We start from the raw sequence: 72,089 nt of genomic DNA, 5'->3' as shown, positions 1-72,089 counted from the left end.
CAATTGTCCTGCCACTATCCTTGCTTGGATCAATAAAATATAAGTGGAAATGATATATTATTTCTGGGTAGTTGCAGTAAGAAATCTTACAGAATTTCAAAACACCAACCCAGGATTTTGACAAATCCACACTGATATCACCTACTCCAGACTTCTTATAAAGGAAGCAATAAATATATTTATGTTTGAAACTATAGATGGTAGAGTTTTCAGTTATGAATTAATTCTTGCTGATAGAGAGCAGAACACTCAAGTGGCAATTCTGGCAGAAAAATAAGCAGAGAGCAGGTAAGTCATGAATAGAACTCTAGAAATCCAACTCACCTAAATTTTAATTGGTAGCATGTAATGGGATAAACTAAATTTTTAAAAGTTATTCTTAATTTAGAATCTTTTCTCAATAAACAAGGCATAGCTTGATATAATGAAATAGGATTTGCCAAACAGACAAACTTAATATAAATATCCACTCCTCTGTATTTTAACTTTGAGATTTTGGTAAAGTTACCTAATATTTTTGTGCCTCTGTTTCCTGGATAGTTATCTAGTTATCTAGCTAGTAATCTAAGGTTGTTGTGAGAATTAAATAAGAAAATCAATTTAAAATATGCAATGCACAGGGCCCAGAATATGGTAAGCACTTGGTAAACAGTCTCTGAATATCAAATTAGTGATAATGTATTCACGGGCTTAATGGGAGAATCAAGTGACATAGTGCATATCAAATATCTAACAGAGAGAACGTTCTCAATAAATATTCATCATTCTACCTCTAGAGCAATAGCCACAGCACCTTTATTATGGGAATGTAAATAGATGATTAGATATAATTATTTTCATATATAATTTAAGGTAGAAATAAAGTATATAGCCAAAATGTCTGTTTTTATAATACCTTGAAAAGTGTCAGAATCTACTTACTTTGAAGTTCTTTGAAGTAAGGACGTGAACCTAAATATGCAGAGGCTATAAAACACCAGACTTTCATTGTCCATTGGAATTAACATTTGAATAAATATCAGGAAGAGGAGATGAGCGTAGAAATCTTCTAGATACACTTCTAGATACTCTAGAGAGATCCTGTTATGTATCTCTTCAATCTATCTTGTTAGAGCAGAAGTTTGAACCTATCCCAGCTAAGTCTCACTTTTGGTTCTCTCTTTAGAATGCTTTCCTGACTTTTGTTCCTGGCCTTGGATCATTAAACTTGTAACTATTACACCCCAAGATATTGGCAGCTGTGTTTCTAACCAGGGCCTGGTAACCCTATCATGAACCTAAAGAACCACCATCTAGTTTAACGATGTGGTTTTGTTGTTCTCTACTCAAGCCTGAATAGTTTTACCATCATATTTGGTTGGCCCAATAAAATGTGAGTGCAAGTGACGTGTGACTTCTGGGTGGCAGCATTAAGAACCATGTATGATTCACTGAGATCCCTAGTCCCTGCCATATGATGGGTTCAAATCTGTAGCTGATCTCTAAATGAGGACAATGGGCAGAGAGAAGTTCCTGGCCAGTCCATGTGGTATGAATGAGAAATAGAACTTAGTTCTGTTAAATGTCTGAGATGCTGAGGTTGTTGGCTTCCACTGTCTAAACAAACCTATCCTATCTAAACAAAAACTCATTAAGGGAAGTTCTCCCTTAAATTAAGAACTCAGATATATAGATCAGGACTAGCCATTCTGGGAGTGCTCAACAAAGATCCCCTACTTATATATAAGACATCTAATAACAAATTGTGTTTCTCAGAGGCCATGTTTTAGCCTCATTATTTTATTTGTTAAGCTCAAGAATAAAATAGAGGATGTATTCGTCAGGGTTCTTCAGGGGAACAGAACCAATAGAAGAATATATACATACACACATACATACATAAATACATGTGCGTATGTGTATTTATGTATCTGTCTGTAAGGTGAAGACATAGGAATATCAGTATGTAGTTCAGTTTGAGTTCAAAGGTCTGAAAACTAGGGAAACCAATGATGTAAATCCCAGTCTGAGGTAAAATGTCCCAGCTCAACAGGGAAGCAAAAAGGAAGGATTCCTTCTTCCTCTATATTGTTCTTTTTAGTCTCTCAACAGATTGGACAATGCTCGCCCACCTTGGGGAGGACAATCTACTTTATTGAATTCACTGCTTCAAATGATAATCTCGACCAGAAACATCCTCACACACACCCAGAAATAATGTTCAATCTGAGCACCCTATGGTAGTGAATTTGATACATAAAATTAACCATCACAGAGGGTAAGATTTTTTTTTTTTAAAAGACATGAATCAGGGGCGCCTGGGTGGCTCAGTGGGTTAAGCCTCTGCCTTCAGCTCAGGTCATGATCCCAGGGTCCTGGGATCGAGCCCCACATTGGGCTCTCTGCTCGGCAGGGAGCCTGCTTCCTCCTCTCTCTCTGCCTGCCTCTCTGCGTACTTGTGATCTCTCTCCCTCTGTCAAATAAATAAATAAAATCTTTAAAAAATAAAAAAATAAAAAATAAATAAAAGACATGAATCAGAGTACTAAAAAAGCAGGAGAGAGGTTCATACTTGACTTATTTCCTTCACTCTTGTGTGAGAGAAATTATGTAGTTTCTGGCTCCTATAACACCTCAGTACCATTTATTTAAAAAATATGAAGTTCTATGGTTGAAAGTAATAGCTTTTGTCTCCATTTTCTTCTTTTACTTACTTTTCAGTCAGATAATTGGAATATTTCCTCTGTTAGGTTGAGAGAAAGAGATATCAAGTGAGGCTGCTAGCTTCTTGCACCTCTGTGGAAGAGTTGCTCTCGTTGGTAAAGAGTGTCACTGGCAGGGCCCTTGTCTCTTGGGACAGAGTACACATTTACACCAAATACCCACTTCTGCTCTGTTTCTGACCCTTAAACACTCTCACAGGACATTTACCCCAAGGCCACCACCATGTCTGATAAATAAAGTATTTGCTTTATTTAGAAAATATATTACTTATGGATTATTTAAACATCCCTAAATGGCATCTAGGTGATTAAATAAACAAGAGATGTATTGTACAGACCAGAGTCAACTCAGATATAAAGAATGTAGTAGGTTAAATGAGGTAACAGCATTTGTTAAGTTAAAATTAAACCAACATGTTGAATCAAGCACATAAAATATTGAGAACATTAATGAGGTTATTAATAGACATTTGTTTTACAATTCATTTTAGTGTTTAAATAAAAAATTATCTAAGGTAAAAAACTCAAATAAGATATTAGGTTTTATAGTTAATTATTTTATTTTGAAACTTGGTTCTTATATTTTTAATCATAGTTGGAGTGAAATATTTTTAATGTAATGAAAAACAGAGTATATTCTTTATCATAGTGTACCTTTAGGTTCTTGTGGATCTCAAGTATCTTTGGGGGTATATATATAGTAAGATAATATTAAAAATAAACAGAGAAACAAACTTTAAATAGAACACTGACTGGCTGTCTACATTAGGAGACACAGGTGACATTTTCCCCCACAAGGTTACTGCTCATGCTGTTAGGAGGATCTCCATTAGGCAGTCCTCCTAGGAACATATCCCTAAGATGGTAGGCTCTGGATTCCATATTAAGCTTCAACAACCTAGTGAGTAAAAAGTGGAAAACATTGATTTTCTCTTGATTTCAACACCAACAAATAAGGAAAGCAAAATTTTCATCCAAACTCAGGAGTAAAAAGAGTGAGCACATCATGAATCTTTATCTAATTAAATAAATGAAATTCTTTCAGTATTTGAGGCTTTGCAGAAAAAATAGGAAATGAAGATTTACTGAAGACCTGTACATTGAATAATCCGAAGTCCATTCTCAGTTTTTGTCTTCTTTGACCTCTCAGTAATGTTTGATATGGTTGATTTCTCCCTATTTCTTGAAGTACTTTCTGTTCTTGGTGTCCAGAATGCCACACTTTCCTGGTTTTTGTCCCAGTTTGCTGGCTTCTCTTTCTTGGTCTTTTGATTCAGTCTCAATTTGCCAGCCATGACATCTTAAAATGCATCAAAACTCGGGTTTTAGACTTCTTTAAGTCTCACACAACCTAGTGATCCCCATACAACATATGTATGCTGATGACTCTACAATATCTCTAGAAGAGTGAATACAGAAGAGTTGAACATCCAGCTGCCTACTTGATCTCAAACTTAGTTCTCCCCACCAAAACTTTTCTCTTCATTGTTATCCATAATAATAAATAAAGCCATTATTTAGGCTAAAAACTTAGTAATAACTCTTTACACCTTTCTTTTTTTATATACTCCATATTCATACTTCTTTCATTTAATGCCCCATAATTCATTTAATATTCAGCATATCCTTTAAAATATTCTAGAACTGAATCAGTTTTTACCACCTCTAATGTCAATATCCTTGTCTAAATCAGATTCTACTCATGACCCCTTATAATTTATTTTCTACATAGGATCTAGTAATGCCCATTAAAATGTTAAATCTCTTTCTTTAAACATACACCCTTCCTAAAAATCCTACAGTATCTTCTCATAATACTTAGAATGAAATCTAAAATCCTTTCTTTATGAGTCTCAGATTATTTGTGTACCTTGTTATCTCTCTTGTCTCATCTTCTCAGTCCTGTTGACTATTTCAAGCCAATTGACCTTTACATTGCTCTCGGAAAGCTAGTGATGTTCCTATCACTGTTCCTAAATTTGCTGATGTCTTGGGTATGCCTGGGTGGCTCTGATGGTTAAGCATCTGCCTTGAACTTAGGTCATGATCCCCAGGTCCTTGGATCCAGCCCCATGTCAGGCTCCCAGTTCAGCAGGGAGTCATCTTCTTCCTCTCCCCGTGTTTGTGCACTCTCTCTCATTCTCTCTCAAATTAATTAAAAAAAGAAAAAAACCTTAAAAAAATAAAATAAAAATTTTCTGATATCTCTGCCTCAAATGCTATTCTCCAAGAGAGTCTCATGGTTCACTCCTTCAATATTTTCAGTGTTTCTTCAGATTAGTCACTCATATAGGGTCCTAAGAAACCTATCCAAATCTATACTCTATTCCACAATGATGTCTATCTCCTACTTTGCTCTATTTTTCTTCATAGGCACCAAAAACAAAAATAAATAGATGAAACAAAGATTTTCAGGATGTTGGACATTAAGCAATGAAGAAAAGTAATTACCAAAAGATAACAGACAAACAAGGGAATCTCTACAATTGCCATGGCTTATCAACTTGAATGAGATCACTGGCCATGGCTGTGGAGATGAGAAAATCCCCTGAGTTAGGGAAATGGAACCAAGAGTCTGGGAAAACCAACACAGCTAAAGTTTGTGAGACAAATTTCAGAAAATTAGAAAGCTACACAGAAAAATTCCAGAAGGTCCTCTTGAATATTCAAAAGAATACTGATCTGCACATGCATGGGAGAAAACAATTCAGGGCCAGGAAAAGAACCACTCAAGAGGATCAGAGGAAATACTATCTGGCATTCATACAAGTTGGGAATAGTGTCTGCTCACATCAATCAGAATGAACAATATTCTAAATCACAGGATATTGATAGGTTACTCAGAAAGGTCTTGTAGTAGAGAATAATTAGCCTTAGACTAAATGCTGATCTGGACCAACCTAACAAATCTTAAAAGCAAGATTCAAAAATACAAAATGATTTCTAAGTAACTGCATCCAGAATAAAAGTCAGCAAATTGTAGAAATATAAAAACATCCAGCACCAACAAGGCAAATTTAAAGTGTCTGGCATTAAACCAAAGTTAACCATATATGCAAAGCAGGAAAACATGACTGATAATGACAATAAAAATCAGTCAATTAAAACTGATGCAGAACTAATGAAGATGGCAGAATTAGCAGCCAAGAGCATTAAAATAGTCATTAAAACTGCATTTCACTTATTCAAAAAGTTAGGGAGATGATATAAATGGGTTAGGTAGATTAGATAAATGGTATAAAAAAGAACTAAAATAAATGCCTAGCACAGATACCTCTTTGGAATAGTAATTTCATTACCTTTGGTTATATAACCAGAAGTGGGATTGTTGGATCATATGGTAGTTCTGATTTTAATTTTTAAAGGAATCTCCATACTGTTTCCATAGTGGTTATACCAATTTATATTCTCATCAACATTGCACAAGGGTTCCCTTTTTTCTACCTCCTCACCAGCACTTACCTCTTAAAAGTTTTCTGATAATCATCATTCTAATAGTTGTAAGCTGATATCTCATTGTGATTTTGATTTGCTTTTTCTTAATAATTAAAGATGCTGAGCAGCTTTACATGTACTTGTTGGCTATTTCTATATCTGTTTTGGAAAAATGTCTATTCAAATTCTTTATTCATTTTTAAATCTGATTATTTGTGTTGTTGTTCTCTTGTATGAGTTGTTTATAGATTTTGAATATTAAACCCTTATCAGATATATGAATTGCAAATATATTCTTGAAGAACTCCTTTTAGCATTTTCTGTTGGCAGGTCTAGTGGTGATAAACTTTCTCAAGTTTTATTTGTCTGGGAAAGTCTTTATCTCTCCTTCATTTCTGAAGATCAACTTTACCAAATAAAGTATTCTTGATTGACAATTTTTTTCTTTCAGCACATTTAATATCTCTTCCTACAGTCCTAGTCTTTACAGTTTCTGCTGAGAAATTAGCTGACGGACTTATTTTTATGAAGTTCCTCTTCTAAATTACATGCTTCTTTTCTTTTGCTCTTTTCAAGATTTTTTTGTCTTTGATTTTTGAGAGTTCATTATGGTATATCTCCAAAAATATGTCTTTGAGTTGAACTTGTTTCTGGATATATGAACTTCATGAACTTAGATTCCAAATATCTCTCTGGCTTGGGGAAGTTTTCAGACATTATTTCTTTAAATAAGTTATCTGCTTCTTTCTCCCTCCTGGGACTCCAAACTGCATGGATTGTTTCTTTTACTAACATCATAAAAATCCTGTAGGCTTTCTTTATTCCTTTTCATTATTTTTCTCTTGCTCCACTGACTGGATAATTTCAAACAATTTGTCTTCAAGTTTCACTGATTCTTTCTTCCACTTGATCCAGTTTGCTGTCAAAACCATCTATTGAATTCTTTGGTTCAGCCACCATAGTCTTCAGCTCCTTTTCATGTTCCTATCTGTTTTGAACTTGTCATTGTTCTCTTGTATTGTTTTCTTAATTTTGTTAAATTGTTTATCTGTGTTCTCTTGTAGCTCTCTGAGCATTTTTAGACAATTAGTTTGAATGCTCTATCAGGCAATTCTTGTATCTCTATTTTAGTGGAGAGGGGCTCAGTTTCTAAAGGTTTACTGTATTTCTATGGTGATGTCATGTTTTCTTAATTCTTCACAATCTCTGTAGCCTTGTTCAAGTATTTGCATATTTGAAGAAACAGTCTTCTTCTTCAGTCTTTCTACACTGAGTTCAGTAAGGAAAGGCCTTTTTTTGGGTATAGGGATACACTAGAGCATTCTGTGATCCTGGGTCTAATGTTGTAATGTTGTAAGGTGCTAAGTGCTAAGTGCATGTGGTATGTCTGGTGACTCTGGGTTCAACCTATGTGATCTCTTAATGGCTCAGGCTGCTGGGATCAACAACTGCATGGGCCTTGGCAAGCACCATAGGGTAGGTCTTCTTTTGCTACAAGGACTGTTGGAATCCTCAGGAACACCTCCATATCAATCAAGCAGTGGTGTGGCCTGAGTGGTGGTGTGCACACACTCGGCTGCAGGGCTGGTTGCAGATCCTGTGTAATGACAAGAGCTGGTTGCAGACATATATAGTAAAAAGGCCATGGCCAGAAGCAAGGGCAGTGGTTAACTGCCAGAGCACAACAGCTGTAGAGGTCTGGGCTGTCAGTGTCCACCCCCCATGGCTGGAGGCTATTGCCATGGCACATGCACAAAAGAAAACCAGTAACAAGAGTCTCATCAGGGGTGTGCAAGTGCACAGATGGTTGGGCTAGCTGCAGGTGAGCACAATGGTCATGTCTGTGATAAGAGACAGGGCTGGATCTGGCTCTTAGTAAGCACTACCGTGGTAGCAGGGTCTCTCCAGGGATACACACATGGCAGTTGAGGTCTGGGATGAGAATCAGGACAATAGAGTGCAGGCTCATAGCTGGAGAGGTTAGCCCAGAGTGTGCACACAGCAGTGGCAGTCAGCTGTGAAGGTCTGGACTTGTGTCTCATTGTGCAACTGCAGAGGCCGGGGTTGCCTGTCTGTGTGAATCCTGGGCTCCAGTGGGGAATGGGGGTAGTAGGAGGGATAGGGGAGGTATTCAAGCAGCTGGCACCTATGAACATGAAACTTATGGGAGAAAACATCAACAGTGAAACCTTCAGGGTCCAAAATGACTGTGCTGGCATTTGGTTTCTACAGTGGCAAAAGCTCCTGGGATCCCTTGCAGAGAAGGCCATGGGAAACCATGGCCATTTCCACTATGGGGCTAATACTGGTTGACCCTGCCCTCTTGTTCTAGACTGTCTTTAGTTGTCTCAGCTTTGCTGATCTCTGGGTGAGGTGAAACTAAAGTGAGACCTTCATGCAGCGCCCCCAAAAGTTTCAGGATTCTGATCACTCACCCTACTATCCCTTTCCTGTCATGGGACTCTTTAACTAGGGAGTTCCCTCTTGGCACTGAGCAGTTTCAGCCTGGCGGGTGGAATAATGCAAGAAAATGAAGTTGTTCTTCCTTCCCTTTTTATATGGTTATTCTCAGGGATATTTTTGTATTTTGTTTGTTTGTTTTGTTGTTATTGTTGTTTCCACTGCTGTGTTGCCAAAGTATCTTAAGTGAACTTCTGAGCCCTCCTGAAGCTGTTTTTGTTCACGGATAGATGTCTAATTGTTTATTTTTGTGGGGGAACAGAGACCGGATTCTTCTACTCTGCATTTTGAAGATGTTGGTCCCTAACGTGCATTTAATTGAAGTCCTCAGGAAGGGATGGATCGAAAAAACATTTGAAAAAGATGGATGAAAAATTTCCAAACCTGATGGAAACCATAAACCCACATGTGTTCAAGAAGTTAGATGAAACCTAAAAAAAAGAAGAAAGAGGAGGAGGAGGAGGAAACTATAGTAAGGCACATCATAATCAAATTGCTCAAGACCAATGGTACAGAGAAATATTGAAAACATCCAGAGAAAAATGCAACTTTGCACACAGAAAGCTAATCATGAACACAGATTTCTCACTGGAAACAATACATATGAGAAAATAATATTATTGAAATGGTGACATTTAGAAAAGAAAACTATTGAGAATGCTATAAAGAAAATACTTTTCAAAAATAAAGGCAAAAGACTTTTTCAGAAATACAAAGCTGAAGAATTCATCACCAGCATGCCTACACTACCAAAATAATAAAGAATATTAGGGAATATTAATAAAGAAAGAATATTAGAGAAAGTACTTTGGCAGAAAGAAAATGGCTCTGCATAAATAAATTAATATACATGAAGAAATGAAGATCAGCAACAATGATAACTAGAAGGGAAAATGTATGCATGTTTTTCTCTATTATTTAAATGTATCTAGAAGGTAATTGATTATTTGAGCAAAAACAACAAGGTAGTATGGGGGTTATGAAATATGTAACAATAAAATGCATGTAACAACATCACAAAGGACATGGGAAGATAAATAAAATACACTACTGTAAAGTTCTTGTAGTACACATAAAGTGATATCATGTCATTAAAATTTAACTATTTAAATAAGTATACAATCTACCTTAGGCAATCACTAATAAAAGTGAAGATAACTAATAAGCCAACAAAATAGGAACAACAACAAAAAAATACTCAATTAGTTCAAAAGAAGACAGACCAAAGAAGAAAATAGCACAAAAAACAAATGAGACAAATAGAAAGTGACTAGCAAAATAATATATTTAATTCTAATTATTAATACTACATTAAATGTAAATAGTCTAAACACACCACTTAAAAGGCAAAAAAAAAAAAAACCTGTTATATTGGATATAAAAACAAAACTATATACTGCTTATAAAAAATGATGTTTAAATAGACACAAAGGGTTTAAAAATAACGGAATGGAAAAAAGATATGCCATGATGATACTAATTAAAAGAAAAGTTGGAGTGGCTATATTAAGAATAGAAAAATTCAATTTCAGAATAAGAAATATTATCAATAATAAAAGTGATCATTTCATACTATTGAAGGGATGCCTTTTTTCAAGAGACCATAGCAATCCCAAATATTTATGCATATGATCACCGGGTTTCAAAATGTGGGTAGCAAAAACTAATATAATTGCAAAAAGAAAGAGACAATTCACAGATATAATCTCAATTATATTGAAATTAAAGATTTCAATATTCCTGTGTCAATAATTGACTTAAAAAAAAGTTGACAGATGTCAGGAAATGCATAGAATACTTGGACAATACTATCAACTAAATTGACCTAATCAACATTTATAACATATTCCTTCCAACGATAGGAAATTATATATTTTTTTCAGTTTCATGTGGTATACTTACTAAGATAAACTATATTCCAAGTCATAAAGCAAGCTTCAATAAATTTAAAGGAGTCAAGTCTTTTAAAATATGTTTTCTGAGAACCATGGAATTAAATTAGAAATAACAATAGAAATATCCTTGGAATATTGATAAATATTGGAAACTAAAGAACACATTTATAAATAATCCATAGTTTGAAGGAAGAATGAAGAGAAAAATTAGAGAGCATTTTGAAATGAGAATAGAATTATGGAGCATTTTAAATAATTAAAACACAGTATATTAAAATTTGAGGGATTCCATGAATGAACTATGTAGAGGAATTTGTAGCACTAAATATTTATAGCACAAAAAAAAGTCCTAAACTGATAAAATCAACCTTAAGGAACTTGGGGAAAAAAAAACAGCAACTTAAACTCAAAGTTGGCAAATGAAACTAATAAAGATTAGAAAAGAAATTACTGAAAAAAAAATAAAATAAAAACAATAAATAAAAATCAGTGAAATAAAAGCTCATTCTTTGAGGAAATCAAGAGAATTAATAAAGCTCCAACCAGTTAGAACATGTTAAAAAAAAAAAGAGAGAGAGAGAAGTCACAAATTCTAATAACAAGAATGAAGGAATTGACATCACTACAAAATTTATAGATATTAAAAGTGTAATAAAAAAGTACGAAAAGCTTTATGCCAAAAATGGTAAAATGGACAAATTCCTTAGAAGTAATAAACGAATTCACTCAAGAAAAAATAGATAAACAGAATAGTCCTATATCTATTAAATAAATCAAACCTGAAGTTAAAAATCTTCCCAGAAAGTGGTGCCTGGGTGACTCAGTTGGTTAAGCGGCCAACTCTTGATTTTGACTCAGGTCATGATCTCAGAGTCCTGGGATCTAGCCCCGCAATGGGCTCAGCACTCAGAAGGGAGTCTGCTTGAGGATTTCTCTCCTTCTCCCTCTGCCCCTCCTCACCTCTCTCTCTCTGTCTCTCAAATAAATAAATAAAATTTCTTTTAAAATCTTACTAAAAAGGAATTCCACTAAATATTTAAGGAAGAAATTATACCAATTTTACACAAACTACTAAAGACCGTCAAGGAAGGAATACTTGTCAACATTTTGTATTAGGTTAGCAATATCCTGATACTAAGTCAAGGCAAAACTTTACACAAAAAAGAACAACAGACCTGTATTCTGTTGGAATACAGAATTTAGAATACAGAGCATAGATGGAAAAATACTAGATACAGTATTCTGTATTCTGTTGGATACAGAATTTAGAATACAGAGCATAGATGGAAAAATACTAGACAAATATTTAGCAAATTGGATTCCAGCAGAGTTTATGGCCAAAACACAAGGTTGGTTTAACATTTTAAATCAATGTAATTTACCATGTTAAAAAAAATAAAAAATAAAATCTCTATGATTTTCTTAATTGATTCAGAGAACAATTGGTCAAAACCTGATATCTATTTCCAATAAAAATTCTTAGCAACATAAGGAATAGAAGGAAATTTTTTAACCTAATAAAGTGCATCTGTGAAAATTCTACAGTTAATATATTCTTTTTTTTTAAATATTGTATTTATTTATTTGACAGACAGATATCATAGATAGGCAGAGAGACAGGCATAGAGAAAAGGGGGAAGCAGGCTCCCCGCTGAGCAGAGAGCCCAACGCGGGGCTCAATCCCAGGACCCTGAGATCATGACCTGAGTGAAGGCAGAGGCTTAACCCACTGAGCCACCCAGGGACCCCCAGTTAATATATTCTTAATGTGAAAACTAAATGCTTTCCCTTTAAGATCAGGAATAAGATAGGATGTCCACTTTCACCACTTCCTTTCTATGTGTGAAAGATTCTGGCCATTGAGGCCGGCTAAACAAAAGCCACCCTGATTGTAAGAAATACAATTGTCTTTATTTGAAGACATGATCATCTTCATAAAAGATCTGACGGACAATGTGCTACTAAGGAAAAAAGTGAATTTAGAGATGTTGTAGAAGAAAAGATCTCTACACAAAAATGAAAACTGTATTTCTATATTAACAATGAACAGTCAGAAATTGAAATATTTTTAAAATAGTATTTACAATAGCATAAAAAAAATGACTTTGAGGTGAATCTGACCAAAGGTTATTACTTATAAATTAAAAACAGTAAAACATTGCTGAGAGAAATTAAAGAAAATCTAAATAAATGGAGAGATGTTCTTTACTCATGGATCAGAAGACTAGATTTTTTTAAATAGTGATTTTCCTCAGCTTGATCTATAGACTTACTGATCTTTCAAAAATCCCAGTGGGGGGGCGCCTGGGTGGCTCAGTGGGTTAAAGCCTCTGCTTTCGGCTCAGGTCATGATCCCAGGGTCCTGGGATCGAGCCCCGCATCAGGCTCTCTGCTCCGGGAGAAGCCTGCTTCCTCCTCTCTCTCTGCCTGCCTCTCTGCTTACCTGTGATTTCTCTCTGTCAAATAAATAAATAAAATCTTAAAAAAAAAAAATCCCAGTGGGTTTTCCTGTATAAATTGATAAGCTGATGTTTGTTTTAAAATTTGCATGAAAATTCAAGAAACACAGAAAATCCAAAACAAATTTGAAAAATAAGAACAAAAGAGAACTACCTGATTTCAAGACTAATTATAAGCTAAAGTAATGAAGACTGTATGGTATTGCTATAAAGATAGACAAATAGATCAATGGAACAATAGTCAAGAAAGAATCCTTTACTTTTACCCTTACCAGACAGCTGATTTGGGCAAAGGAAGAAAGGCAAAGAAAACACAGTCTTTCAGCAAACAGTGTTTGAACAACTAGATAATCACATGCACAATATGAACACCTCACACCACATATAAAAATTAACTACAAGGGATTCTAGACCTAAATGGCAAACTGAAAAGTCTAACATTTCTTGAAGAAAATGGGAGAAAATCTTCGTGATCTTATGTTAGGCAAAAATTTCTTTGATACAACATCAAAAACATATATATAAAAGAAAAAAAATGATGGAACACCTGAGTGGCTCAGTTGGTTAAGCATCTACTTTTGGCTCAGGTCATCATCTCAGGGTCCTGGAATCGAGCCCTATGTTGGGCTCCCTGCTCAGCTAGGAGTCTGGTTCTCCCTCTTCCTCTGCCCCTCCCTTTGCTTGTGCTCTCTCTCTATCTCAAATGAATAAACAAAAATCTAAAAATAAAAAAGATAAATTGGGTTTGACCAAAATTTAAAACTTCTGTTGTCAAAAATTACTATCAAAATAATAAGAAGTTAAACTGAAAGAAAATATGATAGTTATAATAAGGAATTTGCATTCAGAATATTTGGAGAATATTCAAGACTCAAAAATAAGGGCAGGGCACCTGGGTGTGGCTCAGTTGGTTGAGTGTCTACCTCCGGCTTAGGTCGGAGTTCCAGGGTCCTGGGATGGAGTCCTACCTCGGGCTCTCCACTCAAAGGGGAGCCTGCTTCTCCCTCTCCCTCTGCCTACTGCTCCCCTTGCTTGTGCTTGCTCTCTATCCCTCTCTTTTTCTATCAAATAAATAAACAAAATCTTAAAAAAAAAGTAAACAATAAGGAGGAAAAATCCAATTTTTTAAATGGAAAAAATATTTGAAGAGCCATTTCAACAAAGAATACATGTGGTGGCAATGAAGGTCATGAACATACACTCAATTCTATTAGTCATTAAGAAAATTCAAACTAAAACTCAAGGTACCAGCATAAACCTCTTAGAACGAGTAAAATTAAAAATATTGATCACACTAAGTATTGGCAAGGATGTGAAACAACTCAAATTTTCATACATCAAAGATGGAAATTTTTAGTAAAATGGTGCAGCCACTTTGCAAAACTCTTTGGCACTTAGAAAATTAAATGTATGTATATTGTATGTTCTAACTACTCCACTCTGAACAAAGACTTGTATAGAAGTATTCATAGAAGCTTTACTTGTGATAGCCCTGAATAGGAAACAACCCAAATGTCCATCACACGTGAATAAATAGGTAAATTTTGGTCTATCAACTCAATGGAATACTGCTCATCAATAAAGTAGGAATAAATTGCTGTTACATACAATGTAAATGAATTCGGGGGAAAAAAGAGTAAATACTGTGTGATTTTATTAATATAAAAATAGAAGATGTGAACAAAGTAAAAAAAATTTTAAAAATTAAAAAATAAAAAAATAAATAAATAATTAAAAATTAAAAATTTAAAAAATTTAAAAAAATAAAATAAAAATAGAAGATGCACATTGCTCTGTAGTATCAGAACACAGATCATTGGCTGCCTCTGAGCAATGTGGGTTGGAGAGGGACAGAAGGGAGTGATGCAAAGGGCACTCAGGAAGCTCTTGGAGGTGATGGATATGTTTATTGTCTTGAATGTTGTGATGGCTTCACAGATATATACACATGTCAAAACTTACTAACTTGTCCACTAAGTATGTGCAGTTTATTGTATAGCAATTATTCCTCAATAAAATCTGCTTTAAAAAGATGAATATGTATTGAATTCAGACTGTAGCTAAGGATATAGGAATTAGTGACCATAATCTTGATGATGATAGCTCAGGAGTCCCTAAAAGAGATTCACGAAGCCATGATTCTGCTCACAATGCATGCAGAACTAAGTGTCAACTGTCTGTTTATAGTCAGTCTGCTTAGGTTTGAAACTCAGCCAAATAAATGTAGGAGGTGTGAATCTTTGGTAAGTTTCTTTATTCAACCCAGCTCAAATTTCTTACCCAACCTCATGAGATTGTTACAAGGATATAATAGATCACATAGTAAGTGATCAAAAAACGTTAGCTTAACAAATGCTATATTCTCATGTCAAAATTTGGGTGAGGGGTTCATAGATTTGGCCAGCTGCTCAAAGAGTTCTGTGTCTCAGAAATTCAACCACTGTAGTAAGTGAAGCTGTGAAAGGCAGGAGAAATTATTCAAAAAGAGTGTGCAGAAGCAGATGAGAAAAATAAGTACAGAATCTCGGGGAACTATCTGAGCTTGATGAGTGAGAGAGAGAGAAGGAACCAGATAAGAAAACTGAGAAGTAATGCAGAGGTAAAGCAGAAACCAGGAACTGGCAGGGTCACAGAAGACAGAAGAGGAAATATTTTTAAGAAAAAAAAATATCACATACTTCAGCCATGTGGAAGAAGCTCAACTATAAGAAAGATCGACTGGATCTGACAAGAGTGAGTTTTAACTTTTTTGTTTATTAAGATATAATTGATATATAACATTATATTACTTGCAGGTGCACAAATAATGACTTGATATCTATAGATATTGAAAAATGATCACCACAGTGATCTAGTTAACATGTTGACCTTGAAGGGAAATATTTCACCAGAGAGGTGGGGAAACAAGGCATAGGAATGCTGGACAATTAATTCAGAGAACTTTTCGAGAAATTTAGAAATTATTTAAAAAAAAAAATAAAACAATAAGGCTATAGCTGTAGGTGGTGTTGGGGGAAAGAGAGTATTTCCCATGGTAAGGAGCACCTGAGCTTGTTTTCAAGATAATGGGAAGAGGCCAGAGAAAAACAGGTTGTTGGAAATGAAAAAAAGACAAAGTGACTCTTTCAAAATGAGGTTTTAAAAGAAGTCAAAGAGGAAAGGCAATGGGGTATGCAGTCTTAGAAATACCAAAAACCTTATTACATTTTATGGAAACTAGAAAGAAGAAAATAAGAGTGAGGACCAGAGACATTTTGAGTGAAGAGGAGGAAAATTGAGGTCTCTGGTATAATTACTGAGGTCATGATCCAAAAAAAATAGATAATTGACTGACATTGCCAACACAAGCATTGTAAGGCTAAGACACTTGAATTATCAGGAACTTGATATTACCACATACATGATGTGCTGGATGTAGATTTTCTGAAGAATTTAAAGAGATAGAGTACTGCAACCTCATATACCTGACAACAGATACTATCACAGACTCAAAGTTTTATTTTGTTTTTAATAAGTGATTATATTGATGTCAAAAGCTACAAGCAATCAACCACAATATATACAACCATGGAATGAAGGACCTAGTTACTAAGTACACAGGTTCGTCTATTAAGCCTTTGGTTCTACTTCTGATTCTGCTCCGTGACCCTGAATAAGAATCTTTGCCTTGCTGAATATCAGTGTCCAACTATAAAGTTTGATCCGGGTTGCACATGATAAAATTAAATATCTTTATTTCAGTTCCAGAGATGATATCATTTTTGGTTTAATGGGACTTGACAAGTTTTTTTTTTTTTCATTCCAAAACAAAATATGTTATTTTCATCAGTAGATGAGAATAAATAAATAAGAAAACCCAAAGTCAACTGTCAGCCCCCTGTACCATGAGGGTTCAAATTTGTTAAAGTCCCCTAGTCACCTTTAATTTCCAATAGATAAAATAAGAAAAGTCCATTTGTCTGGCTACATAGGCTTCCTCAATCAGAGACAGCCAATGCCCTTCCAGCTTCATGTAGGTCATTCTAAACAAGATGTAGTGTTTCATTTTAGTAATAAAATTCTGAACTATTTATCTTTATGATATTTTCCAGAGAACCTGACCTCACATCAAGGAAAAGCAGTGCTTTGTTTCAGAAGGACACAAGTATAGTAATTAAATATGAAGTTTCAGGAATGAGATCACCTGAGTTTGAATTCTGGCCCCATTGCCTACTAATTATAGCTTTACCCTTCCAAGCCTCCTATTCTCCACCAGCAAGACAGCACTGTTAAAAATTTCAATGAGCGTGTGCATCAGATATGCTTAGGATAACATCTGGCACATAGTGAGCAATAAATGTTATTCTTTTTTTAATTTTTAATAAAAATGCACTACCTTTGGGGGAAATATTTTTTCCCTCAGTGAATATTTCTTCTGTTCAGATATTGGGTACATTTTATTTGCAGCCTGAATATAAATTAGCTTTAATTGAGGCAATTAATCTTGAGATTAGTGTGGCCCCACAAAAAGCCATTGAATAGAGGGTGGCATTTAGAATATCTTCTGAATGGAATGCCTGGGTGGCTCAGTTGGTTAAACAGCTGCTTTTGGCTCAGGTCGTGATCCCAGTGTCCTAGGATCGAGTCCCACATCGGGCTCCTTGCTCAGCAGGGAGCCTGCTTCTCCCTCTGTCGCTGCCTGCTGTTCTGTCTGCCAGTGCTCCCTCTCTCTGACAAATAAATAAAATCTTAAAAAAAAAAAAAAAAAGAATTTCTTCTGAAGTAAACCTGATAAAACTTCCACTTCATTTTTTTTTTTGTATTTCTTTTAATTTTTTTTTAATTTTTTTTTATAAACATATATTTTTATCCCCAGGGGTACAGGTCTGTGAATCACCAGGTTTACACACTTCACAGCACTCACCAAAGCACATACCCTCCCCAATGTCCATAATCCCACCCCCTTCTCCCAACCCCCCTCCCCCCAGCAACCCTCAGTTTGTTTTGTGAGATTAAGAGTCACTTATGGTTTGGATCAAGAAGATGTGGTATATATACACAATGGAATACTATGCAGCCATCAAAAGAAATGAAATCTTGCCATTTGCGACAACATGGATGGAACTAGAGCGTATCATGCTTAGCGAAATAAGTCAAGCAGCGAAAGACAACTATCATATGATCTCCCTGATATGAGGAAGTGGTGATGCAACATGGGGGCTTAAGTGGGTACGAGAAGAATAAATGAAACAAGATGGGATTGGGAGGGAGACAAACCATAAGTGACTCTTAATCTCACCTTCCACTTCATTTTTCCTCCTTCTTTTTCCCACCCATTTGTCTCCACTCCAGTAGGAAACAATGGTCCAGATATTGTTAGCAGAGAGTCCAAATAAATAGAAGGAGGCCTATCAGTTGGGGCGGCGGGGTGGCTCATTGGGTTAAGTGTCTGCCTTTGGCTCAGGTCATGATCCACGGGTCCTGGGATTGAGCCCCGCATCAAGCCCCACATTAGGAATCTTTGATCAGCCAGGAGCCTGCTTCTCCCTATGTCCCTCCCCCTGCTCATGCTTTCTCTCTCTCTCTCAAATAAATAAGATCTAAAATTTAAAAAAAGAATCATTCTCTTTTATCTTAAAAAAGAGAGAGAGAGAGGCCTATCGAGAACTGGGTAAACAAACAAACAAACAAAAGAGCTGGGTATGCCAGTTTGAACAGCTAAGAATTTATGTTGTGAACAATGGAGTGCCAATCTGGAGTTAAACGGGGAAACAGAAAGATGAAATATGCATGTTAGGAGATGATTTAGGGATAACTATAAAACATGAATTGGCGAACTTTTTCTGGAAATAGTTACATAATATTTTAGTTTTTGCCAGGTTTTGTTACAACTGCTGAATTTTGCTGCTATAGGACAAAGGCCCCCATAGGTGAGATGTAAATTAATGGGTATGGCTGTTGTTCTAATAAAACTTTATTTACAAAAACAAGCAGCAATAGCAAGCAGAATTTGACCTTGTTATAGAAGATGAATTGTACAGTGTAAGATTGAACCAGAATCAGGTATTCCAATGAAGTAGTTAGCATAATTGACCAAGAAAGACCTGAGGAAACTTGAAGAAAGCCATTAGCAGAGAGACAAAAAGGAGGCAATAAGGTTTTCATATATGTAGGAGATAGAAACCACAGGTCCTAATAACCAGTTGGATATAGGTAGAAGTGATCATGAAAATCCAAAGTTTAGATCTGATTTGGATGATAGCATACAGGTGGTACTCCCCACTCAATGATGGGAAACACGGGCACTGAACTACTACACAGTACCTAGGAAAGCTCTGCCCTCTGGTCACAAGTCACAGCCCTGACCAAAATTCTCTTCTCGGTGCAGAACCAGCAACATAATTTCCATGACCCACTATAAAATAAATGAACTTGTGGGAACCCTTATTGAAAATGATTAAGGTTTTCAAGACAATAACAGTAGGGCTTTAAATCAAGCATGGAAGCCTTTTGAAGCACTGGGCCTTGTGCCCACAAAGATTTACAGGACCATGAATCTGACCCTGCCTTTATCTCCAGTCTGGCATCCTTCAGGGGTGGGTTAGCTACCGTAATTCCAGAAGCATGCTATATTTACAAAATGGAGCTTCTAGTCATGTTTCTTTTGACTAATGGATTTCAAGGATGTTTTTCCACAGTGCAGGGCTTTGCTGTGCCAGTAATTAAGGAAATTTTTTACTGGGGTCATAGCTTTTTAACATGCCTCCAAAGCCCACTTTTGTTCCCAATCTGTCACATAATGTAAATAGCTGTACTTCAATGGTGACTTCAAGTTAAAGGACCTTTTTAAATTTTTTCTTCCCTCATCTCTTATTCAAGATATGGCAGAATGGCAGAGGTGAGAGAAGACTCATGAGGTGAGGGAAGACTCAATCCCCATGACTGACTGATACTGCCTTTGGAAGATGAGTTTCTCTCTGTGCATCAAGCTGACAAGGCATTTGGGGTGGCGCACTGAAAAGGAAGGTAAGCTCCAAAGTCCTAGATAGCACCCCCCAGCCATTTCCTCGGGGGACCTATTGATGTCTTAGAAGGTTAAACCCACTAGGAAGCATGGAGAATGTTCTGTGGCCAGTGAAGAAAACTTTCTTTGACTAGAAGTCCAAAAATACATGCTATCTGTCCAACTTAGCCACCATTGTTTAGTACCCTTAATCGACTCTTGACATTGCTTAGTACATCTTCCTTATGGTGACACGTGAAGCATGGGTCTTCAAGACCTTAAAGTCAGGTTTTGTATTATCTTTGTTCTTATTCCATAAAGTTTCAGAGGACCTATCATGTCAGGATATTAGATAATTTATGATTCATAACAAAGAGCAAGAAAAAAGAAAAATGTCATCATAGCTGATTATGATGTTTATGTACACACACACACACTCCATTTACAATCAATTACTCCCCTATTTACCAAGAAATATTTCTTTCCATTTGGAAAAAGGAAAGCGAACTACCCAAACACAAGAATTCCTACAGAGCAGTCACCTATTTAGGGTTGCCAGATAAAATAAGAGACACTAAGTATTTATAGAGATTTGGGACATGGTTATACATTAAAATGTGTTATTTATTTGAAATTCTAATTTAATTGGATGCCCTGTTTTTTTTTTTTTAAATTGGTAAATCTGGCAACTCTAGAGCTGTGTGGGAAATCTAACCATATAACTTCTAAAGTCTCATTTAGCCCTGAGATTCTCAATCTAGCATGACTTTATGGTTTCCAGTAAACCTATCTAAGAGTAGAAGTTAAGTAGAAAATAGTAATTCAATAGAAGAATCTGTTAATCAAGCAAAACAGTAACCGCAAATGTAATCCACCTAATTGTAACCCTAACCCTAACCTAACTTAAAGGTCTATAAAGTGTGATGTGCTCACCGCAGGAGACATTCAAGGCAGTCCACTTAAGTAGAGGAGGTAAAAAGGAGAACATTCCATTTTTAAATTAGAAAGAAGTTGACAGAAGAATTGAGCCTAGTTCTCTGTCTCTATCAGGAGGTGAAGGTATCATGAAGGATCTGCGATAGTTTCACAACACAGGTGGTCAACAAAGAAAAGCGTATATTAGTTTTCAGCACTATTAAAAGGGAGGGATAAAAATGTTTTTAATTTTTGTGCTTTGCTTTGCCACAAATGACATGACATCCTTAAAAATGTATAAGCATCTTTTTTGCATAAGCATGATTTTTGAAACTTAAATTCTCCAATATAATTTCTGCAGAGTTTAAATTATTTTCAAAGATACAAAACTGTGATTCTCCACTTACTGTGCAGCAATAGCTCAAGGACATCAAGGATGGCAGGGATTTAGTGGATAAACTTCAACAAAAACCTTTGCTTAATTACCGGATGAAATTTAATTCCGTAATTTAATAATCACAGTTAATAATGCCTTTTTTCTTTTGGATCTATATACCAACATGGCATATATTTTTCAGTTATGACAACCATTACAACCAAGTATCAGAATTGCTTTACCATAAAATTTTCTACAATAATAAAGTAGCTCCATACTTTTCATGTACAAAAATATTCTTATACATCTTCTTTGTGGAAACAAAACAGTTTTGATATTTTGCTTTACATGTTGAAACATTTCAGGGAAATTAAAGTGTGTTGAATCATTTATAAATAAAATGAAATATAAATTATTATATCTTTGATCTTTACCTCATCTACTTAATTTTTAAATTTTGAGACTATTTTATTATATTAGAGACAATGGAAAAATTCATATAATTTTTAAATAAATAATACTTAGAAATCAGAGAAGTGTTTAAAATTTTCAATTTGAGAGCTATGTAGTAAAATATATGTTCGGTGATCTGCACAATTACCTATCAGAGATATTTAGGAGACATTTCAAAATGGGTTGGGGATTTATTCTAAACTCTTAAGTTTTACTCATTTTTTTCCACTGAGTTTATTATTTTTGACAATTCTAGAGTATCCTAGGTAAAATTGCTTTTTATTTTGGAGGGGTGGGCAGTCTCCTCTTTTGGCAAAAAAAAAAAAAAAAAAAAAAAAAAAAAGTGTTTAATTTGGAGACCCAAGCCAGAACTATTCTTAAACTGCCTTTGCCTCAAAATTTAGAGGAACACTGACAGAATGGGAGAAGATATTTGCAAACGACATATCAGATAAAGGACTAGTGTCCAGAATCTATAAAGAACTTAGCAAACTCAACACCCAAAGAACAAATAATCCAATCAAGAAATGGGCAGAAGACATGAACAGACATTTCTGCAAAGAAGACATCCAGATGGCGAACAGACACATGAAAAAGTGCTCCATATCACTCGGCATCAGGGAAATACAAATCAAAACCACAATGAGATATCACCTCACACCAGTCAGAATGGCTAAAATAAAAAAGTCAGGAAATGACAGATGCTGGCGAGGATGCGGAGAAAGGGGAACCCTCCTACACTGTTGGTGGGAATGCAAGCTGGTGCAGCCACTCTGGAAAACAGCATGGAGGTTCCTCAAAATGTTGAAAATAGAACTGCCCTATGACCCAGCAATTGCACTATTGGGTATTTACCCTAAAGATACAAATGTAGTGATCCAAAGGGACACATGCACCCGAATGTTTATAGCAGCAATGTCCACAATAGCCAAACTATGGAAAGAACCTAGATGTCCATCAACAGATGAATGGATCAAGAAGATGTGGTATATATACACAATGGAATACTATGCAGCCATCAAAAGAAATGAAATCTTGCCATTTGCAACAACGTGGATGGAACTAGAGCGTATCATGCTTAGCGAAATAAGTCAAGCAGAGAAAGACAACTATCATATGATCTCCCTGATATGAGGAAGTGGTGATGCAACATGGAGGCTTAAGTGGGTAGAAGAATAAATGAAACAAGATGGGATTGGGAGGGAGACAAACCATAAGTGACTCTTAATCTCACAAAACAAACAGAGGGTTGCCGGGGGGAGGGGGTTGGGGAGAAGGGGGTGGGATTATGGACATTGGGGAGGGTATGTGATTTGGTGAGTGCTGTGAAGTGTGTAAACCCGGTGATTCACAGACCTGGGGATAAAAATATATGTATATAAAAAATATATGTTTATAAAAAATAAAAAATTAAAAAAAAAAAATTTAGAGGAACAAGGGTAAGTTTTCATTTTTGCATATAATACATAGTTCAGCAGTGCTGTTTAAAAGCTAATTTAATCATTTCTATTACAGATTAAACCTAGTTCCTCTTCTTATAACCATCCAAAAAAAAATTACTTACAACTCTGAATCTGAAGATGATCATTAGATTCTTTTCTTTAAAAAATGTTTGTGTCATTTTTAATTTAGTAAAGGAGAGTGCAATACATTTTTTCTATTTTTTGTTAATTTGTCTACTTTAAAAAAACTCACATATTTGTAAAGTAATTGAATTTTTTTAAAAAAAAGATTGTATTTAGAATAAAGAGCTAACCAACAAATTCAGAAAATATTAGATCAAAGAATGGATAACTTAGTGTTCTTTGAAATTGCTAGGAATTCTTGGAGAGCTAAAAAGAAATAATAGACAAGAGTAGAAATCATATGAAGTTAGATAAAGTTTAGTAACATGAACAAAGATCACTTTTTTGTTTGTTTGTTTTTTGTTTTGGTAAGCTCTAAGCACAATATGGGGCCTGAACTCATGACCCAGAAATCATGCTGTACCAACTGAGCCATCCAGCCATTCCCAAATGTAATTTTTTATTAGTTACAATTCTGTTTCAATAATTTAAAGTTAGAAGTCATCCTTAGCTTAAGGAATATATAGATTAACAACTTCATGACAAACCAGAATTACTTTTAATATTTTGACTAGGCCATATTTTATAGGCAAACTGAGTATAATTAAGGAAAATATTTTAGAAGCTTAAATTTATGGTTGGATGCCATTCTTCTATATAAAAGATATGCAGTAGAAATGATATATACAGGTAAAAACAACACATAGACTTATTTTTTTTTCAACCTGGCTAAAGTAATTGAATTTTCTAAAATAATGCTTTGGTGGCTTATCAAGAAAAGTCCCTAGAAAGTGAAGAAAGGAAAAAACACTTAAATCACTCACTGAGTTACTCTACACTGAGGACAGATTACACAAGTAAAATGGAAGGTAGGCCTGAGTGCTCAGATCTTGTGGGGGACATTGTGGCTTCTTAGGGTTTCACTTGACTATACAACTTTATAATATATGCTATATTTGAAATATGAGTATAGTGATAAAATGTCACCGGGTTTGTGGTTACCAAAACCACCCCGAAAAATAAGAAAAAGAAAAGGAGAGAATGAATAAAGAAAGTAAAGGCCTGAATGTAAGATTTTAACATAGTAAACTTCCTATTTTTGTGGGGGTTTTTGTTGTTTTGGGGGAGGCTTTTGTTTATTTGTTTGTTTGTTTGTTTGTTTGAGACCATAAACCCATTTTCCAGGATCATCTAAGTTCTTTCCTTCAGACTACTTCTATTCAATTTTAAAGGACTATGTGGAAATCTCACATCTTGATTTAAGTTCTAGTTCTCAGCACCGCTTCCCTATTCTTAAAAATTTATCTTTAAAGGTTCAGCTCATTTGTTACCTCTTTTATGAAAACATCCATGATGAATTCAGAATATTTTATGCAATGTTATTTCACTGATTATCATCAACATTTGTTCTCTGTTGGAAGATGAGCTCTACAAAGCAAGGCACATATTTTATTCATCCTTCTATGCCCAATGCTTAGAACAGACCAGCTTAACATTGATAAAAGTCTGATAAACTTAAGGATGAAAAGTAGGGAGGGAGGAAGGGAGGGAGGAGAGGAAAAAAGGAAGAAAAATTAAATACATGAAAAAATGACTAAAGGAAAGGTTTTTGGAGGAGGTATTGGATATTTCACTAGTTACTAGAGTTACAGGAAGAGTATAGCATATTTCTTCTTTAATATCCCCTGTTATGTAGGCATTAGCTTGAGTCCTGAGCAATGAATAGCGTGAAAACCCAAGAGTTTGAAGTTAGAGCCAGGTGTAGTAGGTAGCAATAAAAGTTAGTGCTAAATCAAAGGCAAGCAGATCATTAAAATAGAGCTGTCAATTAAAAGAGCCTAAGTAAAAAGTCAGAATTCAAACCAAAAGCAAAGGACTAGAAACTAGACGAAAGAAGAAGAGAAGCAGAACCAAGAGAAATCCCAAAGGCAAAGAGAGTAATTACTATAATTCTTTGTGTGTTAGTAATGACCTTAGCATTCCATAGAGACTAAGGGTCAGATCCTGCATAGGCTGCCTGAACTCAGCAGAACTTTGTTTACCAGATCCCTTACTTTTAGCATGATACTTTCCTCATTTGTAAACCAGATATGATAGTGATGCTTATCTCACAGGATTGGCACAAGAACAAAATAAAATGTGACTATAAAGCATCTAGCATAGTTCCTAATATAATCAATAATAAATGTTAGCTATTGTTACTAGGGGTCCTAATTGAAGTTAGGCAGATAAGCTGAGGTAAGAGATATCAAAAGAAAAAAAAAGGGGGGGGATAGATCTTGGATACAGTGACAGTATTTATCAATTTACTTATATCAGTCCTGATTTATGTACGCAGTCTTGGTATCTTATTTGGTTAGTTCTTTCACTATCTTAAACTAACATAGAAACTTTAAAAAATAAAATGTGGGGGCGCCTGGGTGGCTCAGTGGGTTAAAGCTTCTGCCTTTGGCTCAGGTCATGATCCCGGGGTCCTAGGATCGAGCCCCACATCGGGCTCTCTGCTCTGCGGGGAGCCTGCTTCCTCCTCTCTCTCTGCCTGCCTCTCTACTTGTGATCTCTCTGTCAAATAAATAAATGAAATCTTTAAAAAAAAATTAAATGTGTTAGAGTATCTTTAGGATGTCAAGATAGGGAATAATTTCCTGAAACACAAAATAAAATATACAAATTATAAATCAATCAAATCAGACTGTGTCAAATTTAAAGTTTCTAACAAAAGACAAAATGAAAAATAGTAATCAAGAAAATGCAGGTAAAATATAATGAACGACTTGGTTTCTATAATGACACAGAGATGGTTGCAGAGCACAACTCCCATACAGACCAAGAGAAACTGAACAAATTGCAATGGATTTAAATTAAACAGAATCTGTTCTTTTAATATCTTGCCAAACTAGAAACTATAGCAAAAAGATAACTAGAAAATACCTGTTTAGAATCTAAACAATGTATTTCTAAATAATTAAATAAAATGTAGTGATATCCATTAATTAAATTAAATCATTAATTAAAATATGACATATCAAAACATTGGGAAGTAGCTAAAGCCATGCTTAGAGGAAAATTTATAGCATTGACAAATGTATTAGAAAAGAAGAAAGGCTGAAAAGTAATGAATAATTTTCACTGATCTAAATATTAATTTGATACACTTGAAAAGAAAGCACAAATTAAGACTAAAAAAAGTAGAAAAAAGGAAACATAAAGACAGAAAGAAATGAAAGAAAAGATGTGTTTTAGAACAAATTAACAAACCCAAATGTTGCTTCTTTGAAAGTACTCATAAAGGTTATAAATCCAAGTTTATTGACAACTTTTTGAAATACTAAAATAAAAAAGAGGTCATCACTATTACATTCATATTAAAAGGTCAAAGTAATTTGCCACATTGATATAATAAAGGGAAAACATGCTGTGTTTTTTTCAACAGATACAGAAAAGACATCCATAAAATTCAACATCTATTCAAAATTACTTTTACTAAACTAGGAATAAAAGGAATTTCACTAATCTGAAATTTTAAAAAACACAGCAGATATATATTTCATGGAGAGCTATTAAAAGCTTTTCTCTATGGATCTCAAATGAGACAAGGATGTTAAATCATTTTCCCAAAACAGAGTAGAAAAATCCAAATCCCATTTATGTTAAAAATGCATCCAAATCATATGCATCTGAACTGTTTTCTCCCCAGTGGTCTAAAGGAGACTGAGGAGAGCAGGATAAAAAAGGCAGAAAACAGTTAGATCGCTCAGTCTTTTATTCTTTCTTCTTGTTTTTCATATATGTGTGTATATAGAGAGAAAGGCACATAAAAGACAGAAAAAATGTAAGTAGTAGCAGAAGCCAATGTTAAAATGTAGATGTTGCTGGTGTAAAGGAAAGAAGGAAAACGTGGCAGAAAGCCAGACTGCTTGGTGATTTACAGAGACATAGAGAAAGGCAGGCAAGGGCTTGGGAAATGAAACACTTGGGAGACTGAAGGAATAGGTTTTTGAATACCTTGTGTTTTATGTTTTGCTTCTATTTCATTTTTTTATCATGGTGTAGTAAGTGCTCTTAAATCCTGACACAATTAGATTATTTACTTTTCACTGAGTCAGAAATAGCCATCATCTCTTTTGACTAGGAGGGGGAAAAATGACTAAAACAAAGAACTAAAATGGCCTAAGATGATCCTAATTCCTTCCAAAGCTCCCCCCACAAATAAAACCACATGCCTCTATTATCACCCTAACAAAAAGACAGTGAGCCACACCCTGAATTTAATAGAAATATGTGAATATAAGTGACAATAAGCTAAGGCAGTGGAAAAAGCCTAATACTAAATGACAATTTATAAATTGATGTTTTCATTATCATGACCCATATTACAAGAATCATTAATGAACCTGCTCATTCCAACTAAATTTAACACTTAGATTTCAAGTAAAGATGAATATTCCTTTCCATTATAGATCTTACAGGTTAACACAAACAAGTCATTTTCCCCTACTGAACCTGTATTTTTAAAAAAATCATTCACACAAGCATACTCCACAATGCACTTTCCACATGGATATTTGTGACTATGTTAAATTCCTATTCATGTTAAAGTGGTTGGGTATCGTTAAAAAGTAACATCAGATTTGCTAGGCAAAATAGCCAGTTATACTGTATTTTGTATCTGACCATGTTAGCATTTTATAGGCATAGCAAGAAATTTTTGGTAAAATCTAGGGGTTGATAGATTAGACTATGAAATTCTGGATTCAATCACAAATGGGCCATTAAAAGTTAACTTTATAAAATAATAAATAAATAAATAAATAAAACTACCAATCTGTTGGCTGAGTTTTGCCAGTGCATCTAGAGCTGAACCTCACCAGTCCACTATACTCAAGACTGTAAACTGCCCGTTATTAAATTGTTTTTCCTGTGCTAAGCACACAAAGATACATTGAAATCAGGCAGGTAACAGCGTTAGCTCCCGATACATTCTCCAGACTTTATGGAGCCAAATTTCGTGTTGCCAATCAATACGGAGCCACGCGGTTGTTTTTAAATGTCTTGCCACAGGAATTGGCTCGCAGCCATCATAGCAGGGTGGTGGAAAGTAAAGGAAGCTGATAATATGGAGGAAGGGAGCAAATGGTTTTTGTCTCCCTGGAGTCTGTTTATTTGTATATTTTGCTATACAATCAGTATTTTAAAAGAGAGCTATAAATTTAGATCCCTCAATTCAGAACTCTTGGAACATGGTTTTAATCTAGAGAGGACAATTCTCTTGCTTAAAATCTTGAATCTCCCCATGTGTTCATCTTAAGCTTAACCGGCCAGAGACCCAAATAGGAATTTAGTAAAGGTAAACGTTTGGTTTACTAGTTTTAATTTTTATTGTATTCTATAATTTTGAAGTTCTATGTGAACTTGCACCTTTGCAGTGTTCTCTAGCAGAGAAGGATCCAGATTTTAGATATCCAAGGGAAAAAAGATAGTTAAAAGTAAGAAAAACAGCTAAAGGAATTTAAGTATGTAGTTTCTGAAATCTGCCTTTAGAGCTCACTTTCTTGCCATATATATGCATTTTGTGTACTCAAAACAATACAGTATTTCTGCTATTTTACAGTGATTTTTCAGCAAATAAATCAAAGGTTATTTAAATTTGTTTAGTGATAGAAGAAAATATTTATCAAAAAGGTCTTTATGAGTGGTGATAGGAAGTCGAGCATTTATGTATGATTATTGCATTTGGAGATAATTTTCTAAAACAGAAAGCCAAATTTTTGAAAATTCCCTTCCCCATAAATAATCTGCCATAAATAATAAAAGATTTCCTTCTTTTTCTGCTATGTAAAATAAAAACCCCTTGGTAATTCAATGAAAATATGCCTTGATATTTCTCATATTGCATTTTTTTATCCTTTTTTATTATGACTCAGGCCTCTGAAAGGTTGAGCAGGTATATCTAGGAGTCAAATAACATGGAACTTTGTCTTCTCTGGTTACTTTTTCTCATTTTGGACATATAAGCACTTATTATTTTTTTTCTCTAGGGACTATTATATCCTCCAAATATGTACAATAAATGTCATAACTATCCACAGGAGGTACATTAGTTGTTCAGATGAAGGGAGGTTGGAGTATGATTATATATCTGGGAGAATCAGGAAGAGTTTCTTTCAATCTGAGTTGCAAAATGTCTTAAAAACATGTTCAGATGTTATAGATCTCTGATTACCCTTGGAGCTCAGAATAGGGAGGAGTCAAGATGGTGGAGAAGTAGCAGGCTGAGGTAGCAGGACATCAGGTAGCAGGAGTTCAGCTATTGAGTTATCAAACCATTCCAAACACCTACAAATCCAACAGGAGATCGAAGAGAAGAGCAGCCATTCTAGAAAGAGAAAATCGACCACTTTCTGAAAGGATAAATGAGGCAGAAGAGAGAATTAGTGATATAGAAGACCACATGACAGAGAATAAAGAAGCTGAGCAAAAGAGAGACAAACAACTACTGAACCACGAGGGGAGAATTTGAGAAATAAGTGATACTATAAGATAAAACAACATTAGAATAATTGGGATTCCAGAAGAAGAAGAGAGAGGGGAACAGAAGGTATATTGGAGAGAATTATTATAGAGAATTTACCCTTGGAGCTAGGATATTGCTCAGCAAATTTACAATTAAAATGTATGTTGCTTAATGAGTTAATGTTTCTCATTTCATTTACTGATATACAAATAGCAACACTATCAGGTTCTGCCTTCAAGTCACAACAGGGACAGGCAGTGTGGTACAATATTTTATTTCTTCATTTGTGTTTATACATACTTTTGCAGACACTGATGGGATTCAAGAAGTTTTGGGAAGTCATAGGATGAATATGGGCACTTTCTGGAGTAGCAGTTTTACTTGAGGGAGGAGAGAAAGTCAAATAATGTGAAGTAAGTTGTTAAGTTATTAAAAAAGTAATATTGAAGAAAACATGCTATAGATTAATATACTAAATTCACATAGATTTTTTAAGATAAGTAAATTTTGGATACTTAACAGAAATGTAATGTTTCAGTAAGATGTGTTCAGCTACAGCATCCCATATCATCCAGGATTGACTTCTTTTAGAACTCCTCTATATTTTGCTTTTAGGACTATATTGGTGAGGAAGCATGAGAAGTATAATAAAGTAAGAGTAACACTGAGCTTCTGGTTTTCCCCTGCTGGTGATGTGAACCTGGTCAAAGCTTGCCCAAAATGTATATATAATGACCAAAATACTATTACCAAATCAATATTTACAAAGATGTGATTAAAGTAATTGAATATGGCTGGCTCAGTTAGTAAAGCATGTGACTCTTAATCTTGGGAATGTAAATTTGAGTCCCACGTTTGGTATAGAGATTACTTAAAAATAAAATCTTTAAAAAATCAAATATGAGGGTGCCTGGGTGGCTCAGTTGGTTGGACGACTGCCTTCAGCTCAGGTCATGATCCTGGAGTCCCGAGATCGAGTCCCGCATCGGGCTCCCAGCTCCATGGGGAGTCTGCTTCTCCCTCTGACCGCCTCGCTCATGTGCTCTCTCACTGTCTCTCTCTCAAATAAATAAATAAAATCTTTAAAAAAAATCAAATATGATACTTTATGAATTAGAAAAGAAACATATTTTTTCATTTATTTATTCTTTTACTTATTGTTTTATTTAGTAGAGATTTATTGAAGATTTCCCATGTGACAAAACTCCACTAGATATTGTTCTTCTCTTCAAGGAGACTACAGGCTAAGAGAAGAGACAACTCAGTCACTTCAACACAGTGCATGGAGGCCAATAATAGATGTTTCCTCCGAGTTTAGTGACATTTGAGGGAAAACCTGATGGTAAAGGAGTGAGTCACAGAAGACAACTCAGGAAATGGATTTCTGGGCAGAGGAGACATACACAGACCCAGAATTAGGAGCACATTTCATTTGTTAGAAGGACATCACATTTCTGAATTAACATTTTGAGGAATCAACTCAGATGTATGGTTTTCTTCAGCAGTGTTTTATGTGGAATTGAAAGGTAGTTCAATTTTCTGAGACTTAAGGCTCGACCAGGTGATTACAAAGAAGGGAATTTGAATGTATAAACAAGGAAGTGATTTTATGCAGGAATCAGGAAATCCAAAGGAGACATGGTAGAAATTATTGATAGAAAAAAACGTGGTAAAGTTAGCACACAGGTGGGTCTGCATGAAGATGGAGAATTGTCCAAGTGATACACTGAAGCATACTGAGAAAAGCATATGTCACATAAAAACACATAAAAGTCAAGGGGAAAAGCAGGTTATAGAGCAAGATTTAGAGTATCATCCCAATTTTGTAAAACTAAATACTTGGGAAAATGCACAACAAAACATTAATAGTGGTTATTGCAGGATGATAGAATTATGAGCCCATTTTATTTTATTCTCTTTGTCTTCTATATTTTCCAAATTTTCTTCATTAAATATATATTGCTTTTGCAATTGAGAGAAAATTAAAAACAGATGTGGTAGCCCAGAAATATGGGAGTAAAACCACACAGGTAATTAAGGACAATCATTCCCAGACCTGAAGAAATGGAGAGTGACATTGGGCACCACAGAAGTATCGCAAGCTGATTCTGAGATGGACAGGCATGCTACATTTACTGTACTTCCTTCACGTCTCTGCCCTGCACCCAACCTCCCTCTTCCTCACCCAGAAAAACACATCGAAACTCCCATACACAGTGAGAAACTCACAGGCTAGCACACACACGTACTTCTGCACTTCCTTCTTCTTAAGATGACAGGAAGCCCTCAGTAAAATTTACATAGGCAACTACACCCAATGCGTCTCTGCACATTTCTGCATGGCTATGAAAAGTCTTGACGGTTTCCTTTGGCATCACATAGTAGGCTTTGGCACAGAGAAAACTGATTTAAGTCAAGACGATTCCCTGTTGAATTATTCAGTTTCCCTCTTCTGCCACCATCTGCCCACTCTCATCTTCACTTACAATAATAAAAAAAAAAAAATTACCAGAGATATATGTATTCCAAGTCCAGTCCTGAAGTTGCAATGCGACAGAAGGACAACAGATGACTCTCAAATTATAGTGATGTTATCAATGCCGCTATCCAGCAACTGGAAATTTCTCTCCAAAAGACCAGCCTCCAGAAATTCCATAGACATTTTCCTTTATACTCCTCTGACAATCCTTATTACGTCTAATTCCAATTCCATCTCCACTGAGAAACAGCACATGAGACTAGCTATTTAAAATTGTTTATTTTAAATTCAGTTCAAAGAACTAAGAATAGGTACAAACTAGGTGTAGATTACTCAATCTTTTTATGAAACTTTTTATTCAGTGTCTTTCCCACCCCTTAATCCTAGCTCTTGGATTTCCATTGCTTCTTGGCTAGTACATTCCACTAATCCAAGAGCTAAGACTTTTTCTTTAATCCCATGTTAGTCCCTGGAAAGGCAGTATTGTTTTGTTTAAGCTGTAGATCTCAATTTCTGTTTCAGTTTGGGCAGGATATATCTTATACTCAACTAGAAGAGATCTCCTAGATTTGCTGCACAACGTATTTTCTAACACAACTTTGATTTGCTTTCTTAAACTCTTCAGCTTTAATTTTGTGGTGACTTGCATGAACTATTCTGGAAAATGCAATATATATGAGTTTAAAAAGTACTTGAGACCTTCAGGGAAATCAAGATACTGTGCACAAGGAGTCCTATTAGTTGAGAAGGCATAAGTATAGGCAGGAGTGATCCTGACACTGACTCAGACAGACCTGTCTTTAAATTCCTCGAGTGCCATTTTTTAGCTAGACGGCCTTTTAAAAATTACTTACCTAATTTAGACACTAATTTCCTTAACTAAAAATAAGATTATAATCATCTAAGACAGTTGTTTTGATGTTTTGGAGCTAATGTGCATACCATTTCCAGTACAGTGACTGGTAGTAACATGTAGTAGTTGACTTCTTTCCCTCCATACCTAGCATTTGAGAATATCTTCTCATCTGTCAGAGGTCAGCTGTAATGTTAGCATATCTTTACCCTAAGGCTAACCTCAAGAATGGAACTTTTTTTTTTAAGACCGGGAACTTTTGAGAGAGAAACATTATCCTGCCTAAGAATTCATATGAGAATGTCAAAGGATGGTTCAACATTCCAACATTCCAATTACACCAAAATTTCTTGGGAATAATCTAGGCCAACTTGAGTAAAGATAACACTTCAAACACCCAGTTGGTACTAAAATCAACCTGATTTTCTTGGATAAGAAAGATACTCCTCAAGGTCATTTGCAAACCTAGCCTAGACAAGATTCCTGGGATCACTCTCCCAGCAGGGAACTGAATCTGAATCTGAATCTGATTCTGACCTTGAAGAAGAAAGAGGGAGGAAGGAGGAGAGGAAGGAAGGAAGGAAGGAAGGAAGGAAGGAAGGACAGAAGGAAGGAAGGAAGGAAAAATGCAAGGAAGGGGAAAGAAAAGGAAGGAAAGAAGGGGGGAAGGAAGGAAGGGGGAAGGAGGAAAAGAAAAAGAAGAGAGTAGTTGAATTTTTAGAGGAGAGACCAAAAAAAAAAAAAATCTGTTAATATTCACCTTCTGACACCCTGTAATTCTGTATTACACATGCAGCAAAACATTAAATTGTAGAGACGCAAATCCCTCTAACAAAATTAATTTTCCTATTCAATTTAGACTTTAATAGTTCTTCAAAGTTATGTAGCAAAATTTTCTAATTGAGCTAAAGAATTGAGAATCTGTTTTGATCGTATTTTTTTTTTTTAAGTGTAACCTCTCTCTCTCTTCTCCATGACCATTTTTTCTCCAGCTTTTCTTTTCTCTAAATTAAGAAAGTAAAACCTCTCCCAGAGAAAACATTCTCAGAAATAGCCCACCAGAAAAACTTAAATGAATAAGAAATCAAAGAAGGATATAATAAGAAATAAAGAATATGATGATCTTGCCTTTGGGTATGGTACTATTTTTGACTTGCTGGTTTAGAGGACTCCTCAGTTTATTTCAGGACTTAGTTTTTGTATTTGGGCATACTGAATTTTCCAGTTTAAGTGATGAGGTGTATCATGTGCTTTGAAGAGTATCATGTGCTTCCTTATTCCTACTGAGATCACAGTAAAGAGAGGAGAGACACAAAGACTGTAAAAACAAGTTAAGATTCATTCTGGCAACACCCAGAAGTTGCAAAGGACCTAGGTGTATGAAAACAAAACCATCAATGCAGAAAACACAATCAAGAAATCCACTTTCCTCCTATTAAATATTTAGCTTTCTTTATTAAATCTGAATTCCAAAAGGCAACACCAGGCTGTAGAAAGGGCTAAGGTATATTTCTCTGAGTGTTTTTCTGCTACATATAATGCTAGTAATTCCAGGAAGAATAGTTTGGAAGTTCTTTGGAGTCAGCTGGGCTTTTGAACACTGAAAGCTCAGGGCCAACAGAAAGAATTCTAAAGCATGACCCCAAATCTCCAAATCAGTCTTGAGACTACATAGTCCTCATGAATCCTTCAGATTTCAGATTGGTGACAGAGTTACCTATGTTCCCAACATTCTACATTAAATAGGTATTTACTGGTCCACAGAAGTAGCCCTGGGAATTGGCCTCCTGGTAATGGGAAACAGAGAGCATCATTGATAGGATAGTAATTTTACCTAAAGCTTTTATATCTTATAATACTGATAATGACCCTGTTTATTATTATATTCTTAGCATCTAGAATAGTGCCTATCTTGTACTAATAGTTGTTAGAATGAATGAATGAATGAATGAATGAAGTGCTTGCATTGTGATATACTCTTAGCTTAACTACTTTTTTATACATCACTGCATTTAATTTACAAGTTAATAATAATTCTATAGGGCATTAGGTATTACTGTCCCTATTTTACAAACAAGATGAACTTCAGAAAGATTAAGCAATTCACCCAAGCTAGAAACAGAGTCGTCTGATTCTAAAACTCCTATAGCAATGGGCCATCATCCCATCTCATCTTCAGTCTTAAAATCAAGAACAATTGATGAACAATTGATGAACCATTTGATACTGGCCTTAATGGGAAAAAATAATTACCTTAAATTATTCTAAAATATCCTTTCCAGAAAGTAAAATTTTCCTTATTTTTTTTTTTTAAAGTGAGAGTGAGAGCTCATGTGGTGGGAGGTTGGGGGGCAGAGGAGGAAAAGAGAGAATCTCAAGCACACTCGGTGTGGAGCCCAAGGAAGAGCTTGATGTCAGGACCCAGAGATCATGACCTGGGCTGACACTTAACTGACTGAGCCAGCCAAGCACCCCAAATTTTTCTGTTTATTCATGCATTCAGGCAACAAATATTTATTAAGAATGGACTGCTATATACCAAAGATATTGCCAGGTTCTGGGATGGTGTAGACTAAGAAGCCTTGATTCCCTGTCCTTGGAGATCTGAAGAGACCACACATAAGTTGAAAGTCATGACACAGAGGGCAAAGCACTTTCAAGAGATGCATAGGGTATTGTGGGCACACAGAAAAAGGAGATCTATATCCTCCTTCTTTAAAAAGTGTCCAAAAATAGGGGCGCCTGGCTGGCTCAGTGAGTTAAAGCCTCTGTCTTAGGCTCAGGTCATGACAGGAACCTGGGATCGAGCCCCACATCGGGCTCTCTGCTCAGCAGGGAGCCTGCTTTCCCCCACCTCTCTCTGTCTGCCTCTTGGCCTACTTGTGATCTCTGTCTGTCAAATAAATAAAATCTTAAAAAAAATAAAATAAAAATGTCCAAAAATAAAATGATGTCAATGAAGACAGCACATGGCTGAAAGTGGATACTCACATAGATATTCAACTGAGATTATCACATGATAATTACCCTCACTGTCTCAGGCTCATTTGTCATTTCCAATTTTGGTAGATTGTCACTCATCCTTTTTCCAGATTAAAAACTCTATATTTTTGTTTATTTGCTTGTTTTTAAAGAGGGAGAGAGAAAGAGAGCAAGAGGAGGGAAGGGGCAGACGGGGAGGGGGAGACTCTTAACCTGGCTCCACGCCCGCTAAGGAGACAACACGGGATTCCGTCTCAGGACCGTGAGATCATGATCCCAGCCAAAATTAAGACTCAAGAGTCCATTGCTTAACCAACTGAACCACCCAGGTGCCCCTGTATTGTTTTCTTTTAATAGGGGTAAAAAACTCTGTGTTAAAATTCTCTGGTATCAGATATTTCATTTTCAAATCTTTTGATAATTTTTACTATTCTCTCTATATTCATCACACTCATTTTAAATCATGAAGCCAAAAATTAAGATCATTCCCTTAAAAAACATTGGAACAATGGTACATATCACATAAAAGAGGAACTCTCCTATTATTCTACTCCTGCTTATATATCCCAGGGTTATGTGGATAGATTTCTATTTATGCAAGCAATTCTTGAGTCACATATCATATTCTTGATAGCCTATCAAGTCCCTTAAACAGACCAAATGCAATTTTTCTATTTCCTCTTTTTCTTTGTAATCACAGTCTTCCAATTTCACCACAGTTTTTGGATTTTCCCCGTCTTTAGAAGTGTTCACGTGTTGTGGGTTTTAGGTTCTCTTCCAAGGAAATTAAAAGTAGTTTAAGAGAAGAAACTAGCCAAAGCAAACAAACACAAATAAGCTGTAGATTCTAATTAAACAAGTCCCTAATGCCACTGTAATTTCTTCTTATTTACAGTAAACATAAACAACCAAAAACTTCTGTCTGTTTATACTAAAATATCCGCCCTACCTTCTAGACCCTGCATTGTGAGTTTCCTGTTGGAAGTCACAAAACAAGGATGCTTTATAGGAGTTCACATTTTTTAAAAAGATTGTGAAACTATTTTGAAAAAATTAAATTATAATCATTCCAACTATCAGCAAAACAGTTAGCTAGAAATACAGAAACACATCCCCATTCAATCCTTCCCCTTAAGTAAGAGTTATCCCTGATTTTTAATTGTAGTTCATTGAAACTCACAGAAAAAGAAGATGAAGATGAAGAAAAAGAAGAAAATTAAAGAAGAAGAAAGAAAGAGAGAGAGGTTGGGAGGGAACAACAGAAATAAAACTAGGATAAAAGCACTAGGTATTTTTTAATGCTTCTGTCACATTCTGTGCTGCACATACAAATACACGTGTATTTGATGTAACAAAGTTACAACCAAAGGATGATAGATGATAATAGCTGAATTTTCTATATCCCAGATATTCCTCCAAAGACTTTTCATGTACCAAATTATTTCATCTCCATAACTCAATTTCTCAATAGTTGAGGAATTGGAGGTACAGAGAAGCTAACTAACTTCCCTAAGCATGCACAGCAAATAAATAACAGAATCAGGCTCAAGAGCAGCACTGTCTACTAGAAATATATTTGAGCCATATATGAGCCACATATGTAAATTTAAACTCTCTAGCAGTCACATTCAAAGAAGAGTTGGATTAAATTAATTCTTATGCATTTTATTTTACACAGTACATTCAAATATTATTTCAACATGCAATTAATTAAAACATGAGATATTTACATTCTTTGATGCATATGAAATTTTCAAAATCCAGTATGCAATTATATTTGTAGCACATATCATTTTGGAGTAGTGAGTCACACTTTAAGCTCTTAATAGGCAAGCATGGCAAGTAGCTACCATTTTGCACAAGGCAGCCCTTAGGTCTGGGCTTTTTTTTAATACGTGATATTGGTCAACCTCAGGCTTTAAAATGATGAACATTTCATATTGGGTAAGCATATTCAACTTACATCAATAAACATCAGTTCTAAATAACCATGCAAGTATTTTATTTTGATTTTGACTTGAAAGGTACATGATAGGCACAAACTGAGAATTACATGTTGCCTCTTTTTGAAGAGAATGGGAACCTATTTCATGCAGATGAGCTCAGCCACTCACATTTTGTCACATGCCTCAATTTCACTCTGCAATTTCAGGCCCCCCTTCCATTTCCGTCTGCCTGGGTGTGCTGCTCCTCCTGCCCAGACTCTTCTTCAAACCAACCCCTATTTATCTGAGCTCCTAACACAGATCTTCTTGAGTTTCCATTGGTTCTTGCTGGCTCCCTAATATCTGTGAATGCTCTTCTGTACTTATAGTCTCCTACATCCACTGAAGTTAGATGCTTCTTTGGCCAAAGGAAGGTAACATCTTTGAATCCTGAGTCTCAGCGCTGAGAATGTCCCAGAACACAGAAAGAGTACATGAGGACAAGACCTGTCCCAGGGAGGGGGGTAGAGACAAACACTAGGCAACCTCTTCCCTAGGTCTGATTCTTGGCTCTTTCTTTTGATACTATATCTCTCTTTTTTTGAGGTTTCTGAACACTCTCCAGAGTCACTGTTGAGTAGCTCAATGGGTATTTCTTCTTTCCCTCTCCCATATACCTATAAAGGGGAAACTAGGTTAAAGGAGCATTTGAAGCAGTCCTAGAAGATTAAAATACGAGGTCATGAAAGTGCAGCCTCGGGGGAGTTGAAAGGAAAGAGGAACACCCACCCCCTCCATGTGTCTCTGACAAGTTTCTAGTAGGGAGGTTATGGGCAGATGGTGTGCAAATCAGTCTCAGTTCTCTCTAAGACAAGCTGGGAAACACCCTCTTCTCTCCAATCTTATGATGTCCTACATTTCCTGGGAGCAATTTTTACCCCAGCCAAGAACATGGGGCCACCAAGGACAACCTCAACAATTAGGGTGTCCTAATCCCATTTTACTTCAAAGTACTGCCTTGGAGGCTACATCTTTTCAGACTCCATCTCAAGCTTTTACCTGCATCTTTCTTTATTTTTGATGAGGGTGACAAACAGTCAGGAAGAATACAACTACAGTGGCCATTGATGGTGGATGCCTACAAAATGTTTGGATACACTTCCCTCCTCCAGTCACCTCCTGCCACATGTAAACAACCCAACTTATCTGCAGAATACTTAGTCTTTTCCATGAAAATCCATAATCTTTTTTTATTCCTAAATCTCTTAAGAGTAAGATAGAATGTTAAGTAGAAAGAAAGTAAAAGTCAGAGTAAATGTCAAATCCTGGTCCTAACTTGATCTTTTAAGAGCCAAATGAGTTGGGCAAATTACCTGAGTTCCCCATATCTCAGTTTCTTCTTATATAAAATGGGCAAAATTATAGTGGTCAAGTCTGCCTCATGGTATTATTGTGAGATTCCAATGAGGTTATATATATATATATAGGTGCTTAGCAAAGTGTCAGGTGCTAGTTGTGAAAGTTGTGGAGTTCAAATCATTAATTTGTATCATAAAAAGTACTGTGGAGGATGTATTGATTTTTCCATAACTTATAACTTCTAGGCTGATCTAAAATATCCCAAGTAAAAAATTGTATTTTTATACCATTTATTTTTCCCTTGATGTAGAGCTACCTCTGAGAGACCAAGGTGAAGGCTCTGCAGATGGCTATTACTTTGACATACAAAAAATAAATAAATAAAACTCTAAATGACTTGCTTTTCCATTATCTTGTTTAATCTTCATAAAATGAAGCAAATCTAAAGGCATATGTTATGGTTACAGATTAATAGTAAAACAGAGTAAAGCAAACATTCCAGGCCATCAGGAATTCTTCCCAATTGTCCAACCTCCCATTCATCATGAAGCATCTGAGAGTTGTCTGAAAGCCAGAAAACTGGATTGCCTAAATACTTTTTCTTGTATTGTTTCCTTCTATGTCCATGGTACTCAAACTTTAGGATGCATGGAATTACTATACATAGTTTTTTCTTTAAATAAGCAAATCCAAGTGAACCAAATTTTCCAGGGCTTCTAAGATTGATGGGGCAATGGGACAAAATATAAAGTTTTGGATACTTTTAATTTAATTGTGTAATTCAAAAAGTGAAGCACTAAATTGTTCCAGACACTATTTTAAGAGCTCTATAAATATTAACTAATTTAGTCTTCAGAGAAAACTGGTGAGGTAGGTACTGGTTTTATCTGCCATTTTACAGATGAAGAAGTGGGCTCAGCTAGAGGAATAGCCGAGTTCCAAATCCCTGTTATTAGTTTTACATTGAGTTTATTAGTGACAATGCATAGTCCTGACTAGAAAGTAAAGGCATGGAAATGAAGATATACCCACTTAATAACTTGCCCAATATTTTTGGAATATATTGTAGTATTGTTTAAACCTAGTTGAATGTTCCCTTAAAGAATCTTAAAGAGGGCACCTGGGTGGCTCAGTGGGTTAAGCCGCTGCCTTCGGCTCAGGTCATGATCTCAGGGTCCTGGGATCGAGTCCCACATCGGGCTCTCTGCTCAGCGGGGAGCCTGCTTCCTCCTCTTTCTCTCTCTGCCTGCCTCTATGCCTACTGATCTCTCTCTGTCAAATAAATAAAAAGTCTTAAAAAAAAAAAAAAAAAAAAGAGTCCGATATTTAAAAAAAAAAAAAAAAAAAAAAAAAAAGAATCTTAAAGAATAAATTAAACAGAAAAATTTTTAAAGATTATTTTCGTCTGGTAATATAAACCAACTAGTCTATTAAAAATCATTGCTCCTTCTCTACCTTTTTTTCTGCAATTCCTTCTTTCTTTCCTTCTCTTTTTTCTGTCTCATTAAACTTTAGGTATACATTTGGTTAAAATATACAGGAAGGGAAGAAAAGAGGCAACATGGTGGTGAATGTACTGTAAGAAACAGGTCTCCACAGACCTCTTACAGACAGACATTTCCATTTATTACCAGACAGATTAGTTGCAGTGATTATACTCTCCTGATAGCTTCATATTCATTTGCTTATGCAACAATATTTGAATACCTACCATTTAACAGGGACTGTTCCAGATGCTGAGCATGAGGGAATGAATTAAACATGCAAAATCTATGCCTTGGTGGAATATAGTATCCCAGCAGGAAGAGGTAGATAATAAAAAAAGGAAATAATAAAGTAAAGTGTAAATTGTCCTAATGGGCAATGAAGTAAAATAAACAGAGAAGCAAGATAATGAGAATCTGTGTAGGAGAGGGAGGAAGAGTCTGGCAAATTTAGATCAGGTAGTCAAAGAAGTCTTCTTTGAAAAGAGCATGAGCAGGGGGAGGAAGTAAGCCATGCTGATATCTAGGGAGTAGCACTGCAGACAGAGAGAAGAGCAAGTATATGGGTTCTAAGGCAGCAGCATGCAGGAGCAGGGAGGTCAGAAGAACTTGGGTGCAATGAATGGTGGAAGCCTTTAGATGCCTTGGTAAGGATCTGATCTTAACCTAACTGGGCTGGGCAATCATAAGACTTTGAACAGTGGAATGAAACTGTTCTCATTGTTTTAATAGGATTATTATTTTTTTTTATTTTATTTTTTCAGTGTTCCAAGATTCATTGTTTATGCACCACACCCAGTGCTCCATGCAATACATGCCCTCCTTCATACCCACCACCAGGCTGACTCTGAAAACAGATTTAAGTGGCGGCAACAATAGAAATCGAAGAGCAGTTCATAGACTATGACAAATCATCTACTCAAGAGATGATGGGGCTTTGAGCAAAGTATTAATGGGGAGATGAGGAGAAGTCAGACTCTAAAATTATTTTGAAGGTTGAGTCAACAGATTTGTCGAAGGATTGAATATATGAAATGAGAGAAAGGAAAACTAGGCTTTGAACAAATATGTGAATGGAAGTTCATTTTTTTTTTTTTTTAAAGCAGGCTCCATACCCACCTTGAACATACAACTCAGGGCTTGAACATACAACCCTGAGATTAAGACCTGAGCTGAGATCAAGAGTCACTCAGTGGACTGAACCACCCAGATGTCCCAGACATATATATATATATTTTTTTAATGAGCGAAAAGTAGAGGAGGAGTAGGCTTATTGTGGTTCAGGATATCTGATTAGGACAAGATACCTATTAAATAGCCAAGTGAGTATGGGGCTGGTATTCAGAGGGTAGGTGTAAAATTGGAATTTAATTTGTGAGTCATCAGCATAAAGATGACATTTAAACTCATGAGCCAGGATGAGATCATCCAAAGAGTGAATATAGATAAAAAAAGAGAAGTAGCCCAAAATTGAATCCTGGGTAATGCCAACATCTGGGAAAAAAAAAAAGAAGAAGAAGAAGAACAAAGGAAGGAAAGAAGGAAGGAAGAAGGAAAGGAAAAATGCAGAGAAAAGTAAAGTAAAGAAAGTAATAAGTAAAGAAAGAAAAAGAACATGGGAAGAAACCAGATAAAGAAAGAGACTGAAAGGGAGTGGCCAGAAGTAGAAAGAAAATAAGAAATGTTGGTGGCCTTCAAGGTACATGAAAGAAGCATTTCAAGACATCCAACTGGAAGTAATGGAATGGAGTAAAAGAAACTTCAGAGAAGCCCATGCCTACCTTTCAGAGCAACATGGGTACTTTTGACTATATCTTTCATCCATTTAAACACCCAGATACTGTAGTGAAACTTATTGTAGCAATATGTGGTAGAATAGAGAGTTACTTACACAACAATCTCGGAACAACTTCCTCAGACTCCGATTTCCCATAGAATTCATCTCAAAAAGCAACATGAGCTTCACTAGAAATAGGGAAGCCATTTACTAATGCAAAAGAAACATGAAACTAAGACCTAAAGTGACTGCATTTTCTCACATTATGGAAACAATGAAGAAAAACTGTCAGTTAAAGGGGCATCTCTCTGCCATTCACACAGTCCAGTGTTTCTTCTACATTTGGAGCTATTCTCATAGTCCCTATAATCTACCTGCTATTACTGTGATTTCTATTAGACTTCAAGTGGAAGGCAAGGATGGGAGGTCTTACTCAGGTAATCTAGCACAGCATAGGTATTTAAGACTTTTTCTTGAATGCATAAATGAAGGTCAGATTTTGCAGACATTGAGCAAAAAATGGGGGAGTAAGGTATATAATGCACTCTTTAAAAAACCAGAAAAGAAGATGAAAGGTCCATATAACCTAATACTGAGAGCACACAATGGTAGAATCTATCTGGGAATCAGTTTCCTTAATCTCACCATAACTAGGAGTATTTTATTTTATTTCAGTCCTAAGCAATTACCATAATTAATAAAAATATTTTCGCCTTTATTGCTTTTCTTGCTATAATTATTGTGAACTTTAAGTTTGTTCCTTTGATGTAAGAAGTGCCCTGCTTTACAAAATGACAGTTTGAAATATGGTAGAATCCCTGCTTAAATTTCTCAAGTAAATAGAGTTCATTGTACTTCAGCTGAAATAAAATGCTACCATGATTTCTAAAAAAAAAAAAAAAAAAATGTTTGGTGCCCACAATGTGCAAAGTGCTGCTCCAGAAACAATCACAAGTAAAATGCCACCTTTATTCCCCAAAAGCTTATAGTTTGTGAGTGAAAACAAAAACAAACAAACAAACAAAAACAAGCTTGGGGAATGTCCTCTGACATTAATGCATAAAGTCCTATACAGTTCTAGATGAACAAGGGATCAGTTAGGTCTGATAGGATATCGAAAGTTTCGTCCTTTAAAATAGACATTAAAATTGGACTTTGAATGATTTTTTTTTCTAGGAAAATATGAGAAAATTATTCCAGGAAGAAGAGTCTGAATGAAAGTGTAGAAAATGTTTCTGGTGTTGAAGTGACAATAGTAGCATGGTGAGAAAGAGATGGGAAAAGAGCAGGAGGAGGATGAGAGACAGAAAGGAGACATTTCACTATCTAGTGGTAGAGCTAAGAAAACAGAAGATGATCAATAGTTCACATGTATTTTTTTTATGTATTACTGCTCAGCTCTGTTGAGTAAATGAAGTGAGTAATAATACTGTGCTCTGTAGAAACCCCCTGACCAAGTTTTGCTTAACTATTGAAGTTGACAGTTTAGAAGCTCCAGGCCTTCAGGGAACCAGGATTAATCTACATTTCACTAGATTCAGGGGCTAAACCAACATGGGCAAAAGAAGGAAGGATCATATGGTTAGTTGAACTATGCAGAGGTGGTGATGGAATGGATAACAAGGGGAAGTCTGAGTAGAAATGAAACTTCAAACAAGAGACATATATATGTATACATGTATATATTTAACACTTGCTAAATTTATAATTACAGCCATTCAAAACATTTGATGTTAAACTTTTTGCAAGTTAAGTGCAAGTAAAAATAAGAGGCATTTAATTGTAATCCTTAACATTCAACAATTAAAACTTTTCCAAAAGGAGATTTTAAGATTTTGTCATTTTTTAACAATTTTTTTGCATTTTTCACTAATAAAAAAATATGAAAGTATTTAGAAAAGATAATCAAAGAACAGAGACCTAAACATACAATACGCTGTTCTGGTTTTTTATTAATTTTTTTAATTTTTTATAAACATATAATGTATTATTAGCCCCAGGGGTACAGGTTTGTGAATTGCCAGGTTTGCACACTTCACAGCACTCACCATAGCACATACCCTCCCCAATGTCCATAACCCCACGACTCTCTCCCTACCCCCCTCCCCCACTGCCACGCTCAGTTTGTTTTGTGAGATTAAGAGTCTCTTCTGGTTTGTCTCCCTCCTAATCCCATCTTGTTTTGTTTATTCTTTTCCTACCCCCCAAACTCCCCACAATGCATCTCCACTTCCTCATATCAGGGAGATCATATGATAGTTTTCTTTCTCTGATTGACTTATTTCGCTAAGCATAATACCCTCTAGTTCCATCCACATCATCACAAATGGCAAGATTTCATTTCTTTTGATGGCTGCATAGTATTCCATTGTATATATATACCACATCTTCTTTAGCCATTCGTCTGTTGATGGACATCTAGGTTCTTTCCATAGTTTGGCTATTGTGGACGTTGCTGCTATAAACATTTGGGTGCACGTGCCTCTTCAGATCACTACATTTGTAACTTGCTGGATCGTAAGGTAGCTCTATTTTCAACTTTTTGAGGAACCTCCATGCTGTTTTCCAGAGTGGCTGCACCAGCTTGCATTCCCACCAGCAGTGTAGGAGGGTTCCCCTTTCTCCACATCCTCACCAGCATTTGTCATGTCCTGACTTCTTAATTTTAGCTATTCTGACTGGTGTGAGGTAGTATCTCATTGTGGTTTTGATTTGTATTTCCCTGATGCCGAGAGACGTGGAGCACTTATTCATGTGTCTGTTGGCCATCTGGACGTCTTCTTTGCAGAAATGTCTGTTCATGTCCTCTGTCCATTTCTTGATTGAATTATTTGTTCTTTGGGTCTTGAGTTTGCTAAGCTCTTTATAGATTTTGGATACTAGCCCTTTATCTGATATGTCATTTGCAAATATCTTCTCCCATTCTGTCAGCTGTCTTTTGGTTTTGTTGACTGTTTCCTTTGCTGTGCAAAGCTTTTGATCTTGATGAAATCCCAATAGTTCATTTTTGCCCTTGTTTTCCTTGCCTTTGGTGATATTCCTAGGAAGATGTTGCTGCGGCTGAGGTCGAAGAGGTTGCTGCCTGTGTTCTCCTCAAGGATTTTGTTGGATTACGTTGTCACATTGAGGTCCTTCACCCATTTTGAGTCTATTTTCATGTGTGGTGTAAGGAAATGGTCCAATTTCATTTTTATGCATGTGGCTGTCCAATTTTCCCAACACCATTTATTGAAGAGGCTGCCTTTTTTCCACTGGACATTCTTTCCTGCTTTGCCGAAGATTAGTTGACCATAGAGTTGAGGGTCTATTTCTGGGCTCTCTATTCTATGTCATTGATCTATGTGTCTGTTTTCGTGCCAGTACCATACTGTCTTGATGATGACAGCTTTGTAATAGAGCTTGAAGTCTGGAATTGTGATGCCACCAACTGTGGCTTTCTTTTTCAATATTCCTTTGGCTATTCTAGGTCTTTTCTGGTTTCATATAAATTTTAGGATTATTTGCTCTATTTTTTTGAAAAATAATGGATGGGATTTTGATAGGGATTGCATTAAATGTGTAGATTGCTTTAGGTAGCATAGACATTTTCACAATATTTTTTCTTTCAATCCAGGAGCATGGAACATTTTTCCATTTCTTTGTGTTTTCCTCAATTTCTTTCATGAGTACTTTATAGTTTTCTGAGTATAAATTCTTTGCCTCTTCGGTTAGGTTTATTCCTAGGTATCTTGTGGTTTTTGGTGCAATTATAAATGGGATTGACTCCTTAATTTCTCTTTCTTCTGTCTTGTTGTTGGTGTGAAGAAATGCAACTGATTTCTGTGCATTGATTTTATATCCTGATACTTTACTGAATTCCTGTACAAGTTCTAGCAGATTTGGAGTGGAGTCTTTTGGATTTTCCACATATAGTATCATATCATCTGCAAAGAGTGATAGTTTGACTTCTTCTTTGTCAATTTGGATGCCTTTAATTTCTTTTTGTTGTCTAATTGCTGAGGCTAGGACTTCTAGTACTATGTTGAATAGCAGTGGTGATAATGGAAATCCCTGTCGTGTTCCTGACCTTAGCGGAAAAGCTCTGTTTTTCTCCATTGAGGATGATATTTGCAGTAGGTTTTTCATACATGGCTTTGATAATATTGAGGTATGTGCGCTCTATCCCTACACTTTGAAGAGTTTTGATCAGGAAGGGATGCTCACTGTACTGATTTTTACATTTCCTTTTTACGAAGTTACTATGAGTGATATATCCATTTTTCTACTTCACCTGAAAAGTCAAATCTTATCTACTTCTTGGAACTTTTATAAAAATATATAGCAAATGACACTGCAGACAAAGGGCTGATATCCAAGATCTATAAAGAACTCCTCAAACTCAACATTCAAAAAAACAGATAATCACATCAAAAAATGGGCAAAAGACATGAGCAGACACTTCTCCAAAGAAGACATACAAATGGCTAACAAACACATGAAAAAAATGTTCATCATCATTAACCATCAGTAAGATTCAAATCCAAACCACATTGAGATAGCACCTTACATCAGTTAGAATGGCCAAAATTAACAAGACAGTAAACAAGTATTGGAGGTGATGTGGAGAAAGGGGAACCCTCATACACTGTTGGTGGGAATGCAAGTTGGTGCAGTCACTTTGGAAAACAGTGTGGAGATTCTTTAAGAAATTAAAAATAGAACTACCCTATTACCCTGCAATTGCATTACTGGATATTTACCCCAAAGATACAGATGTAGTGAAAAGAAAGACCATCTGTACCCCAATGTTCATAGCAGCAAAGGCCACAGTCACCAAATTGTGGAAAGAGCCAAGAGGCCCTTCAACAGATGAAAGGTTAAAGAAGATATGGTTCACGTATATAGTGGAATATTGTGTCTCCATCAGAAAGGATGAATACCCAACTTTTGTTCCACCTGGACGAGACTGGAGGAGATTATGCTGAGTGAAATAAGTCAAGAAGAGAGAGTCAAATATCATATGGTTTCACTTACTTGTGGAGCATAAGGAATAACATGGAGGACATTGGGAGAAGGAGAGGAAAAGAGAGTTGGCAGAAATCAGAGGGGGAGATGAACCACGAGAGACTGTGGACTCTGAGAAACAAACTGAAGGTTTTGGAGGGGAGGGGGATAGGGGTTGGGGGAGCCTGGTGGTGGGTATTAAGGAGGGCACGTATTGCATGAAGCACTAGGTGTGATGCATAAACAATGAATCTTGGAACACTGAAATAATAAAATGAAGTTTTAAAAAATATATATATATATAGCTAAGTATTCAATTTATCATTGAAAATAATAATCAATAATATGAAATAACACTATATAATGTAACAAATAATATAAAGAATGACTAATAGTATCAGTAAATTGTGTTTCTTATATGGTTATACATTGAAATCATCAATGCTTATATTTTATTAACATAGAAACCAAAAAAGATTTATATCAATCAAATTAAAGAAAAATCTATTATTTGGGTTAATTTGTAAGTATAAGCATAAAAGAAAAAAGTAGAATACAATAAATCATAAGACCAGAGCAATTGGTCTTAAATAAATAGGATAGAAAGAACTCTAGTTGCTTAACATGAGCATTCCTGAGGAGGGATCTTCAACAGTCACAATCTCCATTAAGCCAAACCTCACTTTATTTTGATCTTTTTGTCATCAATTGTTTGAGCATCTGGCATTTTCATTGACCCACATTTGCCATTTATTTTTATACAGAAGAAAAGGCCAAAGGTATTCCTTTGTTTCCGTTTATTTTTTTTCATCAAGAAAAGAGAAATTTGGAAAGACATTTTTCCTGGGAAGAAAAAGCATTGTGCAGCAGGGAGATGACTGACATTGAGGTCAGTCATGATCTTGGGCCTCTCACTGATATTTTCTGAGCCACAGCATCTTGACCATTAGTCCTGTTTATTTCACAGAAGGCCTGTCTCTTTACGGATAGAGTCAATGTGATATGTGATAACAAAACCCTGTCCAGTGCTACCTCGAGAACTGAGAGAGTTACTGTATGGAAATATACAGTATAAATTGTTTACAATTAGATCCAATTTTGAAATACAGTTGATATTTTATTAGCGAATAGAGAAAGAAATGCTTGTCCACTGGTACCTCAATGCTACAAAATATTAAAAACACAACTCAAAATCTAGGTTATTAGCAGATAATTTTTTTCAAAATATGATTATCCTTAAAGTGTAAGTTTTATAAATAAAGAGTCACATCAGGCATTAGCTTTGATCTTAAAAAATGGAATAACTCAGTTACAGTAAGTTAATATGATATAGTAATAATATAATAATCATAATATAGTAAATAAATATAAAAATAACCCATTGCATGTATGATAAAGTCCAAATTCCACTGTTAGGCATCTGGCTCTATCTACCAGTATACTGCCCACTTCTCCATAATTTTACCTTCTCATTTATTTGGCAATTTAGATTCTAAGCTTCTTTTCAGCATGGTTTTGTCTCTATGGAAGACCTGGTAATATAATTGCAAACGGATACAAGTATAGACCTATTTTTACTTTTATTTTTTTCCCCACCCAGAGCCCTGACTAAAATGAGTAGCTTCACTGCCATTTTTTCTTTATGAGTTGCCTTTTCCATCCGTCTTTTTCATTGGGATGGTAATCCTCTGTGGGTCAGGAGAAAACACAATCCATTCTAACTTCCTATTTTGAGTTATGCCTAAAGTCTATCTCCTAGGTAGCGCCTTCTCGCAGATATTCCACTTTGCATCTTTTTGGCAAGCAAGATCATGCAATGTCCTGTCTCTATTTTTGTGCCAAGAGAAGACCTTTCCATTAAATAAAAAAACCTTCTCTCATAAAATTTAAAATCATGTGTTTTGATCTTAAGGACAGAATGATTAAAATTTACTGCCATTGATATGTTCAGTGAATGTTGCAGATATTTAGAAAGAGTCTATCAACACGTGAAAAAAAATGCTCAACATTACTTGGCATCAGGAAAATACAAATCAAAACCACAATGAGATACCATCTCAAACCAGTCAGAATGGCTAAGATTAATGTATCTTGCCATTAATATCCTTGCCAACATCTGTTGGCAGAGCTTGTTACCACAGCTTCTTCGCATATCTGTTTATCCAAATTAGATGGATTATTGTAATTATACAATAAAAAGTAAATTTTATAAACTGATTAAATGTGAATGAGAAAAGAAAGAAAGGTATCCCTGTGAAAAAGAGCTTTTCTTTTCAGAAAGATTTGCTAAAGATGGTGTACACATAACATTGTGCGACAAACATGGATGATGGGATGGCTCTAACCTTTGGGGGAAAGTTAACATTAAAGCCTTAACAGATTTAGCTCTCAGATTGTTTTACAACTATCTTGAAATCAATACACCTATTGAAAGAAATTCGACCTGGTGTTTATAGGTGAGGCAATTGAAGTGTAGAGAATGGAAGAAATAATATGTGAAATCCAAATTTGCAGACCATCTCGGGATGGGGGGGGAAGCTTTGACCATCAGTCAGAAGATTAGCTTTTCATTTCACATAACAATTTTAGATACATATAAAATCATATTTTATCATTCTCCACTGTGATCAACATTCTCATTTGTCCTAATCACTACTGGATTGAATCAAATCAAGCAGGATGGATTTCACTGTACTATCTTAGGACAAGATCCAGTATCAGCACTGAGTAATATGAAATGCATGTTTAGATTATTTTAATTTAACCTCAAAACCTACAGTTATAATTTCCCCTCACGTTGATTCTGTCACCACACTAAGATCTCCCTGGAACACCAGCATACAAGATTACTAAAAAAGCAACACAGTGGGGCGCCTGGGTGGCTCAATGGGTTAAGCCGCTGCCTTCAGCTCAGGTCATGATCTCAGGGTCCTGGGATCGAGTCCTGCATCGGGCTCTCTGCTCAGCAGGGAGCCTGCTTCCTTCTCTCTCTCTCTGCCTGCCTCTCAGTGTACTTGTAATTTCTCTCTGTCAAATAAATAAATAAGATCTTTAAAAAAAAAAAAAAAAGCAACACAGTGGCCCAAAGAAATCTTTTCATTCCTATCATCCAAGGCCTACAGAAAGAAAAGAGTAGATTCCTAGCTTATCTTCTGTGCACAAAGCCAAAAAGCCTCCTTCCTAGCAAAAGGTTAATAAAACTTGTCCTAAGCAATTAATTGAATTTCTAGGGAAAAAACAAACTAACTACCTACCTAAACCAGAACTACATGGATAAGGGACAAAAAAGGTCTTGCAACTTGAAAGAAAAATTTAATAAACAAATCAATAATTCCTGGAAGAAGAAGGAAGATAATCTTACAAAACCTATCTTACTCATTTTTTATTTATTTCTCCTATTTTGTAGTGAAGATTAAGTTAGCTGAAAGGACAAGTTTTCAGCTTCCTCATTTTGACTTAACTTGTTTTTCTGGATTCCACCCTTGGGCTCTCCTTAGGGCCCAGCAATTTAGCCCAGTGAGACCATTTTGAAACAAACACCCATGTTTAGAACTCACCGTTGACACAACAACCTGAGTTTTGTGGTGATTTCTAAAAGGATAAATAGATCCACCACTTTCCAGATTTCACAGAAGCCACCGAACTTGAAGCAGGCTGCCATGACCAGCCAGTCGCAGGGGATCCACCAGCTCCTTCAGGCAGAAAAAAGAGCCAAGGACAAGCTAGAGGAAGCCAAGAAGAGTAAGTCTCCATTCTTTCTGACCTATGAGAAATTTGTTACAAAATGGATGAGGTGGGGGCAGTGAAATAATATGCGCCTTTAGCAGCAGGCAGACTCTGGTTCAAACTCTGGCTCCACTATAATCCCTCAGAATCCTTTGGCCAATTCATTGAAACTACCCAATCATATTTCCCTATGGCCATAGCGGGAACAAAATCCTCTAACTCAGAGCCTTTGGAGAGATCATGTGTTAAATGAAATGATAATGGACATTGAAATTACAGGAAGACATGACCTTAAGTCTTGTCTCTGCAACTTCCTTAATGTTGTCACGCCTCAGTTTCTCAATATTGTGAAATGATTAAGAGATAGACAACTTCCAAAATGAATCTACTTATTAGTGAGAGAACTTGAGCAAGTTACTTACCCTTCGTACACATCGGTTTTTGTTTCTGTAAAATTGTGATAACAGTTAATAGCTCTTTCTCATCCCTTTAATAATATTTTCATTTTATTCTCATTTTCTAACTTTCTTTTTACTTAGCCATACATCTATATATTAGCACAGAATGTTCTCAGTAAAAGTCAACCCCCTTTTTACTCCCTTTGATATTCACCACAACTATGTGAATGAGATGTTACTATTATTTCCATTTTATGTGTGTAGAGACTCAAGTTCATTGTTTGCCAGAGTTCATATTTTAAAAATAGAAAACACACACAGGCACCACACTTAATCCTTATCTTATTTACTACTCCTCGCAAAAACTCTTACTGCAAAGACAAAAGGTGACGCTTAGATAAATTATGCAGCTTGCCCAAGGTCACACAGAGGGTAAAGGTTATAGACAAGATTTGGACAGAGTCTGATTTCCAAGCAAAGATCTTAACTGTACTACACAACATTTATATAATTTTTATTATGAATAAACTAACATATTGTAGATTAACAACTCAAATTCAGGTTCCCTGGGGCAAGACATATGTTTTCTCCACTATCTCGTTTCATATCACATCATTACTTAATCTATAACAATTTGTGTCATTTACCGTCTTCTTAATATATGTCTTGCATCTGCAATTCAATTCAAAGTTCAACAAGACAGGAGCTATGTTTTTAAAATGTTGCTTATATGATTCTTTGGATGACTATAGTGACAGGAATAGAGTAGGTAGTGACAAAAGTTTGTTAAAATAGATCGAATGAGACATGTGAACAGTACATTATAATGCAATAGAGGAAGCCAGGAATGAAGCAGCATTCAATCCACGGTCTATTTTTGACCACAGGTAAAATCATGTTTATTTCCTAAGTTATTTCCTGAGCAGTCAGCAATGTAGATACCAACAACAGCAAAAGGAAGACTCCATGTGGAAGGAACTAGAAGAGAAAAAGAAAAAGAAATTAAGACAAACTTTATCTACTTTTCCATTTCTTTATCTGCAACAAACCATGCAAATGACTGCAAAATGGTATGAATGTAATTTGATAGAAAACAAAGCAGTCTTGGACCTGCTAGTTAAAGCAGTATAGATAACGTCTTGATCTTTCATTCAAATTTCTTTAACCACATTTAAAACTTCCAGAACAGAAGTTCAACTTATTTTAAGATGTTTTAATTATATTACCTTTGCTTCCTTATTATGGAAGTAACATAATTACAATATTGGGCACATTAATCAATATTATCGTACGATCCAGATGGTTTTTACCGATATTATGTCTTTTCTCAACGCCGTTAGAGAAGAAAGGATTTGTGAATCATGCAAGTTGTTTGGAAGAGAGAACCCTCAAAACTATCTAGACTCAGATTTATATTTCTGTGTGTGTCATTTAACATCTCTGAGTTTCGCTTTTCTTTTTTTAATAGAAATAGAAGATATATATTATATATATAAATATCAGATATAAATAAAATATAAATAAATATATATTTATTTATATTTGCATATATAAATATAAATAAAATAAAAGCTATATGTATATCAGATATATATATATGTATGTATTTTTATATATATGTATATATATATATATATCAAACTTGTTTTCCTTTCCACTAGTGAATATGCTGTCCTTGGACAATTTTTCCTCAGAAGTCAGTATTGGTCAGTGTTAGACTATGTATTGTCTTATTTTTATACAGAACATTCATTTTTTTGCCAGTAACTTAAATCCCTTGTGTACTTTGTCCCTTGGTCTTCAGTCATAAATATTCAAGCAAATATTCAATTAGTCAAAGTAAATAACCAGGCCTTAAAAACATTTTGGAAAATATTTTTATAAATGTTATTTCCACAACCAACCTCTACCCTTGGTTTTACAGAGAAGGTCGGTCCGTCCCCTTTGCCACAGAAAGCACACAGGCTTTGAGAACAGTTTTCACCAGCTAGAAGCTGTTTTCTTACACAGCTATCAGCAGGTAGCAGTTGGTGGCTACAACTTCAATTACTGTACCCATCATACTTACTTCTTAAGCATTCTGCAGCAAAATAAAATACTACTTTTTTTGCCTGGTATTTTGTAACTCCTCTCATTTCACTAGTTTTATAAGTTATTTATTTATTTAATTTAGTAAGTATTTATTGAGTGCCTACTCTTTGCAGGCCACTTTGGTATAGACACTAATGAGTAGACCTAGACTCTTCCTTCAGCAATGTTCAAGAGATAAATGCATTAAACGAGCACAAAAAGGAGAAAGGAATAATAACATGAGAATACAGATAACCATCGTTTTTATAAATCTGTATATTTCACCTTTTTTTTCCCCATAAAGCAATTCATTTGAAAAATCTAACATATGAAGGCCAAACAGTTTCAGGTGGTGAACACCATCATGGGGAGTCTATGATCACTTTCTCTGTCTTAAATCTATTTATTTGAAAGCTTCTCAGAAATCTGCATATGTAGTCTCTGCTAGAGAGGACTCCTGAATATATATCTAAAAGAAAGAGAGGGAAAGAGAGAGGGAAGGACCTGGGGGTGGCAGGATGGGGGAGAAACCAATAATTCACATGTTTATCATTTGAGAAAAATGCAAGATTAATAAGGTGGTATATTTATATATTATGCCACAAAAATATTAATATATTCCATTAAATAGGACTGCCTCAGATCTCAGTGAAGTTGTTATCTAATACAATATAGGGTATAAATGTTTTGCCTTAAGGGTTATAGATAAAGGTTTATAGACCCGATATATCAGGAATTCTCCAGAAGGCTATAGATCTGTGGAAATGAAATACACAGGTTCCTACTCTCAAAACACTTGTCAGCCACACTGTGGCTGGGGTGGGGTGGGGAGACATTGTGAACAGACTTGAAAAGTTGGGATGTGAGGCAACAGAGTAGAAAAAGCATTGGCTTTTATGTTTCTGTGTATAAGTCATTTAGCATCTCTGAGATTTGCTCTTTTTTTTAAATAGAAATATAAGATATATATGATATATATAAATATCAAGGTTATACATATGGTCATGATGTTTTGAGGATCAGAACACTAAACATAGTGTAGAGTACAATCGAAAAAATCATTTTTATTTTTAAATAACATAATGTGCATATTCATATTTACTATAAGTTGTAAAAATAAAGGAATGGAATAAAAGAACAGGATAAACCAGTTTCATTTCTTTTTACAATTGCCTCCAGTTCTGGGTCAGCTTCTCCTCTAATGAAGGAACCTTGAACTGCTTCTAGTACGTGGCTGGTAAAACTCAAATATCTGTCTCTGTTCACTGATTACAGATAAGATTTGTTAGGTTTTTTTAAAAGATTTTATTTATTTGTTTGAGAGCGAAAGAACAAGCAGGGAAGAGTGACATGGAGAGAGAGAAGCAGACTCCCTGCTTAGCAGGGAGTCTGACTTGGGGCTCCATCCCGGGACCCTGAGATAATGACCTGAGCCAAAGGCGGACACTTAACTGACTGAGCCACTGAGGTGCCCTAATCCTATTTATTAGTTAAGACAAAAAAATCTTTTATGTGCAAAATAGTCTTGCTGTTTGGTTAAATTTAGATGGAATCACAATAGGTTGGCACTATTTTAAATTACCTATTTGAAGTTAACACATTTTGCCTTAAAAATTGTTCACTTAAAACTTAAATTGTTCAATTAAAACTTAAAAGTGAGTATGTTGGTCCAAGATGAGTTACATTTTTATAGCTGAACGTCAGACCTGACCTGGAGCTCCAGGCGTGGGGAACTGAGCAGCTTCCAACAGAATTCGATTAGAAAGTCAAGATATCATCATCAATACGAGGAACAGAGACTTGTATTTCTCTGAAATACATGGCATTTTTACTTGTAATTACGACTTTTTTATGAGATCAGTATTTATTCCATTTACACCCATTGCAGACTTGGAAAACTCTACAGTTCTTATGAAATGCCCAAATGCACATGACTCCACATCACATAAAGAACGAATTCTTTCTGAAGGTGAACATAGCCGTTCTCACTAATAAACACTCAATCTGTCTACTTTGGCAGCTACTGAAAACAGTATTTGTGTTTAACTCAAAATTACAACTTGCATGACAGGATATAGATCAAAAGATGTGATAAACAATGTAAATGTTCAAATCTGAATATGAGAAAAACTGAACAAGCAGGTGTATTTAAAATGTACTAAAATATTCTAAAAGCAATAGACAATCTTAATAAAAGTAAAGGACATACCCAGAATTTTCTACCAAGATAGAACACGGTCAGTGCTTGCTTCCTAGAGCTGCTAGGCCTGGTCGCAAATCCAGGCTTGCCTCCTACTAGCTGGGTGAGTTGGTCAGTTTAACTTCTTACCTCACTGTCACTCAGTTTCCTAGCCTCAGAATGGAGATAACAGTATCTGCCTCCTGGAGTTGTGATAATTCCCTGAGTTAATACCTATAAAAGACTTAAACCACCACGTGGCACATAGCAGGTGCTCAATAAATGTTAGCTATGGATTTTCTCCTACTACCTAGTAAAAAGATTCTATTGAATGGTACAGCAAAATAATAGAATCCTGCTGATCTGTTAAACATGGTCTTCTAGGAGGACCTCATTGAACTATTTGCAAATGCAAAATAAATTCCTAAGACAATATTTTGACCATCTACTTTGATAATACATCAGCTAATACAGTAATGCAGATTCGTTTTTGTGGGTGTATAGAATGCCAGCCAATATTTTTTAAATCAGGTAATTGCCTATTTGTTTCCAAATATGCAGATATTCAAAATTATTTAAACAAACACCTTGATTTGATTTAATAAATTCTTCTCTATGCATGTGAATGCTTTGGTTCATGAAGACATGAGTTTTAATAAACTAATAAAATAGAAGTTGCTGTATTAGAATTTCATGGCCTATCTTGGGGGTTTTGTGGGCCTGTAAATTTTTTCTCTTTCTTTACAGTCCACAGACTAATGGGATATTTGTAAGTATATTGGACTTTCATTTCTTCAAGTGGGTCATATTAAAATAATACCCACACAACAGTTTCATCTAGTAATAGCATTTGATTATATCCAATCCAGGATCTACACAAACCATGTATGATTTTTTTTTTAAATGAGGAAAATACAAGTACAAAGGATAGCAAAGGAAACACCAAGAAAGCACAGATATGAAATAAGAGGTTAGGGTCAGCAGGGAAACTCTATACCAGCCCCAAAAGAGTGGTTGCTTCATTGTTTCTCTGGTGACATTACTTTTTCCAATGTTTATGTCAGGTGAGCAAAATAATAACATTCTTTGAACCACGTTGGTATTATCATAATATTAACAAACCCGCAAACCCAGAAAAGCTGTTGTCATTTCTCTTCTCCATAGTATTACAGAATCAAAACAATTATTAGTCACAGATAGAAATCTCCAAACATTCCCAAAGTGTCCTTTGTTTTCCTACCAAGTCAAGGTAGGCTCTGTCCTGTTGATGCACATTATTGTTAGGTGGTTCATTCATTTGGATACCTACTCTTCCTACCATACTCCCTTATCTGGCTTTGCTTTCCAATGCTCAGCTGACATCATTGTTGTCTGGTTCTCACTGAGCCTTTGTATTGGTTTCCTACAGCTTCTGTAACAATTACCACATACAGGATGGCTTAAAACAATGGAAGTGTATTATCTCATAGTTCTGAAGGCCAGAAGTCCAAATGCAAGGTGCTGGCAGAGCTAGTCCCTTCTGGGGGCACTAAGGGGTAATCTGTATCATGCCTCTGCCCTAGCCTCTGGGGACTGCCAGCAAGTCTTGGCATTCCTGGGTTTGTAGCTGCATCTTCCCAGTCTTTGCCTGTAATTACAAGCTTCTTCCTTAGGTGTCTTTTCTGTGCCTCTGTGTCTCTATGCCCAAATCTCCACTCCTATAAGGACACCAGTTATCAGCTGTAGGCCCCATCTTAAATCAGTGTGACCTCATCCAACTTGATTACATCTGCAAACACTTAATTTCTAAATAAGGTCACATTCACAGGTACCCAGGGTCAGGATTTAAACGTATCCTTTTGAAGGACACAGTTCAACTCACAACATCTTCTAATTGTCAAATCCACTTGACTATCTTGAGTCTTTTATCTTCTTTGTTCCCCTTTGTAAGTGAAAAACTCAGAGGTTTCCTGTATTCCTTGTGTTTACATTTTTTATTCCATTTTCTCCTGAACCAATTTTTTTTCTTTTTTTATTTGAATGTAGTTAACATACCATGTTACATTAGTTTCAGATGCAGTTTAGTGATTCAGTATTTCTATATGTTATGCTGAGCTCACCACGAGTATAGCTACCATCTGTCACCATATAATGCTATTACAATATCATTGACTATATTCTTTATGCTGTGCCTTTTATTCTTGTGATGTATTCATTCCAGAACTGGAAGCCTGTATCTCCCATTTCCTCTTCACCCATTTTGCTCATCCACCCACCCCTTTTCCCTCTGGCAACCACCATTTTGTTCTCTCTACTTGTGGGTCTAAGTCTCCTTTTCGTTTATTTATTCATTTGTGGGTTTTTTTTATATTCCACAGATGAATGAAATCATATGGTATTTGTCTTTCTCAGTCTTACTGATTTCACTTAGCATAATATCCTCTTTAATCAGACTTTTCTCCCTACAGTTCCACCAAAGCTCCCTTTGCCAAGACCACAAACATTGCTAACCCATTTTTTTAATTAAATGTCTCAATCACAACTGGAACCCTCTTTTATCTTTGAAACTCTTCCTTCATCTGAATTTGGGACACCACTTTCACGGTTGGCTTCCTGTCATCTTTCTAGTCTCTAAAGTTGGGCTCCCAATTGGGACCTGTTTTTTCTCTATCTGGAGATACTTCCTATGTGATCCCATCTAATCCCATGGTTATAAACACCAGCTGTATGAATGATAATTCCTAAACTTGATACTTCCAGCCCTCATTGCTTCCTCACTCTCCAAAATTCATGTACACATCAGTTTTCTCACCTTTGTCACTAGATGTTTAATAGGCATCTCAGTTAAACTGCATTCTTGACCCTACTCCCAAAATAAAATGTTGGGTCACCATTGCCTTGTATCTCATGTTTATCCATTGACTCTGCCTTCAAAGTATACCTAACTTCTTACCAACTCTTCTGCTACTTCACTATTTCCAGCAATCATTAACACTTATCTGAACTATTGCAACAGATTTCAAACTGGTCTTCCTATTTCTCCCTTGCCCCTACAATCTATTCTCACCACACCAGCCAAAGAAATCCTTTAAAATTGTATATAGAATCACAGTACACCTTTGCTAAAAACCCTTCATGAATTCAGCATCTTAAGAAACAAAAGCTGTATCATGGCCCAGGAGCAGTTTGTGACCTGGTCCCACTACTACCTCTCTGATACCATCTCCTAACATTCATTCATCTCAATCATTTTGTTCTCAATCTATTTTGTCATTTTGAAATGATAGCATTTTTGTTGTTTCTTGAGCATGTCACATACCCAGGGTATTCACATCTATTGTTGCCTCTGCTAGGAATGCTCTTGCCCTTTAGATATTTGCATGGCTAATTGTCTTATTCCTTCAGGTCTCTATTCATTTATCACTTCATCCAAAAGATACTACTTACCTAAATTAACACCCACCCTCTCTCTATCCAATAGGCTCTTTCTTCCTTCTTCTTGGTACTTACTATTTCTACCGTATCATACACTACCTGTTTTCTATCTCCCCTTCACGTGTTCAGAATACAAGCTCCTTGAGAATAGAAAGTTTGTCTGCTTATGGTTTTCACTGCTGTATTTATAGATCTAGAAACAGTGTGCAGCACATAGAGGATGTTTGATAACATTGGTTATTTAAATGTCTCTTTTTTCCGTTCTCTGTAGCATTTGACACTGTGGCCACATCCTTCTTGAATGTTCGTTTGGTTTCCCCTACTTCTCTGGCCACTAATTCTCAGGCTCTTCCTGAGGGTCCTCTTCCTTTTCTCATATATGGAATGGTGGCATCCACCCAGATTAAGACCTTGGTTCTCTTTTCTCTTCATTCTGTACATACTCCTTTGGTTGCAGTCCAAATCTCATTGCTATGACAAGCACCCACACAATCCCAGATAACTGACATACAGATCTTTGTCTCCATATCAAAACTTGCTTCTGGATCCAAACTTGTCTGTCCAGATGCCCTCAATACCTCCACTTGGATGTCCTTAGGGAAGCCTAGTAACAGCCTGAGGACTGTTCCTCAGACTCACATTGTATTTCTTGTCTTTGTTCCTAATAAAAGGTCCCCAGAAACTGGACTGATTTTCCTAATAATGATTAAAAAAGTCAAATAGCTGTTCTTTGTCAAACATTTTATTTATATTTTTTCCTAATACATATAATGATTCATTCCAGTAGATTGTTAAATCTGTTTTATAGATGAGAAAACTCGGGCTCAGGCACACGAACTTGCTCAAGTTTGCAAGGCTTCTAATATCTTATTTTAGTTGTGCTTAGTGTATAATTTCAGTTCTCTTCTGAAATGATAAATGAAATCTCATCTTCCTCATCACAAAACGATTCCAGGATCAATTTAACCATCCAGTCAACAGAACAGCGTTTTCTGTGTCTCAAAGGCTCATTGCATTTGGGATACTCAATTCACTTGGCGTCTCCTGACCACAAACCCAGGAAGAGTCCATCCCTGAGCATTGGCTGCCCTCCACACTCCCACATACAGCTGAGTTTTAATCTGCCCAAATTGATTTTTTCATTCTTTTCCCACAAATCCCCTGGAACTCAAACATCTTTCCCTCTCTTTCCTTCCCACAAAATCTCCTATAAAATATCTCAATAAGAGCATGTTGAATGTAAGACATATTTGCATGACAAGCCACATGTTTAGAAATGAATGGGGTTATTAAGGTGCAGGTGTTTACAAAGAATGTCCGAAAGTATCTTAGAAAGGGACACGGTGCCTTGTTCTAATCTCCGAAGTGAACTATTTGTCCCCATTTATGTCCTGTCTAAAAAAGTCCATTCAGCTCAATCATTCCCTCCTCAGAAGTTCTTCCCCGATGTCCCTTGGCAGCCTGCTCTGACCCACACTCTACCTATCTGTGTTCTGTTGTTTGTATTTTTGGCTTACTTTAATAACATAAGACATTACATCACTATTGGGGTGAATGGCAAGCACAAATTTTCTAGAACTTAAGTATACTAACATCCATAAATTTGAGGGTTTTTAACGGCCATGGAAAAAACAGAATCAAAATATATGTTCCATTTTTCATAATTTATTATATGTATTCTTCACAATTTTATGTATTTTATATTTTCCTCTTGGATGCCGGTATATCATGCACACATTTCCAAATTACACTGTATTTATGCCAGCTGGAGGCAAGGATCATATCATATGCATTTCTCTATACTCTGTGTGTAGCCGTATGCAGAACATATAGCAGGCGTTTGATAAACACTGAGCAAATAATGGATGGACAAATCAAAACCATCCCTTCCTGGACCACTCTGGAGCTTAGTAGTATTTAAAATCTGCTTTAGTTGTATTTAAAATCATTGTGCGTAAGGTAATCACATTTTCTAAACCAAACATTAGACCATTTGGTCTCATAAAATTTGGGGACCAAACATTTGATTGTCCTATTTAAAATCTGGGCTGTCCCATAAGGTCACCCCTATGTTTGGTACAGAAAGTATTAAGAAATAAGAATATAAACCTAAATGCCACTTGAGTCACAGCAGCCATATGTTTAATGCTTAAGAAGAAAGAGGTATAATATTAAAATTTGGAAATCTTCTAACCGAGACAGAGAAGCAACCCAGAGGTTGATTAAGAGTTGATTTGATGCATGCATTTTGCTTCACCTTGAGTGAAACAGCAGGCTTTAGGCTCCAGTTTCTTCCACTGGATTAAATCAGGTGTAGCATATGTAGGCTCTCACACAGCGGCTACTGCTGAGTCTGTCCAGAAAATGGCTGTGCCAGCAGCGATTTCCCTGTGGCTCTCCTATTTAATTGAATGAGAACCAGCAGGTGACTGGTGCCATCACGGGGGAATCACAGACACACTCTGAGCATGTCACTGTGTGATGGAGCTAATACACAGCCTTCTAAGTGGGGCACTGGGTTCTGTTCAGAGAAGGCGCACACACAGAGGTTTTCCTATTATTATTATCATTATTTTAATGTACTAGAGTTGTGACTTTGAAACCAATATTCTTACATCTTATGTAATTAACATGGAAAGTAGTGATGTCTCATATAATTTATAAAGTGATTATGTATCTTCCAACCCATTATTACTAAGAAATGTTAATACACCTTATGTATATTTCTGTCCTAATGTTAATGACAAGCAGTGATAAGAAAGGGAACTGGGGATCAAGGAAGAGTTTCCCCTCCCAACATATTGTGTATTTGTTCTGTGAATATTACGTGTTTGGTTGCTACAAAATAGTTAGAAATGTGGAGAATGAAGGCATCTGTATATATAAAATGATAGTGAGTATTCATTCAGTAGGAAAAAGATAAGCATTGCTGTTAATGTTCCATTAAGCCTCAAACATCAGAAGAGCACTAATTTTCACCATACCTTGGATTTTTTAGGGTGTAAAGGCAAAGCTAACTATCTGATCTGAATGAGGTTTCCTCGGTACTATTCAAAGACAAGAGGCATTAAAAGAGACCCATGTCAATTTATAACTCAGTGAATCTATCTTCATAGAATAAATGGAATATATAGACAGCAACTAGCAAAGCAACTCGTGTTTAGCAGGGAGAAAAATTTAGAAACCATTTGCACTCAAATGTTACAAAGATGTATAAAAATAAAGTCATATAAAAACATGTATGTGGATGACAGAAGTTTATGTTAAGATTTTCTTTTCTGCTGCTTAATGAGAACACACTTATTTAGTTCGAAGTCCACACAAAATAACAGTTGACAAAAATTATAAACAAAAGCTTGAGACATTATCAGAGAATGTTAAATAAGCAAAAGAATGGAGGCATTTAAGTGAAATTAGAAGACAAGAGATTGAGATAAAAAAAAATGTTAATACAGTTCAGTTTCTTTAAAGTTTTAATGATCACAAAGCATTAAGACCTAACCCCCTGAAGGTGGTAGGTGCTGGGGGCACAGTAACAATTCATATTAGCCTGTAAGCCCCCAAATTTACTCTGGTTGTCAAAAAAAGTCATGTGCTTAGTTAATGATCCCCACAGCATTGTGTTTGTCTGAAACTTTCATCTCCCTTGCTGTCTGCTGGCTTAAGGCTTACACCTTTGCTCTTAATAAAAGAAAAGAGAGCTATTTAACTAAATCTCCTAACCATTAAAAACAATTGGTTTTACGGGCACTTTCAAGTCCCCCTCAGAGAAAGCTACTACAAAAAAAAAAAAAAAAAAAAAAAAAAACACCACTTTGATGTGCTGTGGGGCTTAATCAGACATTCTAGAGTCAACAAATGCTAAGAAAAAAAATCTCAATAAAATGCTTTAAAAAATTGTAAGTCAGTTTGATAGAGTCTGAGTTGCATGTTTGTAGTGCTTTTGGAGATCTGCCAGTGCTAAATAGGATCCAGTTGGTGGGGACTGAAGGATTCCTGGCAGCAAATCAGGACAGAAAATCTGACCAAATAATGTCTTTCCGAATAGCTGACAGCTAAAATCTGTTCTCTGGCTGTTACTGCTGTGAGTAAATGGGCAGATATTTTATTTAAACACATAAGTGTGAAAGAAAGTTGTCATTTCCATATTCTGGAAAGTCCAATTGGAAAAAACAAGGTATTTTTCAATATTGTTTTTTAATGAAGCTTGCCAGTTTTAGGAAAATTTATCAAGAAAATAAGGTAGACTTCACCTATTTTTTCTTCTTAGAAATCAAGTTTGAAATTCCATGTCTATTTAACACAAAACAAAACAAAACAAAAAAACCATTCCTTCTATCCCATTGTCCATATTCAGGAAAAGAGAAGCGACTGAAGCAAGCTAAAGAAGAAGCTATGGCAGAAATTGACCAGTACAGAATGCAGAGAGATAAGGAGTTCAGACTGAAGCAATCTAAGGTAAACAAAGTCAACACAACTTCTTTTTAATGCGGCATAGATTATAATATATTAATATTCAAGAGGTATAATTCAGAATATCAAGGGGGGAAATACACTGGATTGAGCAGATGCAGTTCAACTAGCTTGAACATCAAACTAAATCTTACGCATTCTAGAATTACTGATTTTACACTTTCACTTTCAAGGCTTTTTGATTTGACATAGAAAGTGTCAATCAATAGTTAATATCTATTATGTTGCCTATTAAAAACTGTATTTTCAAATATTCAAATTGAAGGACCTGGTTGAGCATTATTTCTACTACAGATTATTGACTAACACATTTTATTAAGAAAAACACTTCACAAAATGTATTTTTTTGTCTATCAACATTCACCACTACAATCAATAAAAAGAGTTGTACATCGTTACAGAATGAGTTTGTTAAGCCACATCTACTTTGGTGAATTCAAGATTTACAAATGACCAAAGTAGATACTGTTACATATTGCTCAAAAGTCTCCTGGTATTTTTATTATTATTATTATTTCCTCTTTAACAGTCTGGCTTCATTCAACAAATCTTTCATGAAAATATTTTTAAAAGAATTTTTCCTCTACTAACATTTTCCAAATATCTACAGTTTAGAGTAAAAAAAAAAAATAAATAAGCACATGATATTTTCAGAACAAACATTCTCCCTTCTGTGTCGCAACATGGAGTAAAAAAAATTATTAAATTCCATGTGTTACAAACTAAAGTTCGTATGATATGGGGTTTTTTTTCTTTAGTAGGAACATAAATAAAGGCTGACACTGCAAGATGAACTACAAGCACTTTGGAAATCCCCTCATTTACAACTTTTATTTTAGTGGGAATGGATGTGAGACTCATTCATAGAGGATCAGGTAAATTGAATCCCACGGTAGGAAAAACTTTTCCAGTGACCTCTTTCTTTTTTCTTTTTTCTCAGTATTTTTTTTTTTTTTGGAGATTTTATTTATTTATTTATTTGACATAGAGAGAGAAAGAGTATGAGCACAGGAGGGGCAAAGGGAGAGGGAGAAGCCAACACCCTGCTGAGCAGGGAGCCCATTTGGGTCTCTATCCCAGGACCCTGGGATCATAACCTGAGCCAAAAGCAGAAGCTTAACCAACTGAGCCACCCAGGTGCCACAGTGAGCTCTTTCTTAACATAAAAAGTCCTTCCTAGAATAAAGTGGACCATCAGCTAAAATAAGTTCTTCTTATCAATATTTTTAAAAAGGCATCATAAAATCCAAAGTCTATACATGTGTATAGAACCCTCCGTGATTGGCCCTTGGCTGTCTCTCTAACTTCTCAGTTCTGAAAATGTCATGTCATTTTACTGTGAACCAGAGATATTTTTTAAATGATAGTGTAGGGAAAAGCATTTCTTTATGTTTTTATGAAAAATTCATTGAAAGAAGCCAGTCAATTGAAAAAGAAACCATAAGGAAATAGGAGAACACTTTCCAGCAAGCAATGTGCAATAATATCTACTAGGGTCATTTGTAACATTTTCTATTACCTTTGTCTCTATTTGTTCAATTCTAGCCATAACTGCCTTCCCGTTCTTCCCCAGACTGAACACGCCAATGGCACCTTTGCACATGCTTTATTTCCTCCTGGAATCATCTTCTTTCAGACATTTTCATCCTTCTTTGATCTCTGTTCATTTGTTAACTCCTCTTTCTGGTCACCTTATTTAAAATTGTGTCTCTCATCCAAAAAAGAAATTCCCCATTATAGTCATATCATGGATCATTACTAGATACATTGTAAATTTACGTTTTTAATTGCCTGTCTTTTCTTCTGAACTATAACACCAAAATGGCAGGTTCTATGTTATGTTCTCTGTTACTTTCCCCAGTGATAAAATAGTGTCTGCTCCATTTATTGTGTGTAAACACACAATAAATATTCACTGGAAGAATGGGTAACTAACATTTCTTCTGTGCCTTTATCTTTCCTGTTGAGTCCCATCATGACCCATGACATGTTGGGAGCTAAGATAATAGTCATCATTAATGCCAACCAGCATTTATTATTCCAGGCAGAATATTTCTGATGTACTTATTTCTATTTTTAAGTAATCACAAGACTGACTGTAATTTTAGAAAGTAGTTGGGTTAAATCTCTTGAAATATTATACCTCCAGAAAGATCTCCTAAGATGTAAATCTGGTTCAGGGTATTTGTTCTCTGCTTTGGAAAACAATTAAAACTCCTCATTGCTGTCATAATTAGAGCTCTAGGCCAATTTTCCAGCTAGTTGATCAAAAGCTCACTCACATAGAAAGGTTAACAGGTTTAGGCCTCCACTACTTCATGCATATTGTAAAACCATTAGCACAAGATATTCTTTCCTTGGCATGACCTCCATATGTCAGACATATTGTTATTCCAGTTAAATCTCATCATCATTAACCCAGGGCAAGTAAGAGGTCTGGGAGGAGACCCAAGAAGCCAGTTTCCTGCCTGCTGTGGGTGAGACACCTCGATGTCACTTTTTTTAGTTACGTCTTTTAGCTCTTGTTAATGTATGTGTTGTTTCAATTCCCCTGATGTATCAACAGAAGCAGGTATCCCAGTGTGGGTTGTTTATCAACAAATATTGTTTCATTAAAGATTTATTTATCCCTTGCTTGGCATTGCTACCGGATATAATTTCTTCTCCAAAAGAAGATATTACATGGTTAAAAGGAAATCTGGACTACAGTGCAAACATGAAATCTCTTATTAATGCCAAGTAGAAGTTAGATGGCCCATGAATCTAAACAGAAGACGTGAAAACAGTTTCCTGGGGCATATTGAAGACTTTTGTATCTTTCATCTTTCCTCCTGAATTCATTTTGTTTTCTTAAAACAACCGTAGATTGAGAATGCAAAACTGTGTTTTGCGTATGATAGTGGGACCCAAAAACCTCTGCTTTCTCCTTTAAAAAGAAAAAAAAAGTTTTATTTATTCTATTTGAGAGAGAGAGTGAGCATGTGAGTCGGGTGAGGGGAAGAAGGAAAGAATCTCCAATCAGACTCTCCTCGGAGTGCAGAGAGCGACACAGGGACTCAATCCCACAACTCACGAGATCATGACCTGAGCTGAAACCAAGAGTCAGATGTTTGACCAACTGAGTCACCCAGGCACACCTCTCTGTTTTCTCTCAAACAGGAACATTTGAACAATTTATAAGTAAACATACTGAATGCTGAAAGATTTCCAAACACCATCAGTCATTTAGCTGTAAATCTAATAAGCCTCAATCTCAATATTGAAGTTTTGAAAATTAACAGGAAGAAGTCCTTAAAGGGAGTCCTTTGATGAAGTGTACCACCACATGCCACACTATTATCAACTTTTAATTTATATAGTGTCCTAAACATTCAGATAGCAGACTTCTGCCAACAAGAGCAGCAGAGTGCAGGTAATAAGTTCTCTATAATGTGTTCTCTGTAATACGTTCTCTGATTATTCTATTCAGTTAAAGAAATATGCACTGAGCATCTACTATGCTCTAAGCAGTGTTAGAGACACTTACAGTACATCAGTGGACAAGGCAATTGATCTTTTGTGGAGCTTATATTCATTCCTTTACTCTCCTGGATGGTTTAAATCCACACTGTCTGCATATATAAAGGTATGGAATTCTTCCTGAGGAAGGCCATTTAAAATAGTATATGGTACCAGAGGAGAGGTGGGTGAGTGAAGGGTGTTAAGTGTACATTTATCTTAATGAGCACTGAGTAATATATAGAATTGTTGAATCACTGTATTGTACACCTGAAACTAATATAACTATAGTTAACTAATATTAACTATACTGGAATTAAAATTTAAAATAAAGTAAAAAAAATAATAAAACAGTATATGGTTGGTTACTGGTAGAACAATTCAATATAGAACTATAGAAATTCAAATTACTGAACATCAAATAAACTCAAAATAATATTATATTTATTCAGGATGAGGCATGGACTATGGGCTACTTTTTAAGAGCATTCCAATGTTTCCGAAAGTATAAAATGGATTAAAAAGCACGAGAGGAGCGCCTGGGTGGCTCAGGGGTTAAAGCCTCTGCCTTCAGCTCAGGTCATGATCCCAGGGTCCTGGGATCAAGCCCTGCATCAGGCTCTCTGCTCAGTGGGGAGCCTGCTTCCCTTCCTCTCTCTCTGCCTGCCTCTCTGCCTACTTGTGATCTCTGTCTGTCAAATAAATAAATAAAATCTTTTAAAAAAAAATAAATAATAAATAAAAAGCACGAGAAACATAATCAGTGAAAATTATAAAAATCACCGACATTGGGGCACCTGGGTGGCTCAGTGGGTTAAAGCCTCTGCCTTCAGCTCAGGTCATGATCCCAGGGTCCTGCTCAGTGGGGAGCCTGCTTCCTCCTCTCTCTCTGCCTGTCTCTCTGCCTACTTGGGATCTGTCTGTCAAATAAGTAAATAAAAATCTTAAAAAAAAAAAATCACCAACATTTACTGCTCAGTTGCTCAGGGCTAAGCTCCTTGTTATGTACCATCTATACTATAATCCTTTCAGAAAATCATCGTATTGTCTTAGAAAAGCACATGAAGAATACAACCAATAGTAGTAGCTGCCATCTGTGCGCTAGTCTCGTACTGTCAAAAATGGTGGCCACTTCACCTATAGCTAAAAAACGCTCATAATGTAGCTAGTCCATGCGTGGAGGAGATGGGTGGTGTAACTGGGTGACAGGCACCAAGGAGGGCATGTGACGTCATGAGCACTGGGTGTTATATACAACTGATGAATCACTGAACTCTACCTCTGAAACTAATAATACACTGTATGTTAATTAATTGAATTTAAATAAAGTTAAATTAAATTTTTAAAAAATTTAGCTAGTCCCCATGAAGATGTTCTGTAAGTATAAAATATATACCAGATTACAAAACTTAGTATGAAAAACAACAATGCAATAATTTTATACTGATTATACATCAAAATAATAATATAAAGAATACACTAGGTTAAATAAAATATGTCATTAAAATCAATTTTATCTTTTTTAAGTTAAATTAAAATATTTTTAAAGATTTTATTTATTTATTTATTTGACAGAGATCACAAGTAGGCAGAGAGGCAGGCAGAGAGAGAGGAAGGGAAGCAGGCTCCCCACTGAGCAAAAAGCCTCATGCGAGGCTCGATCCCAGGACCCTGGGATCATGACCTAAGCCAAAGGCAGAGGCTTTAACCCACTGAGCCACCCAGGCGCCCTAGTTAAATTAAATTTTTAATTAAAATTAAAAAGTCACCTTTATAATGTGACTCTGTAAAATTTAAAATTACTTCTATGGCTTGTTGGGACACCTGGTTGACTTAGTTGACTGACTTGATTGTGGCTCAGGCCATGATCTCAGGGTCATGAGATGGAGCCCCACTGTGGACTCCCTACTCAGCAGGGAGTCTGCTTGAGCTTCTCTCTCTCCTTCTGTTCCTCCCCCCAGTTTCGCACGCTCTCTCTCAAATAAATAATAAAATATTTTAAAAATTTACATATATGGCTTGCTTTGTGAGTCATGTTACATTTCTATTGGACAATGCTGAAATAAAGAACCTAAATTGAAATGAACTTTTTCAAGGGCCTACAGAATAGTTCAGCAATCTAACCTAATAATAGCTGTTTTTAACACTGTTCCAAAAAAATAGATAATAATTTTATAATAGTTTGTCTTATACATTTTTCAACACTAAAGAAGTTGGATTTAAGACTTTTTTTTTTAGTTTGGTAGACTCTCACGTAAGATAGTGGGTTTAGAGGGAAAAATAGATTTTGGTAAAATAATTTTGGTAAGTAGTTCTCCTCCATTTTTAGACTTCTTCCTAGCAAGGGAAATTCAGTCCATATGTCTCTGCTCCTTGTATTCTCACTTATCAAAATGTTATTTTATAAAAGTTATTTGATGTCTTAGAAGCTAGTTTTCCTTAAGTGATTTTCTTTGAACTGGGAAGCCTTTATTGCATGGAGTATAAACAGAAAAGAACTTGAAACTGATGGCCTCAGTTGCATTTGATTTCAAGAGTAGGACCTAGAAAGATAATTCGAATTCTAGAATTTAAAATAGTCTTATGAGTCAATCATTAGTGTAGTCTCTTGGATTGAACTAAATGCATACCTTCTTTGTGTGTAAACACTCACAGAAGAGAAAAACAAACAAAAGCCAGCTGTGTCACCTTAACAATGCTGTTTAAGAAAGGCTGAGTTTACAAAGGAGTTAAATTAGGAGTTGACTGTTTGCTTAGCAAAGGATAACTTTACAAAGGGTTTCACTGCAGAATCCCTTTAAATTAGCAATTCCCCTGGTGAAATTTTATTTTGTTCAAATCTCTTGGAGATAATGGGAAATACTAGGAAACCCTGCCAATGAGAGAGCAACCAGAAAGATTTATTAAAGTGCATCTAAAAATATAATGTAACTAAATGGACACGTATATCTTTTTTTTTTTTTTTTTAGATTTTATTTATTTATTTATCAGAGAGAGAGAGCAAGAGAGAGAGAGCACAAGCAGACAGAGAGGCAGGCAGAGGCAGAGAGAGAAGCAGGCTCTCCACTGAGCAAGGAGCCTGATGCGGGACTCGATCCCACGACCCTGGGATCATGACCTGAGCTGAAGGCAGCGGCTTAACCAACTGAGCCACCCAGGTGCTCCTGGACATATATATCTTAAGTTGAAATTCAATTTATATTAAAATTTTCAAAATTGTATCTGTTACCCAAAAAGCAATAACTATACATGCCAAAGTATTGTACTGGGAATGTTGTAGCTATATCTTCCTGAAAAACCACAATCAGTATGTATTTTAAAAATTGGAAAACCAGTTATTTGCTCTTTAAAAATCAGCAGAATGGGTGAAATCATGTCTTTTAACTTTATTTTCCAGATTTTTAATTCAGAAAAGTAAACCACAGGGAAGATACAGGAACTGAACTGAACCTATTGTAAATATTTAAAAAATGTAATACATGAAAAAACTTCTGAGTATAACGATTGTGAATGTGCCTTCAATTTGTACTGTGTGGAGACCAGCCTCAAAACAGAAGTAACTGACCATGGCTTTTCATTTTTTAGGAATGTTTGTCTGTCTCACTTATGGTAGTAGTGCTTGTATCCATTCTCTGAGAAAGTTCTGGAAAAATAACACGTAAGATGTACACCATAGAACAAGCATTAATAAATAAACCAAAACAAGTTTAACTAGTAAAACAATTACACTTTAAAATGATACATAATGTAGTGAATTCTCTCTGTTTTATTTTGTCAGATAATGGGCTCTCAAAGTAATCTCTCAGAAGAAGTAGAAGAACAAACACAAGGGAAGATAAAAGAACTGAATGGAAGCTACAACAAATACATGGAAAGTGTGTTGAAGCAGCTTTTGAACGCTGTTTGTGATGTGAAGCCAGAAATCCATGTAAACTACAGAGCCACCAACTAAATGGGCACCCCACTGTTCAATAAAAGCTATATGCATGCCACCTGGTTGCTTATGGTTATTAAGCTTATTAATGGGTTATATTTTATAATCCATGTATTATAATATAATGAATTATTATAATCCCTATGTAATATATAATCCATATGTTAAAATAGAATGGATTATATATTATAAAACTTGTTAATTAATAAGCTTAATGTTTATTAGGAAACTTGAAATTAGTAAATCTCATATTTACTAGATATCTACAGATTCCAATGTGACATAATTCACAAAACAGCACTGAATTTAAAAATGAACAAACAAAAAGTTGTTATATCTTTCTTGGTAACAGGCATGACTTGTCATTCAATGTGGAGTAAATCAAACATGCAAAGTAACATATTTTTTGACACTTGGCAGGAAAACATGAACCTGGCCACTTTTTAGGGAATATGTGGTTTTTAAAAAGTGCTTCTTTTTAACAATTTACAAAATTTTTTCTTTGTTGTAGTTGTTAAAAGATCATTTTTAAAGGAAGATTTATATCTCATACAGGTATAAAATGAACATATGTCAAAGATTTTATTTAAGTCACTAATCAATGAGGAAACCAGTAAGATGTTACCACTAGTTCAAAGAATAGTAAGAATGTCATAGCTAGAGAAATGAGAGATAATAGATGATAGGTAGAGAGAGAGAGAGAGAGAGATGATAGAGAAAGAGAAATGGGTTGGTTGTGTAAACATCCTTTCTGCCTATCAGATATTCTTCTCTTTCAACTATTCTTTAAAAGAAAAAA

The 72,089-nt window shown here is 35.6% G+C and overlaps 1 protein-coding gene across 2 annotated transcripts; it reads left to right on the top strand.

The window, feature by feature from the left end:
• Positions 1 to 15,334: 15,334 nt before the first annotated feature.
• Positions 15,335 to 71,348, top strand: ATP6V1G3 (ATPase H+ transporting V1 subunit G3). 2 transcript variants are annotated; one of them, XM_059146544.1, is made up of 5 exons: positions 15,374 to 15,684; positions 19,810 to 19,956; positions 51,222 to 51,339; positions 63,743 to 63,843; positions 71,135 to 71,348. In XM_059146544.1, the coding sequence occupies exons 3-5, from the start codon at positions 51,258 to 51,260 to the stop codon at positions 71,306 to 71,308; spliced, it is 357 nt and encodes a 118-aa protein (XP_059002527.1). In that variant the 5' UTR covers positions 15,374 to 15,684; positions 19,810 to 19,956; positions 51,222 to 51,257; the 3' UTR covers positions 71,309 to 71,348. The 2 variants fall into 2 exon arrangements, with proteins under 2 accessions (XP_059002528.1, XP_059002527.1); XM_059146545.1 differs by lacking the exon at positions 51,222 to 51,339 and having other exon boundaries at positions 15,335 to 15,684.
• Positions 71,349 to 72,089: the final 741 nt, after the last annotated feature.

The sequence above is a fragment of the Mustela lutreola genome, chromosome 14 (genome assembly GCF_030435805.1).
Source record: "Mustela lutreola isolate mMusLut2 chromosome 14, mMusLut2.pri, whole genome shotgun sequence".
Classification (NCBI taxonomy): Eukaryota; Metazoa; Chordata; class Mammalia; order Carnivora; family Mustelidae; genus Mustela; species Mustela lutreola.
This window is presented reverse-complemented; position numbering and strand designations above follow the sequence as displayed.

What these genes read in the sequence shown, in the direction of transcription:
- ATP6V1G3 (XM_059146544.1), top strand. Translation starts at nt 51,258, where the DNA reads ATGACCAGCCAGTCGCAGGGGATCCACCAGCTCCTTCAGGCAGAAAAA. An exon ending in GCTAGAGGAAGCCAAGAAGA is followed by an intron (nt 51,340 to 63,742) that starts GTAAGTCTCCAT and finishes GTCCATATTCAG; the next exon opens with GAAAAGAGAAGCGACTGAAG. An exon ending in TCAGACTGAAGCAATCTAAG is followed by an intron (nt 63,844 to 71,134) that starts GTAAACAAAGTC and finishes TTATTTTGTCAG; the next exon opens with ATAATGGGCTCTCAAAGTAA.